This window comes from Psittacula echo, assembly GCF_963264785.1.
Source record: "Psittacula echo genome assembly, chromosome: 1".
Classification (NCBI taxonomy): domain Eukaryota; kingdom Metazoa; phylum Chordata; class Aves; order Psittaciformes; family Psittacidae; genus Psittacula; species Psittacula echo.
Genome location: NC_137735.1, coordinates 1958799 through 2030444, shown reverse-complemented (window position 1 = coordinate 2030444; position 71646 = coordinate 1958799). Strand labels below are relative to the sequence as shown.

The 71646-nt window shown below is 50.9% G+C and overlaps 1 protein-coding gene across 1 annotated transcript; it reads right to left on the bottom strand.

The window, feature by feature from the left end:
- Positions 1-38375: 38375 nt before the first annotated feature.
- ADAM33 (ADAM metallopeptidase domain 33) lies at positions 38376-69429 on the bottom strand (the record flags this gene model as incomplete). The annotated part of the gene is made up of 25 exons (XM_080636039.1): positions 38376-39468; positions 40899-40916; positions 41642-41805; positions 42090-42320; positions 43299-43389; positions 44125-44275; positions 44595-44703; positions 45928-46005; positions 47282-47486; positions 47972-48080; positions 49013-49208; positions 49498-49587; positions 49916-50093; positions 52343-52485; positions 53155-53239; positions 53352-53518; positions 54289-54360; positions 54465-54530; positions 54908-55094; positions 55419-55495; positions 56152-56227; positions 59420-59490; positions 66530-66612; positions 69133-69201; positions 69309-69429. 25 exons carry the CDS (start codon positions 69427-69429, stop codon positions 39417-39419), a joined length of 2889 nt encoding a protein of 962 aa, XP_080492165.1. The 3' UTR covers positions 38376-39416.
- Positions 69430-71646: the final 2217 nt, after the last annotated feature.

Genomic DNA, 71646 nt, shown 5'->3' with positions numbered 1-71646 from the left:
TCAGTGTAGCAGGGAAAGGAGGCGTTAGTGATGCATGAGATGGGTTTTCAGCTGTGAGTACCTGGAATGAGGGGAACATATTTGGTTCAGAAGAATCCACAGGCTACCCACGCTGTGTCCCTAATGGGCCTCAAACCCCAAATCTGTTGTGCATTCTGCTTCCCAAAAGGAGTTTATCACACTCTACCCCTCCTTGGAGGTGCCCACCACATCAGCTTGGATATGGCAAATCTTTGTGATGGACAAGGGGAGATGGATCCATGGGTCTGAGTCACTGTTTACCCAGCTGCTTATGCAGCTACTGAAAAGTCCCGTTAGTTTGTGTCCTCTATGTGAGTGTGGAATCCCCACAAGCTGCGGAAACAGCTTTAAGAAGGATGTTGCAGACATCTCAGCATCAGCCATCCCTTCTTCCTTGTTGGAGTGACAAGTTCCCCGAGAGCCACCCAGATAATAGAAGCAGAACAAGTCAAAGCCATCTCCAGCGAGCATTGGCCACTTTTATTTCTCACAGTAAGCTGGACTATCTCCACTTTGAACATCACCAAGCTCAGCTAATTCCCTAACCTCCAAATTGCTAGAGGCTGGGACAGCCTTTGAAGGCATATCACTTCGTGCTGGCCCTGTCCTGCAAGCCATTTCAGAGCACCCATCTTACTCATCCAGTGGATAGACAAGCTATGGACAAGCCAGGACACTTGTTCTCACCAGAAAGGCCAGCACTGAGCTTCTCTTGCACCAGAAACACCCAACCAACCCCCCGGCAGAGGAACCATTGTTAAAGTGCAGCTCTACAGGCCTGGACTCATAGTTGGATGCTATTTAGAATAAGGCTTTCTTTCTCTGACATCTGTGATGGATGCACTTGACCCCTTAACTAAACCAGCAGTGGTTTGGTACAGGCTCCAAAGGAGGTAAAGGATTGAGCTGCAGCCTCTTCCAGGAAACCCACAAAGGAACACAGTGACCCAGTGAACGTTGATGCTTGGAACACCAATCATATGAATAGGGGGTGGCTTTTCCAAGACTCATTTATCAAGGAACAAAGGAAGTTGTGGGTACAAGGAGTCTCAATGCATACCTTTCCCATTGTATGCAATTTGACCACAAGCCAACCTCTTTATCCCATAAATATGACAGCCTAAGTGAGCCTCCTTTGAGTTCTCCCTGCTAGGCAGCAATCTCCCCTTGAGCTGGAACACCTCTCAAGGTTGGTCCTTGAGATACAGAGATCTTTTACCAATGACAGATCTTTGGATCAGTCCAGTCTGAGCTCTCCTGAACTGCATGCCAGGAGACTCTCCTTTGGGCAGGGATACGTGTCAAGGTTTGAGAGTCCTTATCTGGGACTAAGAAATCCTTGCTTACCTAAGGCAGAGAAATCTTTAGCCACAACAGATCCTTGGTTAAGTGCTGAATTAACACTGATGAAATTAATACTCAATGTTAATTATTACAAATTTTGTATAGACAATTACATTACAGATTTGTCCAAGTCTGACACTAAGATTGCATCTAGACAAACGTAAGCTCCTTCAGGAGTTTGGGAAACAAGTGGGTCTGCTCAGAACCTCGTGTCTCAATGAGAGGGTCTCCCTTACACCTTTGTGTCTTTGATCTCTGTGTGAATCCCAGACTGGTTCGGGTTGGAAGGGAGATTAAAGCTCATCCAGCTCCAACCCCTGCCACGGGCAGGGACCCCTTCCACTGGAGCAGCTTGCTCCAAGCCCCTGTGTCCAACCTGGCCTTGAACACTGCCAGGGATGGGGCAGCCACAGCTTCTCTGGGCACCCTGTGCCAGCGCCTCAGCACCCTCACAGGGAAGAGCTTCTGCCTAAGAGCTCATCTCAGTCTCCCCTCTGGCAGGTTCAAGCCATTGCCCTTGGCCTGTCCCTACAGGCCCTTGCCCAAAGCCCCTCTTGTGCTGCTACCCCAAAGCTGGACACAGGACTGCAGGGGGGGGGTCTCTCTAGAGTGCATCACAAGGGGAAAGATCATTCTAGCTCAATTCTAACTCGATTTTCTTCTGTACTTTTCCTCCATGTAGTAAATAATAGAGAGAACCTCACCATGGAACTTTTGTTCAGCACTTTTACAACATCATATTAAACCCCCTTTTGCTAATACCTCTGACAGTGATTCTTTAAGCGATCTAAATCACTCATCCGGAACAGATCTGTAGAGTCAGCAGGATCCTAAATCAGGATTCGTGACAAATTGATGTAGTTGGCAGGACTCTGAATCAGGATTCGAGACAGTATCACACATTACAGCTGGTTCAGTGGTGCTTTTTCCTATGGAGCACTTACAAAACCAGCAATAACAAAAGATATCCCAACCCAGCCATTTCAGACTCCTGCGCTCTCGCTGCTATTAAATGAATGTCTGAAAGGCCTGAATTGTATAAACGAAAAAGAATATGGAGACCAGATCCTCAGGTGCTGTAAGAGGGCATCCCTCCAAGGGAATCAAATGACTTTGATTTTTAGCCCAACTGAACGCCTTTACAACACAGCAGAGAAGATTGCATTGCTATTGATCAGATACCAGCTATCACCAACGCAGGGGGAGATTTGTGCTTCTTGGGATGCAATAGAACAGGCTCCCGGTCCCTGCTGAGAGCAACAGCAATTTAGTAAGTGTTGAAACATGCTTTCCATTGAAAGGCATTGGAGTGATCATGCAGACTGTCGAGAAGCAGGACATGATTCCTACAGAGGGGAGGTTTCTTTGTGAGAAGAGGATTAGCAGCCAGAGTCCCAATCCCAGCAGCTCAGCTTTGGACCAATAGCCCCTTGTCTTTCACAAATCTCCTTGTAATGGAGAAGGAGTGACTTAAAATAACATTGGGACAGCAGCATCCACACCGATTTGCCTGATAAAGCCTTTATCCTGATCTTAATAGGAGCTGACAATTGTTGTCATCATGAGTTAGCAGCTCTGAGCTGCAGCCCAAGACCTGCTGAAAGGACTAAGCTGCAGCTCCTGGGGAGTTTTACTGTGTTGGAAGTATGTACAAAGCACAGACCGAGGACCCATTTATCTGCATGTTCCTCCAGTGTCTTGCTTTTGTGGCAGGATAAGAGGCTGAAGGTGAGACCTCACCAAGCTGACCTCTCCCTGGTGCATCTGCTGATGCAGGCAGCATCCAGGCTCAAGATCCAGTGTAAAGCTTGATGTGAAAAGCCAGGAAAACTCCCCAGAAGTCTTCTGGACCCAGTTTGGCACTAAAAATTGCATTAACAGGGTCAGGGAAGGCTTGAGAGAAAGCTAAATCTATGTTGCAGGGTGGTGGATGCAGGTGCATCCAGGGGGCCATAGGGACACAAAGGAAACACAGAGAAACAGGATGGCTCCTGATCTGCAAATGAACCTCTCCATGTATATGATATGAAACACTGATCTATCTATGTTCTTCTATCACTTCTATTTCTGTCTCGCAGCTCTGATAACTTCAGATATTTACAATACACATACCCCTTTGTCTCAGCTTTCTGGGCTGCAGTTCATCTCACTGCAGGTAGGCATCTGAAAGTAGGTCATATTAATCTAAATGTGAACAAATGATTCCTACCCTAAGTGACACCTTCTGTCATGTGCAATTCACCCGTCTCCCCTTTCTGTCTCAGAGTAAGTGCATGCATCCAACAGACAGTGCTGTTCTGTAGGAATTGTTTAAGTTTTTGGGTTTGGGTATCTTTTGAGGCTGTCACTATTGATATTATAGACAGAGAGCAGTGCCAGAGAAGTGTCCTGTCTGATGTCCACAGGCCATAGGAGGTAGAGTACAAAAACATCCCATTTATAGAGTTTTTTCAGCCAAACTGAAAGCTTCATGACAAGGGGAGATTTAAGCTAGATACAAGGAGGAAGTTCTTTACTGTGGGAGTGGTGAGGGGCTGGTACAGGTTGCCCAAAGAAGTGGTAAATGCTCCATCCCTGCAGTGTTCAAGACCAGGTTGGAGAGGCTTGGAGCAACCTGCTCTAGTGGAAGGTGCCCCTGCCTGTGACAGGGGGTTAGAACTCAATGAGCTTCAAGGGTCCTTCCAACCCATGCTGTGATTTTATGATTCTGTAGCCTGAGGATGGTTCTCAGAAGGCTCAGAGGCTCTTCTAAGCTCCACAGTCCACCTGGAGACCACTGCTCTACATGGTCATGGCTGTACCTATCTCCTGGCTGGTAAGAGATCAGATGTGACAATGACAGCTGAGAAAACCTAGACCAGTTTGATCTTACTAATTCTGGCCTGTAAGTCCTATAGGCATTGATCAAACATCACATTAGGCCATTGAATGGAGAGCTCATGCATCCTGCCCCACCTGTACCCAGGTGAGATGAAGGTGAGCCACCCTTTCAATCTGTGTATGGCACTCAGCCATGGGGTGTCCCAGTCCAGAGCCCAGGGTATGGGGTCCCCTCTGCTGCATAGCAATGGGTAAACAGGCAGGAGAGGCATCGGGACCAATAACAACTGATGGGGACACTAAACACAGGAGGGGAATGTTTTTCCCGCATCCCACTGACTTCACCATGCACCTTTCCCACAATGACAGCGAACCAGATTGCAAAGCTCCTCTCACATCTTGTATCTTCTCACCTCTGTTGCAGACCTGGCAAAACGGGCAGGAAAAACCCAGCATTATTCCCATTACCCTCTAAAAAAGATGTTTGGTGGCAAATATCTCTACTTTGTCCTCTGTTGAAAGATTAATGGCTTCATTTTGCAGCTGTCCCACCCTCTGCCTCCCAGCCTTCTTCCTTTTCAGGGCAAAAAAAAACCCCAATTGATGCTTTTTTTGCTGTGACATTTCCAGGCATTTTCCTGCCTATGGAAACTTAAAAGTGACCAGCACAGATTTAATTGTGTTGGTGGGCAGGTCTTATATAAAGGCCTAAACTGTCTTCACACGGTGCTTCAAAAAGCTTTGTGGGAGGGCACAGTGGGCTCTGGAAAGGGTACTTAAAAGCTTAGTGCTCATTGTGCTATTACTGTAGCAAGGGGCAACATCTGGCTTTTTCATCATAGAGTGGTCAGAAAACTTTTCCAGCTTCATTTTCCTTTTTACTGTGAATTGCTCCTTAAAATCACTGATGGTGGGTGCTGTACAGGACATAGGGATTATTGCTCTTCAGGGTTTTATGGTAACTGCTTTCTGCTGTTATTAAGGTGTTTCTCTAATTGCAGAAATAAGCTATTATCGCTTATGTCCTCTTCAAACTGCATAACCAAGATAGGATACTGCTTCAAGTCCCCTGTTTCTAAACTGATTTATATAAATGGAAGTAGAGCTGCACTCAGGTCCTAAAAAGGAGTTTTGAGTAAAAAAGACCCAAACAGATTGTGTGCTGGGGAAGAGAAAGCCATCAGCAGTAAAAGAAGAAGAAGGTGACCTCAGAGCAGCTTCCAGTATCTGACTATAGTTCTAAATCAAATTATGAATACTCTGGTGTCCAGATGTCCAAATGGGCTGTTCATTCCACCTGCCAGGGATGGACGGACATGGGGCTGCATTAAAACACAGGCACCCTGGAATTTCCATCAAAGCTGATGCTCTTTGTACCACTCTGAGCATCCTGGAGCTGGAGACTTTACCACAATCCTCCTGACAGAAACCAGGTGCTGCAGCCATGCCATGGTTCATAGCATCACATCAGATGCCTTCCCATCACATCTCCACCCCGACACATACACGTACTGCTGTGCAGCAGGCGATGCTAGGTGCTGCAGGTTGCTTGTTGAGGATGGTACCAACCTTTGGAGAGCAAGAGGGAGCAACCCAAGGCAGGAAAAGCTGTGCACGCTCATGGCATGAGATGTCAAACACTTTATGGTAGGCTGGCAGAGCTCACGGCTGGGCTGATACATGAGGGAGAAGAAGAAGGAGGAGAGAGGTGGGATTGGAGAGACAGACCTGCTTGAGAAAGGCTTTGCTCCAGATTATGCTCCATTTGGGTGATTTCATGCAGCAGTCTGGGTGTTCAGACAGTCTGCAGACAAATTAAACCCAATTCATGGAGACACATCTCTTTTGGCAGCTGTCTGTGTAAGACTCAAAGGGAAGCCTCCATTAGCACTGTGGTTATTAAAAGCAATGCTGCTTATTTAATGTACTCCTGCAAGAGACCAGATTTTCTACCCCACAGCCCTTTGATGGACAGGTAGGATGGTCTAAAATGAACATGGCACATATTAAAGGGATTCAAAGCCCTTGACTGACCTCATCTTGTGCCAACAGATGGGAAACATTCTCAAGGAAGATCCCAAGGGATCAGTGCACCCTCATCGTACCTAGCAGTGACCCACAAAGAAGCCTCAAGGACAGAGAAGTCTACAGATGAGACAAAACTGGCAGAATATACTGCTGATGGAAGGCAGCCTAGATGAGAAGGACATGAGCAGTCAGTGGGCATGATAATACTGTCCAAAGTACAATCAGTACAGACACTCATAGAATCATAGAATGGCTTGGGTTGGAAAGGACCTTAAGATCATCCAGTTCCAACCCCCCTGCCATAGACACCTTCCACTTGACCATGCCACCCAAGGCTCTGTCCAATGGGGCCATCAACACTGCCAGGGATGGAGCATTCACCACTTCTTTGGGCAACCCGTTCTAGTGCCTCAGCACCCATCACCTTCGTGGTGTGATGATGAAGATGGTGTGGGGTTTGGGTGCATAAACCAGGGATTTTGCAAGGAGAGAGCCAAGTATCACATCTGTATATAGCAGTAGGGCCACTGGGACACTGCATCTTGTTCTGGCATTTACATTGAAAGCAAGAGCAGAAAGAGCTGAATAAGTGGAAATTCTGAGTTAACCAGAGGCGAGCTGGCGATTCAAGTTGTTCTGTTATGAAAGAAGAAGGCCAAGGGGTGGCTGGAGCATGCTCCGTGAGGCTCCTCATTAAGTGCAGAAATCTGGCATCACTTGTCTGTCTGTCAGACAAAGAGATAACAAGATCCTGAGGCTGCATTTTAAAGCAGGACAAAAACCAAACAAGAAATTACATCCGGTTGCTCTTTTGCTGGGCAGCATAAATAGAAGTGGATCAGCCGTGCTGGATTGCCCAGTGCTGGGAAAGAATGTACAACCTGTCCTGGGTGGGTTTTGTTCTTTTCCCCTAAATCCACTCTTATCCCATTAAGTGGGACGGGAGATGATGCCTTTTTCACCTAACAAGAAACCTCCACAGTCTGCATGTGGGGATCCACTAAACCCAGGGAGGGAGGGAGCTGCAGAAGCACCATAAAGGCATGAAGTTCCAACAGCTCCCTGGGGTCATAGAATCATAGACTCACGGGGTGGTTTGGGTTGGAAGGGACCTTAAAGCTCCTCCAGCTCCAACCCCTGCCATGAGCAGGGACACCTTCCACTGGAGCAGCTTGCTCCAAGCCCCTGTGTCCAACCTGGCCTTGAACACTTCCAATGTCCCTTCATCTGTTTTGCAGGATGGAGACACACTGAGCACCGTGTCCCTGGCTGCTGGTTTGCTGTGCACAAGTTTATCCTTTCTCAGTTCTGGGGGGGAGCTCGGAACCCTTCTCTGGTCCCCATGGGCATTGGCAAATTCAGTAGTGAGCAACTTCCCCTTGGGAATCCAGAGAGGAGAAGGGAAGTAGGACTCCTCACCTTGCAATGCCTATGAGAAACATCAGGGGGTGGACGCTTTGTCCTTTCAGGGCCTTTCCTGAATCCCACTGTGCTTTCCCAATGATGAAGAGTTCACCAACACCCTCTTCTCTCTCTAACAAAGGGAACAAAGAAAGAAACTTCATAGACCTCAATGTAGCAAAGCGAAGCAGGGTCTGCAGGGAGCAGATGCCAAGGAATCACCAAGTCCCTTTCCTGTGCTGTCAGGTGCTTTCCCAAGGAAGAGCAAGTCCTCCTGTGTCTACGATTAGATATTAGAGTAACAATAGTGATGAACATGCACAGTTAAATATAAAGAGAGAGAAAGAAAATACAGCAGCCCCTAAAATCAATGAGCCATTAAATAGGTGGTGATCATTTCCAGAGGAGGTTCACACAGTTAATTGGAACAAACTGAGGGGAAATAAAGGTAAAAATCAAATGTCTGGCCTCGAGACAAGCTCCCAGTCCTGTTGCTTCGTACCACTGGGGATAATAACACCTTTATCTCCGACAGTGTGGGGAGAAAAGGGGTGAACCCAAAATGAACTGATCCAGCTCTGGGTTCAAATATCAGTTTCTCTCTTCAGGGAATGCGATGAAGAAGGGACCTGGAGAGGGTTTCAGCAACTGCTGATGTGAATTACTTGGGTCAGGAGTAAGTCGATGAGGCCAGGGCTGGTCTTTCCTCTCTGCAAGGGCATTGAGTAACACCGCCACAGGGAACTGGCCCTGTTCTCCTTCACATAATTGATCCACTGAAGCATTAAAGCCTTTTTGCCATCGCTCTCCTGACTGCGTTGCTGTTTTCATCTCCCCCAGCTTAGGCAGAGTGGTACCCAGCCTATGACATGGGCAAAGGACAGTGTCTGACTTTGCCCGTCCAGCTTTTTGCATTGCTCCTTGACCCAAGTTGGGCTCCATTCCAGCTCATCTAGCAAAATGATGCTGTTAAGCTGCCTTCCACCTCCTCAGGCTGGTGGGGTCCCATCCCATCCTATGATTCTGTTCCTTTCTTGCTGGTGAAGACCAAAACTACCAGGAAAAAGGTGCTGCCACAATTTCTAAAGTAATGAAGAACTGGAAGCCTCCAGTAAACCATCTGCAGTGGGTAAAGGAACTGGTTGCAGTGGGCAGAGCTCCCATCCGGAATGGTTTGCACTGAAGTTGTCTAAGAAATAAGCCAGGACTTGTCTAAGAAATAAGCCAGGACTTGTCTAAGAACAGGTAAATCACTTACCAGAAGTGCCGCTCACTCTCTATTGCCCAATTCTGGAGCCTAGAGGGAAATCCTACTTCAGATCCACGTGTAGACTACTAAGATTAGGCAAGATAAACTGAACCCCAAGGCTCAGAAATGGCTTTTACAACATCCTACAGATGGTGAGAGCCGCTGCTCAATTCACAGCCTGTCCCCAGTTACACCTGCAAAGGCTGGTGGTCCTCACAGTAGACATGGTAATGATGAATTTTGGCAGAGCTGTGACTAGTCACATCCTATCTCCTTGCCATGACCCCAGGAGCAATCCCAAGCAGGGATTCCTCCAATCCTGCTCGGGTTTTGGGCCAATAAAAGGCAAAATCCAGGTGCTCGTTTTCAGATGACCTGCCCCAGCTCCCAAGATCACAGTGATGTACTTTCTTATAAGGACCCCTCCAAAGAGCTTTCTAAATGCAACTTATTTTCCCTTCAAATGAACACTGGTCTGAATACTGGAACAAAAGGAGAAGGCTGGGAGGGAGCAAGGGGTGTATTCTGCAAGCAAACCCCCATTGGCTCTGGTTGTTATGCTGAATTGGGCTGCATCTGTCACATCTGATTAGATTGTCTTGTCCTTTTTTATCTCCCTGATCTAAACTATGATTCTTCTGGTTTTATGTGACATTTCCTTGGCAATATAACTGCTTGGATTATATATCCAGAACATTTCCCAAACCATAAAGCATCCAGATTGCAAAGGGTATATATTTGCATAGTTATATTTTGGTCTGTTTTCTTGAGGGTTCTTTTCAATGTTGCTCTTTATTTATTTAATATTTTTCTGCTGGTGTTGCTTGTAAAGAGGATCCATGAGGCTTTTTGGGTGAAAAGTTATCAGTGATGATAGATGATATTTAAGGTCCCTTCCAACCCAAACCATTCTGTGATTCTATGAATGAGTTAAATTTAGAGCAAGGCTATCTGTGTGCTTGAGCAAGGATGGGATTTCGAGCTGGTGTCAGGGCAGAGTAAAGCCATGAAGTCTTTTAGGTAAACGAAGGGTTAGGGGAGGCAAGAATCCCATTCAAAATGATCATATCTGCACTTGACTTGGATGGGAAGTCCTTTGACTGTATCGTTACTTGTACAAACCATGATTGATGGGAATGGTGACAATAATAGGGATCGGGGGCTGACATTTTTCAAGTTGTGATATCTCCAAGCCCCATCAGTTCCACAGTGGGCTGAAGTGGTAGCAGAGGGGCCAGTATTCCAGCTAAATCCCTCTCCAGTTATGGGTATGCTTACAAGTCTGGGTACACACTGAGATAAACCTAATCCTTCCATGCTCTGAGCTGGAAACAAGCCTGATGAGCCCAGGCCCACCATACAGAAGATCTCAGCCACCACACAGGTCCATCTAGCATCCCCTGGTGCATTGACCATGAGCCAACGCAATGCTGAGGAAGAAAGCATGAAAAAGAGGACAAGACAGGGAGATCTTTCTCTTCTCTCCCCCTAGCACGGAGCACCCATCACTATCTGCATATGGCTGAATGTGCTTTGGGTTGCAGTGGGATCTTAAAACCGCTCTGGACTATAAGAACAAGCCGCCTCAGAGAGCTAAAAGATTGTGCCAGTTAGCAAAAGGGATTTTTCCACACACATCTTCTTCCCTGATGGCACTGTCTCATCCCCTCCTTCCACTTCCTCAGAATGGGACTCAACTAAGCTCATCTCTGAGCTTTTCCCAGCCACCCTGGCCCCAACAAGCCCACATGAAAGGTTGTCCCAGCCCTTGCAGTTCTGTTAGAGCACTTCATGTGTTTAGAAGTTAACTTTTACGGCTGACATTTCCCATCAGAACAGGCATCACATTCTCCTGTTCTCTCAGTGGTCCACACCAGCCATCTCCAAAGGACCTTGAACGTCAGAGGCAATTAAAAGCAAGCAATAATGACACCAATACTGACAAGCAGAGATTGTGGACCAGCTTCTCAGCTCTGTCAATAGATGTTACTCTTGCAACATGCGTAGTTACACTTCTGATATCACCTGGGACTTTCAATGTATTCTTTTCCTCTGAGATACTCCTCATTAATAGCTTTTGTTCTATTAGATTATTTCTTCCAGGCCCTTTCTCTTCTTGCACACATTTTGTGGCCACAGATATCATGCCCTGCAAGGCCAATGCTGGACCACTTGGTTAACTGACCAGCACAGTTGGGATTTGATGACTGAATAACAAGATGATTGGGAAAAGCCTTTTAGTCCCATTAAATGGCTCAGCTGAAGCAAACCTAGCATCCAAGATCCCCAAGGATTGATGCTGGGGCTCTGTAATCATGCAGAGAGGATGCTCAGCTGCAGGAAACCACCAGGAAAGGGCTCTTTTGGTAACATCCATGCTTTATCCTGGTGGTCCATAATAAACCAACACAAAGGTTGGTGGAGGATCAGGTTGTTATCAGGAGAATGATGGACCCAAGTAGACAAATGCAGAAACATCTCTCCATCGACCTGATCCCATCCCATTAAACCTGGTCACATCTTTGTGCCAACAGAATCTTTCCTCTTTTTCATCCATTATCAGCAGGGGCTGAAAGAGTCCTATTTAAAAGCAACTTTGTGCATGTGCTCCGAAGATAAATATAATCACTGGGACTGATTGACTAATAAGCTCCTTTCCAGAGTGTGCTGATTATTCCTATGGAGGCGAAACCATGCTGATGAATTAGCAATGGGTTATTAGAGCAGTCCTGTGTCCTGTCTGCAGGGCTGATTTTCCTGCTGAGGTAACATGTGTTACCAAGCCAAATATACGACTGCCTTATGTTTGTCTCCTTGTTTGCAAGAAAATAACTCAAAGCTTCCTCCCCAAGCTCTGGTGATGGATAGAGGAATGATTAAAAGGCTGAGCTGGTTTGACAAACTGGGAAGAGGGGTTGTGTAAAGAACGGCATCTCTGCTCAAACACAAGACACCCCTTAAATAAATCAACATCAAAGATAGACAAAGCAGCTCCCCCAAAGCTCAGCTGTCATCTTTGGCTCTTCTCTTTACCAAGGAGACCTTGAACATGTAGGTCAGAGATGTCACACTGGCGAGGAAGCATAACACCAGAAGGGTGATGAACTCCGGTGCCAAGGCTCTTGGTATTCCCATAACACAACTAAGGGAATCAAGGACCCATGGAGCAAGACTCATGTAGCGGAGCCTTTGGGACCAAAGCAAGTACCATTTTATCCTGAGAACAACAGGTTTATACAACTACATTCTTCTGCTCCAGTTCTTCAAGGACAGTGAAATTGTCAGACCACAGACAAGCAGCCACAAGTGGGTAGAACCAGAACAACCAGGATGACAAGGCTGGGTAGGGAAGGAGCTGAAGATTAGTTTGGCAGTGTATGATATCCATGCAGAGTCACGGAAAACAACAGGGTAAAGCCTACGGTTGCTGGGCTTCTGCTCCCACACAGGCTTGAAATGCCCAGAACTGAGCATCCCCTGCTCCGCCTCCATGGATGAGCAAGTCAAGGGGAATTCAAACGCTTCCCATTGGAAAGACCCTTTCTGCTGAGCAATACCTTTCTCTGAGCTCACCATAGTGGAATTGTTTAATGGATGTTGTGGGTGAGTATCTGAAATGATATTTTACAGAGGGTATTTTTTGTATGGCCCTAAATCAACGCTAAAGCTATTCAGTCTCTTTTTCTTGTCTTTCCAAAGTATGTTGAAAGCTTTTCAGGCTGTATTCTGCTCAATCTCAAGTCTGTTACTGGTGTTGCGATGCTTGAACGGGCTGTGCTCTATGTGTCGTAGAATGGTTCAGGTTGGAAAGGACCCTAAGATCATTTAGTTCCAACCTCCTGCCACCGGCAGGGACACCTTCCACTAGAGCAGGTTGCTTCAAGCCCCATCCAAGCGGTAACATGCGATGGTGATGAGGCCAGAGTCAAAGGCCCAGATCACCTATGGTTTGGTGTGTGTCTAATAAGTGCCAAACTCCCCCTTGGCATTTTCCAATCTCTTGGCATTAAAGTTAGGGAAGTCTCCCCAAAGCAGGAAGTCAAATGAGAAGACAAATGATAGAGAATAAGATGTTGGGAATAGCTGTATAACAACTGTGTTAATAGTCCATGGTCCACTTACTCATTCTGGATGTACCTGTGTGGAAGAACCAGTGATCCAGGATGCTCCAAAAACTGAGCCAGGGGATGCACCCTCCCGTTGCCAGCCCATGAACATGACAGCATTTGCATTTAGATGGGAACAGTTATGAACTCAAATGGCCTTTTGTCACCACACAGCTGCTGCACACAGCTGCTCCATGATGCAAAAAGGTCCCTTATGGTTGTTACACATCAGAGCCCTGCAGTCCTTCGGTGTCTTCCCCCATTCATCTGAACAAAAGCACTGGGTGGAAATGCCAGAGAGCAGGGAGAATTCCCTGCGGAGTTCTCTCATCATTCCACGGTCTCAGCACCTCTGTGTCTGCAAATGCAACGCAACGTTTTGGAGGGGGAGACTGTATACGCAGATTCAGACACCTAAATATGAGCTTCTCTGCATGATCTGGGTGCTTGATCCAGTTGCCTGAATGTAACATATAGAATCATAGAATAGAGCATGACATGAAAGATGCTGTAGATTATCCAGAGGGTTACCATGCTACAAAGATGCAGTACGTTTTACAAGGGCCTGTAGGGCCAGGCCAAGGGGAATGGCTTTAACCTGCCAGAGGGGAGACTGAGATGAGCTCTTAGGCAGAAGCTCTTCCCTGGGAGGGTGCTGAGGCGCTGGCCCAGGGTGCCCAGAGAAGCTGTGGCTGCCCCATCCCTGGCAGTGTTCAAGGCCAGGTTGGACACAGGGGCTTGGAGCAAGCTGCTCCAGTGGAAGGGGTCCCTGCCCGTGACAGGGGTTGGAGCTGGATGAGCTTTAAGGTCCTTTCCAACCCAAACCATTCTATGAAGTCTTCCATGGTCTACAGTCCTCATGCAACCATTCCTCGACACACTCTGTGCAGACCCCTACATCTCAGACAACACTGAACATCCCAAATAGCATTAGAATCTGTCTTTAAGAAACCAAGTCAAAGCCCCTAATAAATATACATTTGAGCATGAAGAGCAATTCAGCTGAGCCTGTGTCTGCTCCAGAGGGAGCAGAATTGCTCTGCAAGCTCCTTGGACTATACTTACTGTTGCCACCAAATCACAGCATGAGCTCCCATGCCTTGTTCCTAGGAGACATCTGCAAGCACAGAGCTAAAGCCAGGGTGGGAATCTGGAGCTGAATCTCTCCTGGAGTGCTTTTGGCATAAGAAAAAGGAAAAGGTAATGTTTAGAAACATACTTCTTCCATGACAGCAGCAGAAACAGCCTTTTCTGTAGTGCCCTGGGAAACTGGGGTACATTGTGCAGAGAGAAAGCCCCCCAGAAGTGTATATCTGAAATACAGCAGCTTGGCGGATGTCAGTGATTCACAGGCCTGTGGGACCTCACACTGTCCACTCTGCAGCTGGGGATGGGATAAATTCACTGTCCACTCTTGGAGCTAGGGGTGGGATAAAAGCTAGGCATCTGACACAGGACTTTATTGCAGCCTGTGAAACCCAGTGGCTGCAAACCAAGCCCTTCACCTTGTGAATTCAGGTTTGCATTTCCAATTCAGAAGCAGTAAGGAGGTGGGCTCAGCTCAGCAGAGCCAACATTCAAGATAGCTGGATTTTGCTTGCTGAAAGCCAGGGGTTATTTACAAAACAGCAATAAAGATCTCATCTGAAAGCTGGGATTTTTATGTATGCACATCCAGTTGAAACCCTTCTGCATCTGGACACCTTTCCTTTTGGAAACTGAATCATTTGTAATGGAAGATTTCCCCTCTCTAGGAAGTGCCCCCCTGCCCCTTGCAGATGCGCTGTCTATTTGTTTACCAGCCTTATTTTAGCACTCATATTAACCAGTATTACTCTCTTGACGGGGATGGTTTTCCCCCCTCAATGGTGAAATTGCATGTGAATGCTGAATTTTTCCAGTTAGTTGAGCAAGCTAAACACTGGCGATGCACCAGGCCCCTGTAACGCACATATGTTTTATTCCATTTTTCCTCAAGGGGTCCATATTAGAATACTCTTAAGGAAAAGCAAAGCCCCAAAGAAGAAGGAAGATACTTGCTGTGATTTGCAGGGTTGTTTCTTGGAGACATCTGAAATCTTTTCCATCTTGTTTTTCTCCGAATTCTCACGATCCCCAGGGGCAGTGATACCGCTATAGAGTCATAGAATCATAGAATAGTCAGGGTTGGAAAGGACCTTAAGATCATCCAGTTCCAACCCCCTGCCATGGGCAGGGACACCTCACACTAAACCATGGCACCCAAGGCTCTGTCCAACCTGGCCTTGAACACTGCCAGGGATGGAGCATTCACAACCTCCCTGGGCAACCCATTCCAGTGCCTCACCACCCTCACAGTAAAGAATTTCTTCCTTAGATCCAATCTAAACTTCCCCTGTTTCAGTTTGAACCCGTTACCCCTTGTCCTGTCACTGCAGTCCCTGATGAAGAGTCCATCCCCAGCATCCTTGTAGGCCCCCTTCAGATACTGGAAGCTGCTCTGAGGTCTCCACGCAGCCTTCTCTTCTCCAGGCTGAACTGCGATATCAGTGATAGGTTGGAGGTAAGAAGGGTTCAAACAGAGCTAGGAGGTGGAGAGGTGGGAATATGATCCTTTTTCAGCAGCAAACAGCAGGAAATGGCCTTTCTGGGATGGAAATTCCAGGTTTTTCCATGAAACCAGAAGTCTTGGGTCAGGTTTAGGAGTTAAAATGCAACGCAAGCAGCCTTGGCTACAGAAGGGGTGCAACACACACTCAGAGCTCAAACCTGAAATGGGGGGGGACCAAAAAGGCCTCTCCAGCACAATCAACCTGCTTCACCACACAGCCGTGGAGCCAACTCCATCCCAAGGAGCACTTCAGCGCTGGCTGAGGGTTCCTGATAGGAAATGCAGTCCATCCACTCTGCAATACAAAGCCCATTAGCTCCAAAACAAAGAGTAATTAAGGGTGAGATCCTTCTGTGGTGTAAAGCAGCAGAAAGCCAGTGGGACAATGCCAATTCACAGCCAGCAGGGAGCTGGCCCTGTATCCAAACACGCATTAAATCTCCATTTGGGCAATAGGGTTTTATTTAACATATGTTCCTTCTTGACACAGTTTGTTTTCTGTGAAAAAGGAGATGCATTAAAAGCATCATTGAGAGCAGCAGATGGATGTGAGCAGCATGCTCAGCAATGGGTCTGGCCCTGTGCTGCAGGGGACAAGACTGGTTAAGCCCCTGGGCTCAACATAGCTCCATATTTTGTAGACAGGGCTTGCTTCCTCCTCCAGGTTTGGGACTGTGTTGCCAGCCAAAATATGAGCCAGTGACTTCCACTGCAGCGTTGGTGCAGTAAATTCCTTCCCTTTCCACAAAACCAGTGTTATTCTCCCCCCATTTGAACAGGGGCTTTGAAGGAGCTCTCCTTCCCAAGGCCAGGGATGGAAAGCCCATGTGCTCCAGCTTCACAGGTTCAGGATGTCCTTACAACAAGAAAGGGGCTGAATTCCAACCCCTTATTTTTAACCTGAATGTTCAGACCCAAAGAAGAGTTCTTATTTAAATGCTCCACTTAGGCTTCCCAAGGCGTTTCGTTCTGTCTGTGGCCATTAGAAACCAAGATTTTAGCCATTTCCAGGTCTTCTGACATTGAAGACTTGGGAATTCACTCCTAGCTCAGACATCCCTAAATTATTCTTTTCCTCTTCCCTTGCACGGGTTAAGAATAAATCCTCTCTGAGTATCCCAAGCCACTTACTCCCAGAAACCCATCCAAGTGGGACCTGCAGCCAAAGCCGGAGCTATTTGCATCCCACTGTTCCCAGCCATGTGCAGTGACTCTTAGTCACAAGGAATTTGCTCTGCTCCTGCAGGACTGTCACCTAGTGTTTAATCTGGGACTGCAGGAAACATCACTGGTTTGAGGCAGGGCTTGAACATGGGAACTACTAATTTATTGTCTTGCAAATGGTGTCATCGCTTCATTAAAAGCCAGACAAGGCTGACACCTTGGTGACAGAATGTAATTTCCCTACCCAAATGCCTTGACACCAAAAATGAGGGCAAATTGCATCATTTTAAAGGAGCAGATGGGAACGCTAAACATAAACCCAGGGAAGTTCTTAGATTGCTACAGTTCATTACTGCCACACCATGGCAGGGTACATAATGGTCCCCATCAGTGAGTGCAGAGCAGAAGCCGCAGGTCAAAGACCATGTTGTTGGTCAGGTTCCTTTGTAATAAATAGCTTTGTTCCTCCCCACAGAAGATCAGGTTTGTAGCGAGGCTGTGAAGGTGAGAGGATAAACTGGAAGAGGGGAGATTTAGAATCTGTGGCTGCCCCATCCCTGGCAGTGTTCAAGGCCAGGTTGGACACAGGGGCTTGGAGCAAGCTGCTCTAGTGGAAGGGGTCCCTGCCCGTGGCAGGGGCTGGAACTGGAGGAGCTTTAAGGTCCCTTCCAAAACAAGCCATTCTATGAAGCCTTACATGGTCTACAATCCTCATGCAACCATCTCTGGACCCACTCCATGCAGACCCCCTGTGTCTCACACAAGACAGAACATCCCAAATACCACTAGACGTCTGTCTTTAAGAAACTAAGTCAAACCTCTAATAAACACACACTTGAGCTTGGAGAGCAATTCAGCTGAGCCTGCATCAGCTCCACAGGGAGCAGAACTGCTCTCCAAGACCCTTGGTCTGTATTTACTATTGCCACCAAATCACAACATGAGCTCCCATGCTTTGCTCCTAGGAGACACCTGCAAGTACAGGGGGTGAATCTGGAGCTGAATCTCTCCTGGAGTACTCTGGACATAAGAAAAAGGAAAAAATAATGTTTAAAAACATACTTCTTTTATGGTATAGCAGCAGAAACAGCCTTTTCTGTAGTGCACTGGGAAACTGGGGTGACATTGTGCAGAGAGAAAGCCCCCAGAAAGCGTAGATCTCCTTAACCATCACATCACTGCCTTGATGTCAGCAGCCGTGATTTGACACTTAATGCCCATGCTTTAAGCTCCCTTCCAACCTAAACCATTCTATGATTCTATGATTCTAAGATTCTATGATAAGAAGTTAAAGTGTGACCCATGGGGTATCTCTCCTCTCCATCCACACCAGAATGTGTCAGAGATGACTGGCCAGCTACATAGAATCTTACAACCATAGGGTGGAAGGTCTGTTGCTCCTGAGGGTTGAAGCACATCTCCCAGAGTCTAGGGAAGGCAGCTTGGTGATGAGGTGGGAGTCCTCTGCCCAGGGCTCTCTGCCACCACTGGCAGATCTGAAGGGTTTTTCCCTCGAGGCATAGCTGAGCTCCCTGTGTCCATACTCAGCACAGCTGCCCAAGCAAGGTCTGACCCAAATCACAGCTTAGTTTGAGCACTGCTGAGCTTTAATAACCTGAGAAAGCCATTGTGCTTGCCAAACCCACTTCATTTCAGCCTTGGAGCTGTCTTGCAGTTGTCCAACAACGAGCAGGGTGAAATCCACACTGACATATAACCCATGGCTTTGCCTGGACACCAAATTTGCCACAACTTGGATCTTTCTCATGGCACTTTTCTGAATGCTTTCCAAATGGTCAAATGTGCTCTTTGAATCAAGGGCTCTGTATTCAAGTTGTCATGTCAACAGCTTTGGAGAGGGATGGCACTTTCAACCCTCTGGATACTCCTATTACATGTCCAAGGTCTCTCAGGATTTGCCAACCTCATCCATGACCTGCTGGAAGCCTCTACAAGAATAAAACAACCTAGAAAACTCAGGGCACTTCCTAGAAATGTAAAGCCAAGTCCAAATTGGAGCAGATTGGATAATTTCTGTGCACTCTGGAAGCAGAAATGCAAGGAATGTTAAAGAAACAGTTGGGGAGAAAACAATCAAGAGGACAACAACAACAAAAGAGAAGTAGATGTGAAAAGAGGAACTTGGTGTGCTGGAAACAGCAGCAGTTTAGCTGGAAAGAGCCCCCCAAGAGAGCAAACAGATGATGCTGGGGAAGATGAAGGGGGAGGAAGAAGCATCAGAGAAATAACCAGCAAAGAGACTGAGCTGGGGAAAGAGAGTGAAAGGCACAAAACAAGCAGAGAGAACACAAAGGGATTGTTAATTAGAGGAGGGAGAAGAAATAATGTGCAACAAATTGCAGAGAGCATTGGCAATTAGCGGCGAGGAACCCGCTCCCTTCTGCACACAAGCGGCGCCAGATAAGAACATCCATTTCAAGATGTTTTGCTCAAGTATTGCTGGAGGGCAAATAGCCATTACCAGTGTGGGCATTCCTGCTGGGGCTGTGCGAGGGGAGGGGAGGTTTGTCATGAGATGGAACAATGGATAGGGGGAGACACAAAGCGAATTGTGGGTGGTAAGGGATTTAAGAATCATGGAGTGGTTGGGGTTGAAGGGACCTTAAAGCTCCTCCAGCTCCAACCCCTGCCACGGGCAGGGACCCCTTCCACTGGAGCAGCTTGCTCCAAGCCCCTGTGTCCAACCTGGCCTTGAACACTGCCAGGGATGGGGCAGCCACAGCTTCTCTGGGCACCCTGGGCCAGCGCCTCAGCACCCTCACAGGGAAGAGCTTCTGCCTAAGAGCTCATCTCCGTCTCCCCTCTGGCAAGTTAAAGCCATTCCCCTTGGCCTGGCCCTCCAGGCCCTGATGAAGAGTCCCTCACTCTGAATAAGCTGAAGCATGTATTTAAGATCCAGGAACATCAGGCATCTGCTCCCTCACTTGGAGCTGATGCTAGGTATCCCTAAACCTGCCTTGATATCCACAGGAGTGACCCTCATTGCCTGAAATGCTGTGAGACAATGTAGGCTTAGCTATCCATATTCCCTCTGGACTCAAGTGACTGTCTAAATAACCAAAGTGCTTTGTGCTGGCAAGCTCTACAGAGATTGAAGGAACCAGTTCTCCACCCCAATGGCTCTTGAGACAATCCAGGGTGCTTTTCATAGAGGTCTGTCCATCATGACTCAGTGTGAGCAAACCACAACTGCACCCAGCAGCTGAAACCATCACATTAACGTGTGCAAGATCAGTTCCTACTGGGTGGTACCTCATTAAAGCACAATTGCTCAATTGTTTTCAAGCATGTTGCAAGAGCTTGATGTGTCCAAGCTTTCTGGAAAGCTCCCAGCTCCGTTAGTCATCGTGGCCTGCAATGGAAGGTGGAGATGATGGGGAGGGTGTTTCTTCACTTCCTGCCTAGCAAAAGTATTGCCAAGTTACACCTCAGGATGGGAGTGTGGATGGTCAAGTACAGCTCACACTCCACTACCACAGGTGGGATTTCACTCACCAATCTCAATGCCCATCTTTAGATGCCTCCATGTAGTTATACAAGGGTCTGAGTACCCACTGCAGACTTTGGAATCATTGATCTACTCAGGTTGGAAAAGACCTTTAAGATCTTTGAGTCCAACCTTAACTCAGCACTGCCAAGTCCACCACTAAACCATGTCCCTAAGTGCTACATCTGTATGGGTTTCAAATACCTCCAGGGGTGGTGGCCTGTTCCTTCTTCAGGGCAGTGAAAGAAGTGTCAGGCATTGATGGCTGAAGAGGTGGTGTGGGGCTCGGGGGGTGACAGGGAGGTAAGGAATGGGGAAAAGGGTAGACATGTTCCTGATCCTTGGAGAGTTTTTTAACCCTGGAGCCAGTGGGAAACTGTCAAACCCTTTCTGTGCTCCTCGCAGAGATGGACATCAGGCTTAGAATGAAATCAATAACCCACCTCCTTCACTTCTCAGTTCACACCTCTCCATAGCATTCAGTGAGTTAAACAACACTGAAAGCCATGAGGACAATGGAAAAGCCAGGTCAAACTCTGCCCTGAATAAAGACAGCAGTGTGAGCTCAGGAACGAGAGGTCTCACTTAGGTGATTTGTCAAGCATCTTTGAAGGCATCTCTACTGTGGCATTGGAAGCAAATGACTGTCTCAGACTGTGATATCTCTCAAAGAGCATCTCAAAGGTTTCATCTGAGAGACAAATGGTTGAAGTAAAGAGCTGGGGAGTGAGGGGAAGGAAGGAAAAACAAAGTCTGGAGCATGAACTGGTAAGAGAACAGGCAAGAAAGCAATGCCAGAGGTAGAAACCATCTGAGACAGGCTGCACCAATGAGGCCATCGTGATTTATAACAGGTAGGCAGCAAAAGGCTGCAGGTTCAAGGCACAGAAATGACCTAAGAAGCCAAGATTTCTTTTCAAAGGAGATGTAGGCAATTGCATTGTTTTTTCCTTCAGATTTTAAAGACCTTTTCCACTGGCTTTTAGTGCAGACACAAGCCACAGCACAACCTTTAGCTCCTGCAGTGCAGAAGGGAAACAACCCAGACAAACCAAACAGTCCCTTTGGAACTCATTGGTTTGGGATATAACCGAGTAAAACATTTATCATGCAATTCCTGCCTCAAAAGAGGAAGAGAGAAACATGAACTGAAGCAAGGGGGGGAAGGAGCAGACACGGGATCTGTCTGTTCAAGCCAAACAGTGTTTCAGATCGAGAAACACCAGCATTTGGAAATGAACATCGCGCTGTAACTTTGTTTTCTAGGGAGAGATCTTCTATCTTATCTTTTCTTATTCTTGTGCTGGGAATTAATGAAATACCCAGGGAAACTCTTTTGCATTTCAAACACCAGTCTTCTGCCTCTCACTTTCCCCTCAAAAACCCTTTGCAACAATTAAGATCAGAAGAATCCAACTCAAACCCAGCCGAAGAGCACGTCTTGTTTTGTTTCTACATTTCTTGGCAAAACATCAAGGTTTTCCGTTGAAGGTTTAATTTTACTTTTGTGTCAGTGTTATTCTGAGGAGAAAGTGTTTGGAAACCCCAGTTTATCAATGAGCCCATGCTAGAGGAGCACGCTAACGCTGAGAAAACCTCCCACACTGATACCAGAATATGAACCTCACACATGTACCAGATAGCTGGTTACCATGCACCATTTTACCTCTGTTCTTGATATTTTTCAGCTCCCCTATCAGAGATGCCAGACACTTCTCAGCTAAATACTTCATTTGGGAGCAATGGATTCTTTTTTGGGATAAATATCTGTCACTGTCTGCTATCAGAGGTAATTAAAGTCATACGAGGCAGCTCTCAGCATCACAGGGGATGAGCAGTTCATAGCTGTTGTTGATGGGTAGCAAATGCTTCTGGGGAGGGAGCTGACAGTCGCTGTGCTGATATAAACACCACCAGCTCCTGGGTCCTCCCAGGACAAAGAGGCCATTGGGACCCACCAACACACTGTGTTCCTGGGATGCAACAATTCATTTGCTTCAGTAGGAGACATTGATGCTGGAGCTGGCAATGCAACCTGGTTTATTAAGATCACCCTCACAGTGGTGTTTTCCCTGCCCCGAACTCCTTCACCCAGCACTGAGTTCATAAAAGCTCTGGGTTTTCTTGTTTAAAGGTCCTTTGACCTTCTAGCTCCATCCTGCTGACCTCCCACCCGAGCCACCTCATGCATCCCCATCCAACACAACCCATCTTCCCCTGCCCAGGTTGTTTATCCCATCACTCTGGTTCTGTATTGAACTGGTATAAATATACATCTCTTCATACATGTATATATAAGACAGATATAGGGAATCATAGAATAGTTAGGGTTGGAAAGGACCTGAAGATCATCTAGTTCCAACCCCCCTGCCATGGGCAGGGACACCTCACACTAAACCTCACTAGGGAAGCTTAACTGCCTTACACACAGAAGAGAAGAGAGACCACTGTTTTCCAGCAAGTCCCCAGAGCACCATGTCTCAGGCATTGCCAAAAGGAAAATTAGGTCCTAGAAATTCCCACCCCACCAGTAAAAGGAAAATATGGATACAGCTCAGGAATGCTGATAACTTGCTCCATCACTTGTTTCTCAGTCCTATCCTCTCTCCCTCCTGCTGCAGCTAAGCTCCTCCAGCATGCAGGAATGGACAAACCTTATACTTACCCATGTCATACTCCTGTTTGCAGCATAGACCTGCCTCAGGAATATCCCCAGGTCATGGTAAGGAGGTGAAGAGGATCCATCTACTTTCAATCTCAAAGCATATGAGACTCCCCATCCCTAGGAAATTGAGGGGAAGGGGATGAAGTGGTGGAGTTGGCAGTCCTGGAGTAACAGTTGAATTCAATGATCTTGAAGGTCTTTTCCAACCTAGTTGGTTCCATGATTCTATGAAGTGACAATCCCAGGTCACCCTATGAACAGTACACGTTAAACTTCATCACAGTGCAGCCAAGGAGACTGAATATTAGCTGCTTTCCCTCCAGTCTACACCATACATCCATTCACCATCAAATGCATCACACTTCTACCCCCAGACACACATGCAAAAGCCACACAACACAAACCACACACACACTCCTTTTCACCCCCAGCACTGCTAAAGACCCAGCTCTGCCTCCAGAGCTAAAACCTAAGTCAGAGCATGGAGGCCAAGCAGCAGAGCTGTTGGCTCTCATTTTCATTCTGGTTCAGTTCAGCATCCTCGAGAAGCAAAACCACACACAAGCACTGATAGCGGATTTCATACACACTAATCACAACACAATAATATTCTCCCCAGTAACCGTCCTGGCAAAAGCCTGGGAGAAGTTGACATTATTTGCATCTTTATTGTTCCTGAGCAGTAGAGCAATGATGTTGCCATGTTTGGGCTAAATAGACCAAGAGAGATGTTTTGTTGCTTCCTTGAGTGTGGAAAGATTAAGCCAAATTACACGTTCGCTCCATCTGCCCCTGTTCACACATAGAGATTTCACTGTTACCGGAATTGCAGAGCCACCCTGTGAGTTATTGAAGGTGGACATTAACAGAGAGTGAGTATCATGCACAGGACACGGAGAGGAATGCCACCCACCGAGGAGGGATGTGATGATTTTGTCTAGATGGGCTGAAAGTGATGGGGCACAGGAGGTTCACACCATCCCAGGAGCCACCACAGCCCTGGTTCCAGCCCCAAACAAGTGGCTGCCTGGTAAAGGGATAGTGCATGAATCACTGCATCCTCTTTTGCACTGCTGAAGAGGACAGCCTCTCATCCCCACACTGTAAGAGCACCCATGCAGGGCCCTCAGGACCCCACAAACCACCTCCCCGTGGAGATCACACATGGGGCTGCAGCACAGCTGCATCTGCAGCATCTCCATGGAGGACATGTCAAATCCAGGGGCAATACTGGTCCCCCAGAAATGAGCATCCATCACCAAACCTGCTGCCTTCCAGTCCAGAGAGAACCACAAACCAGCACATTCCCAGGCAGGCAAAACTCAGCTTTACAAAGCAGATCCCATCCTTCCTTCGCCTTTCTTCCTGGGCATGTCCTCACACAACCCAGACCCCTGCAGCTCCCTTGCCAAGGAGAAAATAAGGATGTCTCTTGGGCTGTCAGGCTTCTGGCTTGGCGCTGGCAAATGGCCAGAGGAGGAGGAGAAGGAGGAAAGGCAGGGGGAGCAGAGAAGGGGTGCTGTGAATGAGAAGAGGAAAGCAAGCAAAGGTTTGTGCAGTAAAGCTGGACAACAGCTGCTGCGGCAGAATACAAATGGCAATGGGCCAGCATGAAGGATGGAACTTGCTTTCTGGACTTTCCACCTGGATGGAAGAAGGAACTGGTGGTTGAGGGTCTGGAAAAGAAGATTAAAGTCCAGGTGATGAGGTGACTGAACCAGGCAAAGGTGGTACCTGACCTTCGCCAACTTCCTAAGGCAGATAACCATCCTTGCCACACTTAAATCTAGCTTTAGGAGTGCTGGGCAGTGACGGTAGGACCTACATGCAGCCTAAAGCTGGGGCTGTGACAGAGTGAGAGGGATGGCTTAGTAGGACCATCCTGCCAGCCAACGAGGAAAGGGGCTTAACACATGGGAACAGGAAACCCTGCATGGTGCCTCTTCACCTTTCTCTAACCCTCCAGGTTGGGCACTTGTACATAAGCAGGTCATGATTCCAGCTATAAGAGGTCTTGACTCAAGAGCACAACCCTTACATGCACATAGAAAACACCAAGGGATGGTGTAAGCTGGAATGGTGACTCCTTATCCCATGTTTGCAGGGGCTGAGCATCTTCCTCGCTAACCTGCTCCTCCACCTCCTTGCTGATGCTGACACCAAAGGACCTTTGCCACAATTCCCCTTTCACTTCCCCTTTGCCAGCTGCATCTCCTCAGCCTCAGTGGATGGAGAGGAATTAACCCACCATGTAAATAGCATTCACCTGTCTGTGCATCATGAATCTCTCCTGCTCTGAGCAAGACAGAGCTCAGTCCCTCTTCTTTCCAGCATTCCAGGTGATTTATTTAAGCTCCTGTCAGCCATTAAGGAAAAAGGCTTTGCTAAAGCTTAACACGTGCTGCAGCTGCTCCTGGTTTTACATCTAGTCTTCTCCTTCCACCATCTGCCCCACAAGATTCCCTCCATCCCTCTTTCTCTGTCCTCTAGAGATTTCCAACCTACAGATTCCCAGGGTTTTCTATGGATCTTGGCCAAGATGCCCAAGAAAGGTAGGGTCAATAGGGAGGGCTTTATGGGTTTGCCTTTTTATTGTAGCATACTGGGGATTCACAAAGAAAAGGGTTGAAAACTGCAGGTGTTTGATCTCTTCTTGTCTTCTTTCATATACCTTGAAAAGGCCAGAGGGTTTAGAAGCTGCATCCACTTGTTCCCTGACAGGTTCCCCCTGTCCTCATTGCACAGGTATCCCACAAGCATCTCTCCTTCTACCACCAGGAGGTACAAAATAGAAGGAAATCCATGTATATTCTCCATACTACCTCCAGAACTTGGTCCTGTTTGGGTTTCATCCCATTTTCCAAACATCCTGCAGAACAACAAACGCCATTTTCCCAGGGTAAGAACTGGCTTTATCTGCTGTGTCCACTCTTTGCTCCACCCTGGCATGAGAAGCCAAAGACAATGAAGGGTATTTAATGGCTCTGTGGGCAGTGTGGCCATGTGGTGCCAGAGTTACTTCATCTTTCACTCTAAACCCTGCAGGAACTGAGCTGTCACCATTTAACACCCCTTTTCTCATACTTCCCCTCAAACTCAGAACAGGAACAGATGCTGTTGGGTTTGGTTTTCCTGTTCAAAGAGTGCTGAACTCTCCCAGGTGCAGCCACAGCTTAGCAAAATGCTCTAATTCTCCTCAAATGAACAGGAAGATGGTTGAAATGCAACCAGAAGCTGACCATCACTTAGCAAGCAGGCACAGAGGTGAGGACCAGCTTTAGCTCCCCATCGTATCAGCTTCTTCATAATGAAAACTAATAGGGTGATGTTGATGGGATGCTTTGGCTTTGAGTCCTCCAAGGGTCTCCATTCATCAAGCAACAAAGGGGAGGAACCCAGTACCAGACATGAAGCTGGAAGTGTGGTGGCAACTACTTACAATCATGGAAACATGGAATGGTTTGGATTGGAAGGGAGCTTAAAACTCATCCAGTTCCAACCCCTGCCACGGGCAGGGACACCTTCCACTGGAGCAGCTTGCTCCAAGCCCCTGTGTCCAACCTGGACTTGAACACTACCAGGGCACTCAATATCAATCGGTTCATGACCTGCTGGAGGCAACAAAAGCAACATCTCACCCATGGCCTTGGGTGAGCACACCCTGAGAGAAAGCCCTCTCCTTGCATAGCTCATCTCCTGGTCTCCTAAGACAGATGGCAATAGGAGAACTCGCATGGCTTTAACCCCACCAGCTTGGGCACAACCACATCTGTGCCCACCAGACACATCTGTCTCTCAGTAGGAACCAGCGGGGTTCAGATGCATTAGAAAAATCACATCCCTCTTCTTTATGACCAAAGCTGGGGAGTGATTACCAAAGATTTTCTTCTAATTGGCTTTCAACGTGATGTCCTCCAGAATGCATGGGGAAAAGGGTCCTGAAACACTGAGCTCTTGCTGTTCAGTGCTAAGCCCCTTCCCCAGGGTGCTGACCCTGCTTAGGCCTCTAAAAAGCTGCCTTAGTTAACACCAAAGGATTATAAACCCCTTCCCTGCTGAAACAGGGCTGAAATGGCAGCATTTCTGCTCTTCTGGGTGACATTAGGGATGGTGATTGTGGGGTGGTGAGTAAAGCTCCATGATTAAGTGATTGAACAGAAGGAAAGCATTTGTTTGGGCCTATACTTTGCAATTTTCCACTGGCAAATCATCTGAAGAAAATAAGCCCATTTTGTTTACTTGGGAACATCTTCCCATTTCAAATAAATACTTGTGTGTTTTAAGCTGAACGAAGCGAGTGAGATATTGTTTCAAACGGAGACATCCCACTGGTTGGGGGGCGGGGGAAGCAGTAAATTGAAGCTTTTCCTTTCCAGAATGGTCTGGTTTGGTTATTTCAACCCAAACAACGAACCTGGATTGATATAAAACCACAGCATGTTGCAGGTGACCTGAAAGTGGATCTTTCACTGTAAAAGGTTCCAAGTGAAAATGTTTTTCCTGGCTCCAGCAACAATTGATTCATGAGCGGAATTAGGATTTCAGGCTTGGGCCACACAGTTTAATCCACTGCCTCCTCCTCAAACCCAGTCAAATCCTCTTTGAGCACAACAGGGGTGGAAGGGAAAAGGAGGGGGGCAGAGCAATCTGCAAGGGAATTAAAAGAGCAGCTATAGAAAGCGCTGGTATCCACTTAACTTGAAAATGAGACAGAAAGCAGTGTAAGAGCAAGACAATTAGATCCTGAGCATCACAGACCTTCCCAAACATGAAAGACAGCAGGGGGAATTAATGGGCATAAATGCAACCCAGTAATTAATTGATAAATGGCATTAGAGAGTTTTCTAAAGAGGAAGACTCCAACGTGACTTATCTTCCCAAAGGCAGAAGACAGTTTCTCCCTCCTTTCACCTTGCAGATAAGGACGGAGAACAGGGATCTTTCAGTGCTGAGGCTTAGTGGGAATCTGGAAGTTAAAGACAAAAGGGGAAGGAAAAAGGCCCACACCACAGGAGGGAACAACACGGGGCTGTTGCTATTGGACTGAGCTGCCCCAGCTGGAGAAGAGCCGCCTGCAACTGTTCACCACTGAATAATTCCTCTTGCAAGGCAGGGAGCAAAGGGAGCATAAAATCGGAGCAGGAGCAAATCGAGTCCTGCTGCAAAGGCAATAGGAACATGCCACATACAAAGACAGGCTGAGAACATTGGGGCTGTTCAGCCTGGAGAAGAGAAGCTGCTTGGAGACCTCAGAGCAGCTTCCAGTGTCCAAAGGGGGCTACAAGGATGCTGGAGAGGGGCTCTTCATCAGGGACTGCAGTGATAGGACAAGGGGTGATGGGTTCAAACTGGAAGAGGGGAAGTTCAGGTTAGATATAAAGCAGAAGCTCTTCCCTGTGAGGGTGCTGAGGCGCTGGCCCAGGGTGCCCAGAGAAGCTGTGGCTGCCCCATCCCTGGCAGTGTTCAAGGCCAGGTTGGACACAGGGGCTTGGAGCAAGCTGCTCCAGTGGAAGGGGTCCCTGCCTGTGGCAGGGGTTGGAACTGGAGGAGCTTTAAGCTTCCTTCCAACACAAACCAGTCTGGGATTCTATGTTTCTTGTAGGGAAAAGGGAGACCAGGGGCTGGGGCTGGTCCACTGCAATGGGACAGGTCTGCAGCATGGGACCACTTCTCTTTGCTGCAGTTACAACTTCCCAGCCAGCCCCTCAAGCATGTGCATTGCCACCTTGGACAAGACAAAGCCCAGCTGTGGGATCTCCATCTCCTCCCCTTGCTGCTTCCATGCCAGCTGTAAGGTCTCATGTGTGCCAAGATGCTCAAGGCAATATGCCCCATAGCTAACCTGCAGGGTCCAACATCTCCTGAGACATCCTGCAAGCAGCTCCATCACTGCAGGTGCCCAGGAGTGCAGCAGTGATGTATTTCAAGGCTGAATAGGCCTAATAATTGAGACACTTCCCTCCTGCCCTGCTAGACACTTATTATTAACAGCTACATTGAATCCCTAGGCAAGATTAACTGACATATGGGAACACATAAATTTCAGTGTCTAAGTGTAGGTGTCTGTGTTCCTGTCACAGCCAGTGGAGATCAAAGGCTCAGTTTAGTTACCTGAAGTGAAGCATCCAAGATGCCCAAAGTCATGCAAGACACCTGTATCCTTCTGGAGCAGCACGTAGGGGACACATGAGTTACCCAGAGCATCAACATAAGACCTAGATGACTGGACTCGGGAGACACCAGCTTCTCAATGGATAATGACTCTCTAAAGGTTGGACTTGATGATCTTAAAGGTCTTTTCCAACCTAATTGATTCTATGATTAGTCTTTTTAATGTGTGCTGAACAGCGATTCCTACCCATGCCAACAAGATGTGTGATACCCAGCTTCCTCCAAAAGAGATAGGTCAAACTTGGTTTCAGAAGGAGAGGTACAATTTGGGCAGAGCAGCAGGAGAAAAAGAGCTACCTTTACTCATGGTCAACCCAAATGGAGTGAAGAGTTACAACTGTATGCTGGATTCCTCCCAGCTTTGGAGGCAGGAGGGTGAGAGTATGGTGAGGCCAAGCCAGATGGGTCAGCAGGGATGTGACAAGAGCCACATTCCCTTTGATAGCTGTCTGTATCATGGTACAGCCCCGTGGTTTGCTCAAAAGCCCTTGATCTTCACATGGAGGTGGCGCTGCACCAGTTCATAAACCCACCCATTCAGACCGGTCCTAGAGCAAAACTATTTGCTGCCATGGTGTCATCCCAGCAGAGATTTTGGTCCTGCAGCTTCATAATGGGCTCCAGAACCACCTCCATGGTACCACAGACCCTGTTTCTATTTCTCATGCCCCTAAAAGACTCCTTTGCAGGAGATGACCTGGAGACAGCACAAGCACAAAGGATGCTGTGTGGCTGGAGGGTCCATTCTGCTTGCACTTACACAGCCAAGGTGTCCGGCTGCCCTTATCCCTAACTGGGGTCCTCTTCTGCCGTTCCTCAGACTGTACTCACAGGATTCTCCATGCAAGAGGCTTTTCTGTGCTTGGAAAGCAAGGTAGGGCTATAAGGTGGCACAATGCATCCCCAGGTCTTGTTTCTTCGTGGACAAGAGGATTTAGCTAGGGCATATTTATGACTGTGGGAACTAGGAAGACCTTGGCTTCCCCAATCCAGGCACCATCTCTGGTCCCACAAACTGCTGCTGGTGAAGTAAGGTCTATGACTTAAGACCATAGGTCTTTATGTAGTAAGGCCATAGACCGTAAAGTCTAATACTTAAAGTCAAGTATTTATATGACACCCTCAACCCCCAGAGCAGCTCCTTCATTCCTAGTCCCACTTGGTACCATTGGACAGAGCAGCTCAGCAGTGATTCATTCTCCTCATGAAACAGTATAACCTCCCGCCAATGTGCCAAGCCAATTCAGCGCAAGCTGAATCAATAGCCCCTCATCTTCATCTCTGCAACAAGTCACCAGCTTATCAAGAGAGAGCTGAAATCATTCCTAAGATGCTTGTGGTTTCGCCATCCTAGCAATGGCTTTTCTGAACCCTGTCCAAAGCAGAGATGTGTCATTTAGATCCTATTAAAACAGAAGTGCACGTCCACACATGCAGGGAGAGAAGGAGGGAAGAGGAAAGAAGGAGGGAGCTGGATGTCCTTGGGGTCATGTAATCTAACAAATCACGGAGAAGCCATTAGCACCATGAAATGACAGGAGGCAAAACAAGGCAGGACGTTAAAGCGCCCGGTGCTACCAAATCCATCAGCTGCCCCTGTTATTGTGATGGGTGTCGGTGCAGTGTGTAATCATCAAAATTGGTATTCTGCTGCAGAGCAGCCATCTCCTGCTTTCACTTGAGGCTGAGCTCTGCTGGTCATTAAGGATCAAGGAGAAATAGAGTCCTCCTCGCATCAGTCCTTCATTGACAGAGCAAGCAAGCAGGGTCCTAACTGCAATAACCCCTGTTGTGTGCTTGTAAGGAGGGGAAATAACTGGGACAAAGGCTTAGTCAGCCCCGGGGTCATGAAGAATTGGAGTCTGATATTGTCTGGGAGGTGGATGATGACAAAGCTGGTGATGTGCTACATATTGAAGGCCTTGGGGCTAGGTCAGTGGTTGGCAGAGTCCTTGTGTGGTTTGCAGTAGTAAAAAAGCAACAACCAGACCATAGGAGATGGTGTACCCCGCAGCTGTCACACAGGGGACAGATTGAAAGGGGACCCAAGGAGTCTCATGAGGGAATGGCTCTCACTCAGCACAGGACCTGTCTCTACAGCACTGACCAGGTTTTATAAGACTCCCTTGTTGAAGCGGGGATGTTACAGCTGACCTGACACAAGTGCCATCACCACCAGCCTTTTCCTGGAAAGAAGAAGAGGAGCGGCTCCGAGACGATGCTCCAGGTCCTTTCCAACTGGCACCTCTGTGATTCTTGGGAATGGATGAAATTCGTATTCTGCAAGCCAAGAGAGTGCCTCAACTCATCACAGAGAGAACTTTGCAGCACCAGGGAATGCCCATCAGAGGCAGGGGTTGCCCTGGGGTGGTTGCCAGCAACCCCATGGTCATTCCCTAGTTCTCAAGGAGACACCAGCATTGCAAGCTCTACTTGAGAGACCTCCAAGGACCTCTGCTGTCTGCAGGTTGAAAGGGTCCGGGTAGCACAGTTCAAATGAAGTGTGAAGCTACCAACACAATTTAACAGGGAAAAAAGGGCCGGGAAGTCTCAAAGCTCTTTTTACACCAAGCTTTTGTCCAAAGTGTTGGAGATTCCACACGGACATCCAAAAGGGCAGTCATGCCAATTGTACCTGTGCTCTTCATCCTCAATCCCTGCCACAGGAAAGGGGCAGCATCATCTGGATGTTTGGGATGGCAGTCACAGCTCTGCAAGTTCCTGGAGAAGATCCTGACCTCCTGCTGAAGATACAACAAAGCTCAGTTCAGTTATACCCCAGGGTCTGCTCTCTAACAGGACAGAGCAGAAAAGAGCATTTCCCATCCCAAAAACCAATGCGCCGTTTGAAGTTCCGTGAAGAAAGTTCTCCAGCCACGCGTCTGTTGGGGTTTTTGGAGGATTGTGCGCATCATTCATGGATTGAATTGTCCTTCATATCCTTCATGCCAAGGATTTCAGTGTGTCATCACTGATTTTCCTTTGTCATTAACAGCCAGGTTTGGGGGATGGTGCAGGGCTGAGCTGGAGGAACACTGAAGGCAAACCTGACTTGATGAAGACTGTGCTTTGAGAGCTTTCTGCACCTTGTTTAAACTGAGTTTCTTCTGCTTCTGCTCTAAAAAAGGAAGAAAAATAAAAGAGAGCTCCATGCAAGGGAACATCAAAAGGAAACGAGCTGTTTTCACTGCTGTTATAAACTAAAGAACATGCAAAGACCAAAGTGATGATGATAAAGTGCCTGGGAACAGGGTCCTGTAGAGACAAGGCACAAGAATAGATGATAATACCTTGATGCTTGTAATACAAAGCTTCGCACACGCAAAACCCTCCTGGGACAGACTCTGCTGGGGAGAATGCGGTGAACAATTCATGCCAGGAATGATCTGAAACTCAAAGAATGGCTAAACTTTGCCTTGCAGTCATGGCTTTAATTTCTGGAAAGGGCAAGAAGGTGAAGAAAACCCAAAAAAATGAAGCAGAACAAAAAATAGTTGGAAAAACTACTTTCATTTTTATACCCAGGAGGAAATTAGGCTGTTCATCCCAACTGGGGCTCAGTTTGGATTCACCAAGCAAAGCCATGAATGGCTTGGCAGGTTGGACTCTGGCCTTTGGTCACCATGTACCTTCTGTCACACGTTGCCTGGATGACATCTGTACCTCCTGTCCTGTCTGTTTGACCTGATGCATATTCTCATCTCAGATCCTGCTTCAACACATATACCTATGGCTGGAGACCTTTGCACAGGAGAAGGAGTCTTCATGGAGCCACCCATAGGCTCTAGAGATCCTCTGTTTCTAGAGACCCTCTATTTCCTACCATGGTAAGTCCTGTCCTGCAGCTATAAGCTCTTGCCTTTTCCTTCCCCTTGTGTTTTCTGCCCTTCTTCATGTTAGCAGAAGCTCACTATGAATCCAAAAGGATAAATTCACACCTTGCTTGAAAATGAGACCCAAAGCTGTATCAAGTCAATCCACCTGGGAATGGTGACCGTAAATGAGAAGGGACTTACAAGGATCTAACATTTCCTTGTTCCTCATATACACCACTGACCACAAGAATAACTGGCTTCTCACAATGGAGGTGGAAGTTGGCACCATCATCTGGTCATTTCAAAGTACATCTTAGATCAGTCCTTCTGCACTGATGTTGTCTAAGATGACCTAAGGACGCTCTTCTTTCGTCTTCACCCATTCTTCACCAACCACAGCCAGAAGCAGGAGAAAAAAATGGACCATCCTTGGCTGAGGAGAGCTGCAGAGATGAAATCCATTCTTTCTCAGCCTAGTCCCAAGGGTTGTTTCTGAACTCATGAACTGAAGAGTGGCCTGAACTCAAGCTCAGTCCATCCGGACACACATTTGGCCTTAGCACAAAGCTGTGACTCTTGCATGGGTCAGCCACTTATGTGGCCCATGAATCATCCGTGCAGACAGTTTGCTGATGGCCACTTTGTTTTGAAGATAGGAGAGTTTAATAACACAGATGAAGACTGCTCTGTGCCATTGGCCTCAGGAGCCCAAAACATTCCCAAGCACATTTTAATCTATGAGCAAAGCCATGACCGAAGCTGCTTGCTCGGCAAGCCTGGGGATCACAAAGTGCATGAATTCCCTCTGTCACAGGTTACTTTGGATTGAAACAGCTTCTTTATCTATTTCTATGCAAACCCAATAAAGATAAAATTGTCTTTTCATGACAAAAACATCATGTTAGACCTATTTAAAGCATGCTTGAGTACCAAAGAAGTGGCAGCAATAGCAATAAACCTCCTTCTGTCCCTGGGCAAGAATCTCACCAGCTTTCCCTAAGTAGGAAGGTTGGTGAGCCTTCAGTGTGGGCTAAGATGGTGACAGCAAACTCAGCCATTGTCCTGGGCACCACCAGCCCCATTCACTCCCTAGTCTAGGGTCAAGTTTGTCATGACTGTCCTCTGCAAACATCTCATAGCATTTCATCAGTGACCACTGTGTAAAGGAGGCCAGGAAGAGCTTTGGGATGTGTTTCTCGAGGCAGTGACTTGGTTTGTTTGCTAATCAGGCCAGAGCAGCTCTTTCTTCATTTCTAGATCTCATCCACCAAAAAGAGGGGTGTCACAGTGTGTCTGAAGCCATGCTGCGGTGTCTCAGCCTCCATTTCTACACTCTCCAATCAGAGAATCATATAATCATAGAATCACGGAGTGGTTTGTGTTGGAAGGGACCTTAAAGCTCCTCCAGCTCCAACCCCTGCCACGGGCAGGGACCCCTTCCACTGGAGCAGCTTGCTCCAAGCCCCTGTGTCCAACCTGGCCTTGAGCACAGCCAGGGATGGGGCAGCCACAGCTTCTCTGGGCACCCTGTGCCAGCGCCTCAGCACCCTCACAGGGAAAAGCTTCTGCCTAAGAGCTCATCTCAGTCTCATCTGAGTATCTGGGACCAAAAGAGGCACATTGCACACACTCTCTGATACCCAGGTACAACCTGCCTCCTCTCAACGATGTTCTTCAAACCATGGTGGATGGCAGAAGAAGTGTCTTTGCACCAAGATGCCACATCATCACAGAGCAGGGCTTCTCTTTAGCTCCAAATGTTGTTCAGATTTGCTCTGATTTCTTCATTTGCTTCTCCGAGCAAGGATTTAAAGTGGAAAGTTGGAGAGGGAGAGCCTCCTCCTGCTTTGACACCGCTGCCACAAGTGTGCTCCATCTTCAACCCCGCTTTGTACTTCATAGCAATGGGACTTGAAAGACACTTTTCTTTAAACAATACTTGGAAATGAGAGAGATAAGACATCAGCTTCAGGCAACACTTCAGTGACAGCACTCAACAGGACCCCAGCTTTCAGCGTGTGTGTGTATGATATTACAGATGTATTTCCACCTCTCTGTATATATAAAGCTGTTGACGCAGTGAATTAAAATCAAGCTGTGCTTTATACTTCCATTAGTCATGGGACCATTCCTGGCTCCAAGCAGAGAGCTATCAGCCCCTGAATGGCAGGAGCAGGTGGAGAGAGGAATTGTCTTCTGCCAAAGACAAATACAGCAACAAGAAAGAAAAGGCCCTGGAAGATGATGAATGGTTCAACTTCCTTGGCTGCAGGAGCCTCTTCTTCATTAACTGCTCCGCTGCCTTTTCTTCCCCTCTTTCCTTTTCCCTTTGGCCCTGTGCATGTGTCTGTCAGCCTGAAGCTGTGTGATCCCGGTTCAGGTGTTCGTCCCCTCCTCTCTGCCACCCCGGGATGCAGCTTTAGAAGACAGAAACAAAAGGAAGATGGTTTTACATGTTGTATGTGTCACCTCGCGCTGCATCCCAGGGGCAGAACCTGCCTGGTGCCATGACACCCACAGCAAACTCAGAGCAAACTTGGTGTACCTCCAAATGCCGGTCCAGGGAGCCAAGCAGGATGCTTCGTGTCCCAAAGTGACTTCCACAGCGTGCTCCAAAAAAGCCACCCAATATCTGAAGCCCACTGGAAGCCACTCAATCACTGGGGACAATTCCCTGTCCCCTCCATTGCTCAGCTCTTCCTCATGTCCCCCTTCATCCCTTGGAAAGCCTGCAGAAACCAAGCAGGCCAGAATCCTATGGAGCTGCTTTGAGGAAAGATCTGGCCTCTTGCTGTGGCTGTTGCTCCCCAGGGTGACTGGGCAGGATGGGGCACAAGTGGGACAGATGAAGGACGATGGCTCCATTTCACAACCTGAAGGGAACTGATGCACAGGACCACAACCATGGGAGCTTTCTCTTTTCCCCTTCACCAAGCACGTGCTGTCTGAGCAAGGCTCCATTAGCCAGGAAGGTGCCTTTGATGCTGAAGATGTGGTATGATGAAAGGCTGTGGTTTTTCAACTCTCCTGTTGTATCTATCCAAAGGTACCCAAAGGCAGCAGACCCCTTTATAATGGGGAAAGGTCCACTTGGATGAGCTGCAAGCTCAACGAGTCGTGAGAGGCACTCGGGAGCTCTCATGCCCAGCGCATCCTTTTAATAGATTTGCAGATGATGGGGCCAGGGAGAAAGGTCAAGGACTTGAGGATCTGGTCCCTAGAAACCCAGCAACAGCCCAGCAGCAAGGCTGAGCAGACGATTTCATGGTCATCTGCTGCCATCTAGTGCTAGCTGGACACCAGAAAGCCTTCCCCACATTCATTGATTTCATAGAACCATAGAATCCCAGCCCAGTTTGTCTTGGAAGGGAGCTTAAAGCTCCTCCAGCTCCAACCCCTGCCACGGGCAGGGACCCCTTCCACTGGAGCAGCTTGCTCCAAGCCCCTGTGTCCAACCTGGCCTTGAACACTGCCAGGGATGGGGCAGCCACAGCTTCTCTGGGCACCCTGGGCCAGCGCCTCAGCACCCTCACAGGGAAGAGCTTCTGCCTAAGAGCTCATCTCAGTCTCCCCTCGGGCAGGTTAAAGCCATTCCCCTTGGCCTGTCCCTACAGGCCCTTGTCCCAAGCCCCTCTCCAGCTTTCCTGCAGCCCCTTTAGGCACTGGAGCTGCTCTCAGGTCTCCCCTTCAGGAGCCTTCTCTTGTCCAGGCTGCCCCAGCCCAGCTCTCTCAGCCTGGCTCCAGAGCAGAGCTGCTCCAGCCCTCGCAGCATCTCCATGGCCTCAAGTACATGGACCCCACACACATATTTGTGGATGACATCAGGATGGACATCATCCACCTGCACTCCCTGTGACCATCTCAGGTCAGACAACGCCAGCAAAGAAACCACTGCGCTTCACCCCTAAATTCCAACCTCTGCTCCAAGCAGGGAGCCAGCTTGCAGCTCAAGGGCAGAGGAGCTGGGCTGGGCATGTGGACTGGGCATGCACTTCTCAGCACTGCTGCTCTACCTGGGGAAAAGGGATGTGATGGCTCATTCTGCACCGTAGCAAAGCCAATCTGCCTCAAGAAAAACCCACTGGTACACATAAGGACATCTCCCAGGCAAAGAAAGGGGCTTTGAGAAGGGCAAAACTGTCTCTGAGTACTCATTGTGCTGCTGAGCAGAGCCTTAGAATAGAAAGACAGAATGATGGAATCAATCAGGCTGCAAAAGATCTCTAAGCTCATCCAGTCCAACCGTTTCCCAGCACTGCCAAGGCCACCACTAACCCATGGCACTGAGGGCCTCATCTACATGGCTTTTGAACACTTCCAGGGACAGTGATTAAGACAGTACATCTTTGCAGGACACCCAAGATCAGAAATTGGGGTTCTATCCATTCCTTTCTAGCCTGGATAGCTCAAATTTAGCCCCAAATGTGCATGTCCTTGCTATGCTCTCTTGGACAGCTGTAAAGGGTGGACTCCCCATCACTCCCCGTAGGGAACAGGAGATGGAAGGGAGTGTGATGGCCAGGTAGGTGACAGCAATGGGCACAAATCCAAGCCCAGGAACATTGCATCAGCTTCATGTGGTCATTCAGTTGCTGGTGTCACAGTAAGGTGGGTTTTTGACTGCTGTGCTGTCATCCCTCACTTTGTCATTAAATTAAATGGCCCAAATCATTGGGAAAAGTTTCTTCCAACCACTTCATCATCAGTGACTTCTCCAAACCCTCTCCAACTCTTTAACCCTCTGCTAACACTGGGCTGTAAAAGGGAGGGCATGCACAGGCAAGGAGCCTCCCTTCTCCAGGAGCTCCGTAGGCTCTTCCTCAAGTCTGACCATGTCAGAATTCCTTGGGAGATAACTAAAAGGATTGGGACCTTGGGAAGGTTTAGGGACCAGTTCATTTATACTCTCTTCTGGAGGTCATCTGAGGAGGATCTCAAGTGGTCTCTTTGAACCTAAATGACTGATTCTGTAACTTGTTATCAGAGGAGATGCTGGACCAGCCTGGATATCCACCAGCCTCCAAGATATGGAGGTACCAGAAATGCCTCAAGGAAGACTCATGTGCACGACCAAACACTTTGAAACAAAGCCTGATCATAAGAGTAAAGACAGCTTAGGTTAAGGTGGCCGTAACCACATCCTGCAATTGGCAGCCCATTGGGCATCATGAAACGCCGGAACACCTTCCTGAGGGTTGTCTCTCAGCCTGCACCATGAACAACCTTTACATTGGTTGGACACATCCCAGGAAGATCTATCCCAGGTCAGAGGAGATGCACCCCAGGGTGGTTGACCAGTTGGACCAATGATCCCATGTTTAAGGGCTAAGAGAAGCTGTTCCAGGGATCTGTGCGCAACAGTGTGGTTGGATACCCAAAGACCTTGGTGTCTAAAGGCTGGGGGAAGTTCTGAGCAAGAAAAGACACAGAGGAGCCAGCGGACTGTACAAAGCCTTTGTTCTCACTTCAGCCCCTGACAGAGCTGCATGTCAAGTCATAGGAAAGTGGCACGGTAGAATACTGTGCAGGTCAACAGCACCTTTCATCTGAGGATTGTAAAAGCCCTTTCAAGATATGAGTTTGTTAAACCTCACAACACCCCTGTGAGGTAGGTATCAACCCCCCTTTTACAGACAAGGGGGGAAACTGAGGCACAGAGAAATGCAATGGCTTGGCCAAGGCCTTTTGGCAAGCCAATGGCTTGGGCAGGAGGTCTCCCTGCTCTTGTTCCCGGCTTGTGGCTCCTTCCCCCTTTGGAGAGCAGAATGTGAGCGGCTCACAGAGCCACTGCTTGGCTTGCCCCATGGGCAGGGAGTATGCAATGTTTACGGAGGGCTCCTGAGCCTCTTGAAAGCACCCTGGTAACCAGCTGCCACCAGTACGTTGGACATTGAACCACTTCTCATACAGCTTCTCCATCCAGGTACGACCCCAGCATTGTCACTGTTGTTTCTTGTGCAAGCAGGTGGTAGGAGGCCAGGAGGAGCCCGAGAACACGGATCCTTCATGGGAATGTCCCAGCACATTGTATGGCACAGTCCAAACTGGAAATCACTTTGCTCTGATGGCAAATGTCTCCCTGGAGACAACGCCCAGCATTGAACTCTGGTGGCATGGGTGATGGTGGGGTCTCACCAGGCCTGGAGGAGAAGGAGGAGGTAGCTAGAAGGATATTACAAGGCTTTTGTTGCCACTGTTGTCAGTGTTGGATGTTCATCCCATCCCAGCCCATGTGCAATGTCAAAAAGTAACTAAAGCTGGGGGGTAAATTGGCCAGAGCTGTGGTGGGGTCTTCATCATGGTATAACCAACCCACCCCAACCCTTGAGTTACATCATGGTACCAATTTCCCCTCTCCTCCCCCCACCAAAACTGCAGTTTTTGTGCTGAATACGTATTCTGTCTTATAAAAATAGTCCTCTGGTATCAAAAGACAAATAAAACAAGAGAGGAATAGAAGACCCCTGTCGCCAGCAGCAGTGCAAATCAGGAGAGCCAGCTCAGGAAGGATGCGCTTAAGGTGTCCTTGGTTTGTCACTTCTTCAAGGGGAAGGAGGTTGATTGGACTTTGATGGCTGGGACTGGCCTGGAGTGAGGAGAAGAGAAAGGAGACAACTCATTTGAGTGCAGAGAACAAGCACCCATCACCTCCACCACAAGCATCCTTCCACAGCTCAGGGGAGACAGAACATCTGCTGTCCCTGAGACCAGAGAGGACCTGGGACTGTCATGGTCACCCACATCCTCTCTCAAAGATACAACCCCACATTGTATCATTTTCATGTGTTTTCCTTTGGCCTACCCTCAAAACCCCGATAGGACACAGAGTCCACTGAAGCACACGGTGACACCAGGCAGTAGCCAGCAGTGAGAACTGGGAGCTCATCAGCTATAGGATTGGTACTCCCAGAGGGCTCACTGCTTGTGGCTTCCCAAGTTCAGGCAAGGTGGTCTAGAATCAGAACCATAGAATGGTTTGGTTTGGAAGGGACCTTAAAGCTCGTCCAGTTCCAACCCCTGCCATGGGCAGGGACCCCTTCCAGTAGAGCAGCTTGCTCCAAGCCCTGTCTAATCTGAACTTCTTCTTAAGTTTAAACCCATTCCCCCTTATCCTATTGCTACAGCAATACCAAGAGACATCACCAAACCAACAACCTGATATGGACCTTATAGTCCATGGGAATTCATGAAATCTCTCCCCTCATCCATCCAGGGAACACAACAGTTCCCTGGCCCTCTCCTAGCATGTTGGCAGTGTCAGGTAGTGAATACGGATCAGGACACACGTATGTCCTGCTCTATGGCCCAAGTCTGGCTCTGCCAGTCTACACTTCCTGGCATGGGCACTATTTCTAGGCAGAATGGACAGGGACTTCTCCCATTGGGCAGCAAGGACAAAACTACACCCTTTGGAAAAGGGAGCTAAGTTTGGCTGCCAGCATGTGCCAAGTCTTTCCCTTGTGGGATCGCAGAACAGGCCTGTTTTATCTATGGGAAGAGCTGAGCTACAGGGGTCGAGTTACACTGAGAAATGCTGGAGCATGTTCAGCCTCTGTGGTGACAACTACAAAGACAACTGAACCTAAAATAGTGTAGGAGGGTCAAAGCAGTCATTAAGGCTGTCTGGAGATGAGGGTCAGCTTCAGTTCAGCACGGTGCCTGCTCGCCATGGCTGGATATAGCCCACAAGCCTGGCTGACAGGAGTGGACGCAAGCATAATCCCTTGAGGCGCCACTGACCACATCCAGAGGATTTAGCAGTACACAAGAGGTGAGTTGAAGGTTGCAGTGATGTTGTAAAGGACTTGGGCTTCATCTCCCAGCTCCAAACTGGAAAACCCTCCATTCCTTGGACCTCTTGTTGGGGTACCAAGCGGGGCTATGTCCTGCTCATCTAGGAGCCTCTGGGAAGGTGGGTGTTTATTCCCCAGCATCCTGGTTCCCATTCCACTGCTTAACCAAAGGCCATCCCCCAACCAGCAGTCCCCATGGCCCTGCAGGGTGTCTGTGACTCACCTTTGAGGTGGCATCGGCCTGCGGAGAAGAAAGATGAAAGAGAGCATCAATGTCCATCCCTTCACCCCAGTGCCCCCCAGCAGAACACCGACAGCTCCCTCCATGCTCTGGGATGAGATGCCACGTGCACCCCGAAGGATGGCATCTCCTTTAACCCATCAGGACTTTACATGACCCGAAGTCCCAACCTTGGTCATCGTTGGTCAGCCATGGCCAGACACTGTGGGTTCCTGCCCAGTGGAGGCACGGGTGCAGATACTGGGCACCTACAGGTACCTTGCTTGGGTGAGCAGGCTCTTCTCCTGCACCATGCAGGATGGAGAATGGGCACAGGACTGTTTATGCATGTGGCATCCTCATCTAGACAAATGCTTTGGTTGTAGCTACTCCCCAAGTAGAATTTGGGATGTCTCCTGATTTCTTTCCCACCTTTGCCCCCAAATATCCCACAGCAAAGATCTACTACAGCCTACAGGCCAGTTCCCCTGAATTTGGTGGGCTTTTTGCTCCTTTGTAGGTCCAGAGAACAAACCCACACACCCCAGTGCACAGAACATCTCTCCTGCTCCTCAGCACCCTGTCCTGCACACACCAGCCCAGGGGGGAAAGTTCACAGTGAAGACACCATAAGGACCAGAGCAGAGCACACCATGGTGGCATTTGGGATGTCCCATTCAGACATGACCCACAATACACCGCATTGTGTCTACCTTCAGGACAGCTCGACTCCTCCTTCAACTTACTTTAATGGCCTCGTGGGGTGGCTCATGGCGCTTGTACCCGACATCTTGAAGTTGGTAGGAGGGACCATGACCAGCAGGGTCTGTCCATGTGCAGGAGGCAGCTCTTTGGCCAGAAGAGGACTTCCAGGCAACGGTCGACGGGGTGGCTGATGCTTTGGGGCGACCTGGGATCACAAAGTGCATACGGAGAGACAATGTCCTTAGAGGAGCATCCAGTGACCTCCTATAAACCTCTGCGCCCTGCTGCAGAGCTTCAAAGCATCTAATAACACCCAAACCACCTTAAAATGTTCTCCTTATCCAATGAGCTTCCTTCATCATCACAACAGGTTCATCTCTTAGGGTTGGCATGACAGCTCCTTAATAATACCCAACCCGAAAGAGCCACAGGCAGCCAAACCCCATGGAATTCCTATGAGTCCAGAAGGAAAGCACAGCCAAAGCTCACCAGTGGAGTCCTCACGGGGCTGCAAGGAAGAGGTCTCTTTGGAGGTGGCAGCTTAGCCTGGGACAGAGCTGCTTTGGTGGGCACCATGGGTGATCTGCAGACTGGAGGTGGTGGCCTGGCAGGTTTGGGGTCTCTTGGACGTGGAGGGATGGAGTGAGGAGCTGGGCGAAGAGGGTGGACAATGTTGACAGGCTGAGAGCTGGGTCTAGGGGGGAACGTGGCCCGTGTGGCCTGCAGGGATGAGAAAAGCAGAAGCATGGAGAAAATCTTTAGGTGATGGAAAGCAGATGGGACCCAGAATCTGAGTATAGGGAGCAGCAGGAGGAGCACTGGGTATTTATTGCACTTCCTGGGACCACTGCTTTTACCATCCAGCCCAAAAGCTGAACATGTTTGCTCTTGATAACCATATGAGAGCACACAGGGATGGGAAAGGTGCTGGTCTCAGGAGGCCTGGACCAGGATCAGCTCTGCTGAATCCACTTCCACAAACAAAATCATAGAATGGTTTGTGTTGGAAAGGACCTTAAGATCATCCAGATCCCATCCCCTGCCATGGGCAGGGATGCCTCACACTAAGCCACGTCTCCTAAGGCTCTGCCCAACCTGGCCTTGAACACTGTCAGGGATGGAGCATCTACCACTCTTTGGGCACCCTGTGCCAGCGCCTTGTAAGTAAGAAGTAAAGAACTTCTTCCTTATATCCATCTTGAATTTCCCTTGTTTCAGTTTGAACCCATCACCCCTTGTCCTACCACTACAGTCCCTGATGAAAAGACATCTGCCCTGCTCTCAACCACTGTGGCCATGCTCAACAAACCTCAATTCTTCCCCAAATTCAGCCCTGGAATTACCCATCCGAGGCTCACCAGAGCTGACACAACCACAGCAGAAACATCTGCCTCCCAGAAACCCAACACGAGGTCATCACAGGGAGAGCACAGCCCCTGTTAGGCTTTGCTGTGGTGATGGGCAACTTCCCAGTTGAGGCTCTTGGCAATCACCAGGGCCTTTCTGAACAGGCAGAGCCCAACAAACTCAGTTTAAGGATGGAAGTGTACAGCTGACCAAGGGCTCACAATGTAGACCCAATGCACAACCATCAAGGAGCACCAGTTCCTTGCCCAGTTGCTGGAGGTAGACGTGATCCCCCACAAGTATAACGTGCCAGGGAGGGAAAGCAAATCTGGCAGGTGAGTTATTACTTACTTTACTAGAGTGGCTGGAGGTGGAAATGTTCCTCAAGGTGAAGGCAGCTTTGGGGTGGCCACTGGTTGACTTCCGCCCCATGGTTTTACTCCTGCTCGGGATCACAAACATAACTCAGGATCACAGAATCAACTGGGCTGGAAAACACCTTTAGGATCATCAAGTCCAACCGCTGCCCAGCACTGCCAAGGCCACCACTACCCCATGGCACCGAGGGATAAGCACTGGGAGAGCAGGGATGACAAATCTGTCTTGAGATGGCGAGGGTGATGAAGGTGGTGGGTTGGTTTTCAGACTATTGCAGGGGTTTTGAGGTATGTGTGTGTCTGTACCTGTACTGGGAGGGGAAACAAGCATAGAATGGTTTGGGTTGAAGGGAGCTTAATGCGCTTCCAGTTCCAGCCCCCTGCCACAGGCAGGGACATCTTCCACTAGAGCAGGTGGTTTAAAAGACCAGGTTGCTCAAATGAGAGTGTCTAAATTCAATGTTTCTTTAGAGCCCTCCCTGTTCTTGCAGTCTCCTAGGAGTAAATGGAGAGAAAGCTTCTTGGTACCAGGCCACCTTCATCATCACTCTCTGGGGTTGTCCTGTCCAGGGAACCATCCCTGTCCTCTGCTCTGGGAAGAGCTGAGAGCTTCGGATTTTCCCAGGAGAGAGCTCTTCATATCTCAAACCAGGTCCCATATCACCTTGAAACAGATCTTGTGCACCACCAGCTCTCCACAACCATTCCTACCAGGCTGGATGCCAACAGTGGTAAGAAAATAAGGTTTCTGAGTCTCACTGTGTCCTCAAGAGAGAAGGGATTTAGGAGGCATCACCCACCTATACGTCTCCTGGCTCCTCCTCCTTATTTCCTTTATCCATTTATTCAGGAGCGAGTTCTCCCGCCGGTACCAGAAGTAGATGATGATCATCAGGGCCGGGAGGAAGAGCAGGAAGATGAGCAGGAGGGTTATTAGGATGGCTTCATGATCTGGCAGGGAAAGCACAAAGATAAGTGTGGGGCTGGGAGAGCAAAGAGCCTCTAGCTTCACTCCATGGAAACATTGGTCCCATCTGCCCATCCTCAGCCACCCAAACTAGAGACATCATTGCTGATCAACCACCAAAGAGGGAGCAGAACCATCCGGTGGCCTCTGATGGGTGGCCACCAAGCTGGGCACAGGCTGTGAGTCTGAATGGACCCAATCCAGCACATTTGGAAGCAGAGCTGTATCACCCTGTTTCCCCCTCTCATGGCGTTGGTCCAGCCCCATCAGTGTCACAAGGCACGGGATGGAGATGTAACTCACTGTCGCGCTGCACAGGGCCACTGTCCACGCTGCCACCCAAGCCTGGTTTCTCACAGTAGGGGGGAGCCCAGCCAGCATCACAGTGACAGTTCTTGTTGCTGTTGCAGACCTGCAGAGAGAGAAGGAGGGTTGGAGAACACAACGGAGGTGCGGGAATCATAGAAGCTCAGGCTGGTTTGTGTTGGAAGGGACCTCAAGGCTCATCCAATTCCAACATTCCTAAGATTTCATCTCTATCTCCCCTCTGTCCTGCCCCTACAGGCCCTTGTCCCAAGCCCCTCTCCAGCTTTCCTGCAGCCCCTTTAGGCACTGGAGCTGCTCTAAGGTCTCCCCTTCAGGAGCCTTCTCTTGTCCAGGCTGCCCCAGCCCAGCTCTCTCAGCCTGGCTCCAGAGCAGAGCTGCTCCAGCCCTCGCAGCGTCTCCATGGCCTCCTCTGCACTCGCTCCAAGAGCTCCACGTCCCTCTTGTGTTGGGAATGATGGTCCGTGGGGTGGGGATGACAGCAGATGGCCAATGGCAGAAGTCTAGGCTGAAGGAGCTTAACCCCTGCCAATATTCACTCCTTGAACAGGACCTGGATCATGCCAGTGCTGCCCTCACATCTGTGACTGTGATGTACAGAGGTTATTTCCTTGCTGGTACTTTCATTTCCCTGTTCTTTGCAGAAACCCTGAAGGCAGGTATCTCATGCATTCAGCTTTCACACTGTTGGACTTCACAAGCTGTACGTCCTTAACACCTTACATTAGCCAGGGGTTTGTTGAACATCTTCCCCTCAGGGTCTTTCCCAGTAAACCACAGCATTTCTGAAGCAGAGAATCCAACCCAAGAGCAGAATGGAAAGGTAAATTTGGGTGTTTTACATATCACATTTCTCTACATAATCAGTGATTCTTCTACAGCAGTTTGTTGTTGTCTGATTTGCCAAAGCCTTCCGCAGAGGTCAAATCTCCGCAGGCTTTCAGCTTTGGACAACAGCGGTTCTTCCTATTCACTAAACCACTTCCCTCCTTTTTGCAGTCCCTGTTGTGTTTCTAACTCTTGCTTTGCTCTCAGAGGGAACAGGCACCTGCTTCGAGCTCTAAACACCCTGCAGTTCAAACTGAACCTTGATCCAAGTTCTGCAGATGGTCCTTACATCACAAATGATCTTCTTCCTCTAACTGGGACACGGGTGAGCTAAGGTCTGAGCTCAGCCTCACCCATAGCTGATGCATGAGACAACTATGACAAGCAGATGCCCACTGCATTGCAAGGCTCATCCGCCTGGGAGACACTTGGTTTTGCTTCAGAATGTGTCTGATCTCAGGAGCCTGCACAGGGAGTAACTCACCCCATGGCCGTTGCACCGGGAAACGCACTTTTCCAGCTCAAAAAGGGAGGCATTTTGGCACCGGCGATCCTTGCAAACCTGAGGGACAGCCAAGAAACTGTGGTTAGAGGAAGGCCCAGGAGAGGGACAGGGATCTACAGCTGGGAATGCTCTGGAAGGATGCTGTCCATTGGAAAATGTAGAATCCCAGCCTGATTTGTGTTGGAAGGGACCTTAAAGCTCATCCAGCTCCAACCCCTGCCACGGGCAGGGACCCCTTCCACTGGAGCAGCTTGCTCCAAGCCCCTGTGTCCAACCTGGCCTTGAACACTGCCAGGGATGGGGCAGCCACAGCTTCTCTGGGCACCCTGGGCCAGCGCCTCAGCACCCTCACAGTAAAGAATTTCTTCCTTATATCCAGCCTGAACTTCCCCTGTTCCAGTTTGAACCCATCACCCCCTGTCCCATCGCTATAGTCTCCGATGAAGAGTCCCTCTCCAGCACCCAAAATGCAGGTTGGTTAAATCACACTGTGCCAAGTCAGTGCATTTCACTCCAACTTTCAGTACATCCCAGGAAACCTCTGCCATTCCCTCATCCAGGATGGCTCAGATGAGACCAGCCACCACCATTCCAACTCCTTCCCTTGACAATGCCTCTGGCAGCTTCTGGAGATGGCATTTCCCATCTGGCCCTAAAACGCAGGCACTTTCCAAGACAAAATGACACTGGATTTGAAACCCAGCCATCCTTTCTCATGAAAATGGTGACATTTTGGCTTTCCACCCCAAACCGGGGTGAAGATTTCACAATTAAAATGCCAAACAGCAAAGGGCACATCTGCATGGCCAATGTTGTCTGGCGCACATCCCTGCTACCATGATGCCTACCAGGCTGCTGCCCTTCCTCAGCTGAGCTGAGCCTTTGTAAAGTACTTGGAGATGTAGGGGTTGGAAAAGAGAGCAATGGTCAGTTAGCAGCATCTGTTTGGATCTCCCATCTTGATCCTTAACACTTCCTCAACACACATTCCCTAAGACTTCTCCTGGGAAACAATTTATTCACAGAAGGAATCCTCATCCATCAAGCCCTGGGGCATGCAGTTCTCGTTGGGGTCACTATTCTATGCATGAAATCAGCAAAGAAGCATGGAGGCCAGAGAGGAGAATATGGTGGCCTACACACGAGCATCTGGTGATGTGTAGAAATGCCCCGGTTGAGATGTCACCAGGGAGATGTCTCCAAGCATGGAGGAAACCACATCCCATGGACCAGCTGCAATGCAGGGAAGAGCCAATATCCACATTGGAGCGGGGATAACAGCCAAGGAGATGTTATTCTGTAGGAGAGCCAAGCCTTAGGAAGAGGTACTCACCATCCCATCTCCACATTTAGTCCCTGTCATCACCAGCCCGGGGTCAGAGAGGTCTTCCTCATCATCCTTCACAGTGTACATGTAGGTACCACGGCACTTCACCTCCCGCCCATTGAAGCGGATGGTGGTGTCGATGGACACAGTGTTGGTCCCCTGAGGCTTCTTAGCTGAGCTCTGGCACTGGATCTTGCCACACATGGCATCCCTAGGAGCAGGACACAGCGAGGTGAGGGCGGATGTGGGTACCAGCCACGTCACCCTCCCTGCCCCACCTGCCCCACTGCCTGCTGGCTCCTCTCCCTCTATGTCCATGCTAGGTTGTGATGAGAGATGCTCAGTGGGTTCAGAAAGGACTTCGATAAATCATGGACAGCACAGGGAAATGCTGGAGGGAACAGTCAGGGGGATCCCCCCAAGATCCCTGGTCAAACTGGGAATGCTGGAGAGCACATGGTCCCTAAACAGCATCCTAATGATGCTGGCTTTGATTTTCCCTTCAGGCCGGGCTGGGAGGTGATGTATGATGGGACAACCTCCCTGCAGGGATGGAGCCCAGGAAGGACCTGGTGGCTTCCTCAGGTCCAAAATGGAGCTGATGCCAGGAGGCTGAGGTAGGACCTTGCCAGTCCATTCATAGAGTGCAGAAGGAGGAGATGATGGGGCACCCATGGGTGCCAGCGCTGCACCCACCTCTTGTCACACTTCACATAGCGCCCTTGGCTGTCTTTGCCACAGTTGCCGTAGGTGTTGCCAGCCATGTTCACATCCTGGAAGCAGGCATCTGGGGCTGGCCAGGCACCTGCAGAGGGAGGAAAGGTCCATGCGGAATGAGGAAAGCAGCCAATACAGAGCAATACCAAAACTGGGAGCAACAGCTGGATGCTTATGGGGAAAACATCATGGAAAAGCCTCCTGGAGAGCTGCTGCTGCAGGTGCCAGGCCAAGAACAGCACAGGAGGGATGAAATCATAGACTCACAGAGTGGTTTGTGTTGGAAGGGACCTCAAAGCTCATCCTACCACAGGCAGGGACACCTTCCACTAGAGCAGGTTGCTCCAAGCCCCATCCAACCTGGCCTTGAACACTGCCAGGTCATATGGAGTATATGAGCTACGGACTGTATGTGGAGTGGGGGCTGTTTGCAGCTGTGTGCAGTCTGCAGGCACATAATGTGTGTGTATATACGTATCTATGAAGTGTGTAACAACCATACGAAGCATCCAGTCACGTGGAAGGTGTCTCTGCCCATGGCAGGGGGTTGGAACTGGACGATTTTAAGGTCCTTTCTAACCCAAACCATTCTATGATTCTGTGATTCTATGAACAGGTTATGAGCCACATCACCTCTGGGCCATACGCAGTATAAGGTCTGTAGTCTGTAGGCAATATGGGGGCCATATGCAGAATATGGGGTAACTAAAGCAAGGAGTCACAGTCTATGTAGGGTACAAGCTGCATGCACTGCTGAAGCCATAGGTAGTCTATGGGTTGCACTACTGCAGGGAGGTCACTTGCAGCATATGAAGTCGTGCACAGCATGGGGATCATGTGCAGCAGAGAATCCCAGAATCCCAGGCTGGTTTGGGTTGGAATGGACCCTAAAGCTCATCCAGCTCCAACCCCTGCCATGGGCAGGGACCCCTTCCACTGGAGCAGGTGGTTTAAAAGACCAAGTTCCTCTTGCTCCACAGCAGGGTGTCAGGAGGCAGGGCTGGGGCTGGTGGGACTCACCTGGTCCCCAGAGCTGGACACACTGCTGGTGGTGGGTCATGCACATGCCGTTGTTGCAGTAAGCCTCTCCATAGGCACAGGATGAGCCATCCAGCAGGTACACGTTGGCTGGGCAGTAGGGTGAGGCACCAGTGCAGTATTCAGGGAGGTCACAGGATCCTGCTGCATCCCTGCAGATTGTCCCAGCCACCTTCAGCTGCCATGGGAGGAGAGAGGAACATCAGCACTGAGCACGTCTTGGAACCATAAACTATCTATAATGTCCTCTGTGGGACTATATGGGGTTGTCAAGCTATATGGCCAATTTCCCAGGCTGGACCCAAGCCACAAAGCAGCCAGCAAAGACTCTCCTGCAGAGCCCTCCTTTGGCACCAGGGGTTTGTCCTTATGGACATGCAGTACATGAGTCCCAAGGGAATGGTGGTGACTGCATCTCCCTGCTCATCCCATGGGTGGTCATGGTGGGGACACGGTGCAGATCTTACCTTGCAGCTCTGGCAGCAGTCACCGTGGGCACACTGGGCCCCCTCCTTCAGTGTGCAGTTGTGAGCGTTGCAGCATGGGTTGGTGCACTCCTGTGTGGGGAGGAGAAGAAGACACCACCATGGTCAGTGATTCCATCCCATCCAATTGCTGCTCCCAATCCATCCTCCACCCACCACAGCATTGCTCTTCATCTGGGGAGACTGAGGCACAAGGAGGTGAGGAAGAACTGAGCACCTTAGGCAAAGTGAAGAAGAAAGCCAGGAGCAGTTAAATGGGTTTAGGAAGGGGGGACTGGGAAGAGCCCTTGGGATGGACCAGCAAACCCCTTTCCCTTGGAAATACATGGTCCATGTCCTGCTACCTTGAGCTGAGCTGCAAAAGCCTGTGCAGGAAGGCAACGCAAACCCAGCGCCGTACCTCCACCTCCCCGCAGTCACAGTCCTCTCCTTCCTCCAGAAAGCCATTGCCACATTTCCTTCCCACCACCAGGTCCTTGGTGTCGGGCAGGTTGAAGAGACACATCCCACCTCCCTTCTGGAAGTAGCTCTCCAGCTGCCTCTTGCTGCAGGAGCTGAACACGCGAGGGAAGGGGTGCCTGCAAGGGGATAGATGGGGGGACCAGGGCCAGGAGAAGGTAGAAAACCACAGTCAGAACTGGGAAATAAGGACATGGGCAAAGTGGCATGAACCCTTCCCAGAGCAGAACCCATCACCGTACATCGAGACCATGAACATCTCGCACCCAACTCACACAGCTGAGCACCAGAACAACAGAGGACACCACCAAACCCAAGCACCCTTTAGAAAGGGATGGGGTGGACAATCAGAGCTGCTCTACAGCAACCCCAGAGCATCAACCCTTCACAGCAAGAAACCTCTTGGAGATTGGAGACCCCATGGCCTGCACCTCAAAGCCCAGGGGCACCCATGCTTACAGGCTCTTGCTGGTGTAGGTAACACCCTTGTGCATTGGTCCCCTGCATACGGGACACCGCAGATCCCCCCATCCTAACCACAGAGCACATCTGCAGTGCTGAGCTGCTCAGGATGTCTGCTAAACGTGTGTGTCATCACTGATGGGAAATACCCATTTGGGGCTATTTAAGTACCTCTGAGGACGAGATGGACCAAAGCAGGTTAAAAAATCAAAGAAATATGGAAAAGGAACATAAATAAAAGCCTCAAATTAAATCATTCCCAAGGCTTGAACTAAAATCTGAGCCTACAGTATGCGAGGTCATTTCTCTCCCAACCCAACCGGCCTTTCCCATGTGGATCTGAAAAGGAACAGTGATTTTCTGGAGCTCTGAGCATGCTCCTTCTGTGACTTTACACAAGTTTGTGGCTTTCTTTGTGTGCTGTGCTAAGAGGAAGCAGAGAGTAAGGGCTGGGCACCTGCTTGAGAGCTGGTTTCATTTCCTCCTAACACTGAAAACAAGAGGTTTATTTCATATGGGACATCTCACTTCTGAGATGACACAAAGGGCTTCTTCTAAAGCTATATTTGAAGTCTAGGGGAAATCTCTTAAGCTCTAAGTCCAAGCAGGTTATGGGTGGGTGAGCAAAACACACCCACGGAGCTGGTACACGAATGTGCAAACAGGGACAGGTTGAAGACACAAATGCGTTTCCTGCCCTTGTGGGGGAAAACCAACTTATTTCAGCAGAAATAAGGAGGAAGAAATGACTCAGGGAGGATGTCAGCTCAGAAAGCTTTGTCTGGGGGTGAGCAAGGGCACGGCTCAGCTACAGCATCTGCTACTGCTTTGCACCGCTGCATCTGCATCCAGCTCCGTTGGGGGGGGGGGAGTCATTAATAAGGATATATATCATATATATCATAATCATATATCATATATATAATGTATAATATATAATGTATAATGTACAATGCATGATATATAATGTATAGTATATAATGTATAATGTAAAATGCATGATATATAATATATAATGTACAATGTATGATGTATAATGCATTATATATAATATATAATATATAATAAATATATAATGTGTAACATATAATACTGTGACTATATTTTTATATCTATAACTATATATAACTATATAATATATATAGTTACTATAATACATTTAGAATCATGAAACAAGTGCACAACTCCATTGCGCTGAAAAGCCAGTGCTTTTCCCCACCACAACCCATCCATGTAGAGACTAACCCCCATGCGGATGGTGCTGTGGTGTGACAGCTCTAAGGGCCAGGAGGACACAACCAGAGGACACCCTGAAACCATAGTTGGGGGGTTGACTGTTATTTATTAATGGGAAGAGCTGGTGGGTTCAAATAAACAGGAATAAATCACTGCTTTTCTGCAGGGAAAAATCTGGGATGAGTGGTGTCAGGAGCTGGAAAATCCAACAGGAGAAGAACTTTGGAAGGGAAAGTGGCACCATTCACTTGGATTTCATACAATTTGGGATGAAATAGAGGGCTGGAGGGGTTCAGTCTGGAGAAGAGCAGGTTCAGGGGGGACCTGATCGCTGCCTACAAGTGCCTGAGAGGAGGATGGAGGCAGGAGGGGCTGGGCTCTGCTCCCAAGGAACAAGGGATGGGACAAGAGGAACCGGCCTCAAGCTGCACCAGGGCAGGTTCAGATGGAGCTGAGGAACAATTCCTGCCCCAGAGGGTGCTCAGGCATTGGAACAGGCTGCCCAGGGCAGGGCTGCAGGCACCGTCCTGCAAGGGTTCACAGCCCGTGGAGATGAGGCCTCAGTGCCATGGGGCAGTGGTGGCCTTGGCAGTGCTGGGTAAGGGTTGGACTGGATGAGCTGAAAGGGCTTTTCCAAACTGGGTGATTCCATGATCCCATCCCCACTTACCCGGTGGCCGCTGCCATGACGCAGCCGCCTTGCTCCGGGGTGGCCTCCACGCAGCAGCCGGAGCTGTCGTGGCTCATGCCGAAGTTGTGGCCGATTTCATGGGCCATGGTGGCGGCCGCTCCGACGGGCTGCTCCGAGTGGTCCTGCACAGCGATGGAGAGGGGTCATCCCGCAGCAGGGAATGGGGTTGGGGTGATGGAGGGACCGCAGCATCCCTGGGATGGCAGCTGGATCCCATGGGAGGGACACACAGGGGGATGGAGGAGGATTCAGGGCAGAAGTGGGGCTTGGTCTCCTGAAAGTCCTGCATGGGACTGTTGGGAAGTTCCTTGGCTGTAGTCAACTACAGAGAACCTGGGGCCTTGGAAGGTGCATCCCAAAAACCAGATACCTCATTGCCCCACATCACCACCCTTCCCAGGGGCCACAGGTCACCAGGGCCACCATCACCCCATCAGGAGGAGCATAAGATGTATCTGGGGCAGAGATGACTCTACAAAACCATGGTGTACAAGCAGGGAACAAGCAGGGCTATTCAATATGAGGGCCAAAAGCAATACAGAAGATCCCAATGCTGCTGCTAGCTGCAAGCTAAGGGTGTACATGGGGCAAGAGACATTTAAACCAGCCCTTTCTCACTTGGCCAACATCTGAGAGGGTAAGGGGCTTAGCAGCATCATTGTTTGCTTTCAGGCTATATCTCAGGACCAACCCCAGATCCTGGTTCTCCAAGTGAAGAACTCCAGTAAGATGGAATGACAATGTGATCCCCCAGCTGGGACAAGCAGTGAAGACCCCCATGCCTCTCTTACCATGCTGACACCTCCGGAGTTATCCATGCTGCACATCCCCTCCAGTGGGGCCATGCCAATGGTTGTTCCCCTGAATGTCTTCCCCCTACATAGAAAGAAGAACAAAGGGACCATTAGCACCCCAGGGGTGGTTTGGAGACCCTGGTCCAAACTAGGAGCCCTCATCCTGATGTCCCCAGGTCCATAGGGATGCTCACGTCAGCAGCTGGGCATTGTCGTGCTTCTTGCGTGCCCTTAGCAACTTCTTCCACTGCAGGAAGGACCAGAGCGTGGCGTTGGCATCGCTGGTCACAGTGCACTGGTCGCGCTCCGTCCACACCTCCAGCCCGATCAGGGCCACCTTGATGTTCAGTGACCTGTAAAACTGCAGGGAGCGGACAGGGATGGAGGGGATGGGGAATAGCTGCGGGGTCTCCATGATTAAGACAGGCTGAGAACACTGGGGCTGTTCAGCCTGGAGAAGAGAAGCTGCATGGAGACCTCAGAGCAGCTTCCAGTGTCTGAAGGGGGCCTACAAGGATGCTGGGGAGGGACTCTTCATCAGGGACTGCAGTGACAGGACAAGGGGTAACGGGTTCAAACTGAAACAGGGGAAGTTTAGATTGGATCTAAGGAAGAAATTCTTTACTGAGAGGGTCGTGAGGCACTGGAATGGGTTGTCCAGAGAAGTGGTGAATGCTCCATCCCTGGCCCATTCCAAGCCAGGCTGGACAGAGCCTTGGGTGCCATGGTTTAGTGTGAGGTGTCCCTGCCCATGGCAGGGGGTTGGAACTGGATGATCTTAAGGTCCTTTCCAACCTTAACCTTTCTATGATTCTATGACTATTTCACCCCAGCTGGGTGACTTGGGGACAAGTTTGTCCCAATTCCACCTCCAAATCATGGTGGCACGATGCCATCCATCAGCTGACAACACCTACATGTGCCCCTCCTTGTGTCAAGGATGCTGGCATCGATCTCCATCACCACAGCAAGGCAAGAGCCATCACCCTGCCCACATCTGCCATCTAAACTCCTAGCCCCAGTGACACGGGGGCAGTCCCTGAGGCCACCACCAGGCTGGTGCTTTCACATGCACTGGGAATGATGGAGCTGGTCCCAGGGGAGCAGCAGGTCCTGCTCACTAACCATTACCTTGTCCACGTAGTTGGCGATCTCCACGATGCGCTGCTTGGTGTGGCCCAGGTTGAGGTGCTGGTTCCTGTACTGCAGAGAGATGGGGATGGGGAAGGGTCACCAGAGGAAGAGCAGGGAGGGAGGCAGAGGGGGAACTGCCATGGAATCACGTTTTTGCTCCCTACACCTCTCACCAGTGTGTGATCAGCAACGATGAAGAGCTCCATGTACTTCATGGTCCTCCAGGCATCTCTCTTGGCCTGCGAGACAGACAGTGATGCTCAGAGGACTGAAGAAGCAGGCAGCCCATGGCTCTGGGCATCTCAGGCTCCCCAGGCCCTGCAGAGCTGCTCAGGAAGGACAGCTGAGAGGGGAAACTGAGGCACAGGGAGACAAGGAAAAGCTGAGTGGCTACAGTGCAATTCCCAGTATCACCTCACGTCATGTCCCATACCACAGGACGCAGCACTGGTACCCAACCCATAAACCCTCCCTTTGAGGTTTCCTGCCCAGACTCACATAGGTCCCATCTGCCCAGATACCAGGGTGATGGGCACCCCACCACAGACATTTATCGGGGTGCAGACAGCCCCATTCCCATCCCTCCCATGAGCAAAGGACTCCGGGATGGATTTACCCGGCGAGGCACAGGCTGGAAGAGCTGAGCAATGTCAGCAATGGTGCTCCCAAGGTCATCACCATGGCCACAGGTCCCACCTCGGATGGGCAAGTGCTCTGCTCGGTGGATGACGTGGTGGCTTGGTTTGGGGGTCCCCAAGGGTTTCAGGTAGTAGCTGGTGTTGCTGCTCAGCACTATGAGGCCCCTGCAATGGAGAACAGCCCTTGAGGACTCCTGTGGAGCTTTCAGTCTGGTTCATCAGCCCCTGATGAGGACCCATGAACTCATTGCAGCTTGGTCTATACATGGGGTAGGGGCAGAGACAAGAGATGGGTGTCTCTTGGACACCTCAAGGATGGCAGAAAAGGAGCAATGGAAAAACCAGCCCTGTGAAGCAGCTAAAGCTGTGTTTGCAGGACTGTAGGTGTTGCTTGGGGGTACCCGAGGAGGTCCCTGAAGAACAGAAGGGGAAGCCGGATCCATCCACCCCTAATAGCCCCATAAGCCCCTCACATGCATGTTTCCATACCGTATTCCTGAGCAGGTACTGAGGACAACCCAGGAGCCGCTGTAGCCCCGGACGTGCCCGTGGTAGTAGCAGTGGTCCTGGAGAGATCATGGAATCACAGAGTGGTTGGGTTGGAAGGGACCTTAAAGCTCATGAGTTCCAAAGCCCCTCTCCAGCTTTCCTGCAGCCCCTTTAGGCACTGGAGCTGCTCTAAGGTCTCCCCTTCAGGAGCCTTCTCTTGTCCAGGCTGCCCCAGCCCAGCTCTCTCAGCCTGGCTCCAGAGCAGAGCTGCTCCAGCCCTCGCAGCAGCTCCATGGCCTCCTCTGGCCTCGCTCCAGCAGCTCCACGTCCCTCTTGTGATGGAGACCTCCTTTAGAAACCACCACACAGGGCTGGGCAGTAACTAACCCATGTGCTCATCCCGTTTCACCTTCCCACGCAAGCCGTGTCCCTCTGCACTACGGAACAGGAGGGATGGAGCTGGGAAGCCACCGGCTCAATCGGTTCAGCCCAGGACACAGACACCCATGCCTGGGTGACAAACGACCAGTGGGGAACGTCGGGAAAAGCCGGCGCTGCCTGTGTTTATTTGCCCTGTACCACAGCCAAGAGCTACAGGAGCCACGTGTTGCTGTGCTCCTCCTGCACCAGTGATGCTGCCAGTGAAAACACCCCCCCGGACCAGTGGGGTTCTGGCTCCGTCACAAGGGACCCCAAAACAGGAGGCGAGCTTTGCCCATGCCCCAGCACCCACCGTGTGATTTGGGGACACTGTCACGGGCTGCCCATCCATGGTGTAGTGAGTCTCGGTATAGCCCGGAGCCAGAAGCCTGTGGAGAGAACAGCAGGGTTAGGACCCTTGAGGTGGTCTGGGTGTCCCAGCATAGGAACACACCGAGTCCCTATGCTTGAACCCAGGCGACCATCAGTGGTGCTGAGCCATCCGCATGGCTCCCCTTCACAGACCCCATGGAAGAGCTGGCAACACGGCGGCCATCACCATTGTGTCAGGGCTGGCTTCCAACCAGTGGTCGCCCATGGCCAGTGGGGACATGAATCACAGTACGACATCCCCCTTTGCATCTCAAAGCGGCTGCCCACTGGTTTGGGGTCCTGCTGCTCTGGGATGGGGACCTGCATTGAGGTCCAGCTGCTCACCCATCCCCTACCAGAGGGCTCAAGGATGTTCAAAGCCCATGTAGATGAGGCCCTCAATGCCATGGGTTAGTGATGGACTTGGCAGTGCTGGGGTAAAGGTTGGACTTGATGAGCTTAAAGGTCGTTTCTAACATGGTCGATTCTATGGTTCTATGGTGGAGTCACCCCTGAGGATTAGCTCAGGCAAGGGGACAGCTTCCCATAGGGACCAAACCCCCTTGGGAATACCAAAGTCCCCATGGGAAGCATCCTTCTGGGAGAAGAAGGGATCAACCCCGTGCTCAGAGTCCAGCTGGGGATGTGGAAGGTTTGGGGTCCCCAACGCCCCCCCTAGCCCCGGTCACGTCACTTCACCTCCCTGACAGCACAGGAGGGTGATGTTCCTGAGACAACACCCAGCAACAGGCACAGGGTCCCCATGTGTCCCAGCTGCCGCATCCCACCCAGGCTGGTCCCCAGCGCCCGGGACACAGCCGCATCCCACGCTGATGGAGTGCTTCCTGCCACAGGGAAGAGCAGGAGCTGAGCTCACAGCCAAGGAGTGCCAGGGGCTGGGGAGCAGACAGGGGATTCGGGGTGAAATGATCCTATGGGAGGTGGGAGAGGAAGGAGAGAAGAGAGAGAAGAAAAGAGAAAAGATAGAAGAAAGAAGGGGGGGGGGGGGGGAAGCAAAAAAGGACAAAAAGGGAAAAAATAGAACAAAGGAGAAAAAAGAGAAAAAAAGAGAAAAAGAGAGAAAAAGAGAGAAAAAGAGAGAAAAAGAGAGAAAAAGAGAGAAAAAGAGGGAAAGAAGAGAGGAAAAAAGAGAAGAAAAAGGAAAAAAGAGAGGAAAAAGGAAAAAAGAGAGGAAAAAAGAGAAAAGAGAGGAAAGAGAAAAGAGAAAAAAGAAAGAAGAAAAAGAGAGGACAAAAAGAAAAAAGAGAAAAGACAGACGAGAGAAGGGGGAAAAAAAGGAAAAAAAGGGACAAAAATGGAAAAAAAAAAGGAGAAAAAAGAAAAGGAGAAAAATAGAAAAAGAAAAAAGAAAAAGAGGAAAAGAGAAAAGGAAAAAAGAAAAAAGAGAAAGAAGAAATAGAAAAAGAGGGGAAAAGGAGGAAAAAGAGAAAAAAGAGAAAAAGAGGGGGAAAAAGAGAAAAAAGAAAAACTGGAAAAAAGAAAGAAAAAAGGGAAAAAAAGATAAAAGCAGAAAAGGAAAAAAGAGAAAATAGAAAGAAGAGAAAAAAAGAGAAAAAGAGGGAAAAAAAGAGAGGAAAAAAGACAAAAAAGGAGGAAAAAGAGAAAAAAGAAAAAACGGGGAAAAAGAAAAACGGAAAAAAAATATAAAAGAGAGGAAAACAAGGAAAAGAGGATGCTGGGGGTTTCCACACCCCCTGAATCCACGCACCCTTGCCCAGATGCCGGGGGGATGGGCTCCCGCCATGAGCTTGCAGCCACCGTGGGGCTGGCCAGGTCCCCATGGGCAGCACTCGGCGCAGGCAGGGTCTCAGCCACCCAGAGCAGGACAGAGCGGGGCTGTGCCTGCCCCTGCCCTCCATCCCTGGGCTTTGGCCCCGTCCCAGAGGCTTTCTTCTGCAGCAGAAGCAAACAAACCCAGAATAACCCCTTCCGCCTCTGGGTGCCTGCTCCGCAGCCAGCCCGGCCCCTGGAATGCCGCTGTGGGAACGGTCCTGGCTCCCCAGCCCGACTGGGAGCGGGTGCGCGGCACCAGGAACTCCATTTACAGCCCAGGAAGGAGACGGGAGCTCAGGCGGGTTCCTGGAAAGGGATCCATGGGCAGCCGGGCAGGACAAGCGTCCGGTGAGTGCAGGGCACATGGGCAGGAAGGGGACAAGAATGGGGATGGGTTGGTTGAGGGCAATGGAGAGGACAAAGCCTCCATTCTATGCCTGAGGAATGGGGGACATGGGAAGGTTGAGCTGATCCCATAAATAGGGACACAGCAAGGCACATCCATGGGCACAGCGAGTCCCAGCATGGCTCAGATCATTGGGATATCCTCTCCAGGGCAGACCAAAAGCCAGGAGACCCAAGGAACAAAGGGCAAGATGTGTCATCTTCTCCAGTACAAGGAAGGAGGAAAAACGCCACCAGGATGGTTTTGGAGGCCAACAATGTCTCTTAGTACCAGAAGAAAGAAGACTTAAGGTCTAACTAAGACCCTTCATCAGGGACTGCAGTGACAGGACAAGGGGTAACGGGTTCAAACTGAAACAGGGGAAGTTTAGATTGGATCTAAGGAAGAAATTCTTTACTGTGAGGGTGGTGAGGCACTGGAATGGGTTGCCCAGGGAGGTTGTGAATGCTCCATCCCTGGCAGTGTTCAAGGCCAGGTTGGACAGAGCCTTGGGTGACATGGTTTAGTGTGAGGTGTCCCTGCCCATGGCAGGGGGTTGGAACTGGATGATCTTAAGGTCCTTTCCAATCCTAACTATTCTATGATTCTATGATTCTAACATGGCCCCACTGGCCCATGAACTACCAGGGATAAGGTAGACCTGGCAGCTGGCACAAGACAGCAGTTCAGGTGGCCAAGGCTGTACTGGTCTCCCCAGTAGACACAGCCAATGTTGGTGTCTTGGGTGCTGTGGGCTACCCTGGGTACCATTATGGATTGCCTTGGGTACCATGGATAACATGGAAGCTCTTAGGTGACATGTTTTGGGTGCCATAGACTGTGTCTTGCAGTGGAAAAAGGAGCAGTGGAAAAAGGAGCATTTCAGCCCAAACAGCCCTATCTGCTGCAGCAGGCAGGAAGCCACATTGGGGTTGTCCCTTCCACTATGGAAAAGAGGCCAGGATACAACCACTCCATGCAGGACTATGCCAGGGACACCCGACACCCCTTCCCCAGCCCCGACACTTACTGGTTCCTCTCCAGCACCAGGATGAGCTCTTTGCCCTCAGCCTTCACGGCCACCTTTGCCCGGGTAGGCACCTATGAAAGAAGCAAAGGAGGGATGGGATTAGGAAAGGCAGAGCCTGGGATGCAGCCATCTCAGTGCTTACCCATCCCACTGCCTGCCTTGTTATTGTAGGACCTACTGCTCTATTAGCAACACAGAGAGCAGTGGGTGCAATGGATTAGAATGGTGCAATAGAATCCTAGACTGGTTTGAGTTGCAAAGGACCTTAAGATCACCCAGCTCCAACCCCTTGCCATGGGCAGGGACACCTTCCACTAGAGCAGGTGGCTCCTGGGAAAAGCAGGAGCTGGTTTTCCAGTTGGGAAAATGCAGTGGGAGCTGCGAGCCACAAAGCATCAGTGGGGACACAGGGATCAGGAGGTTCCCAAGCATCCTCAGCCACTCTGCAGGGGACAACCCACACTGATCCACGTCAACTCTCACCTCCCCAGAGCTCAGGCCCCTCGACTTGAGATGATAATGGATCATAGTGCACACTGGGCTGTTCCCACTGGACACTGTCTCCTCTGCACATCCCTGTCCCCAGCACCCTCCTCTGGTCCCCAGCTCAGGGCTCCTTCCTGCCTCTTCCCTGTGGATCTGCTCCACGTACTCCATATCCTGCCTCAAGCCTATGGAAGGTGAGAAATAAACCTTCCTGCTTGATTTCCCCATGAATTCCCAGCCTGGTAGGGGGTAAAAGAGGATTCACACTGAGATTCACCCTGCAAGGATGGGGGTGAGACAGCAAATCCCAACTCTGCTGGCAGCTAAACCCATCAAAGGCAACGAGAGAGAACTGATGTGGGGCTATTGACAAGGGCCTATAGGGCCAGGCCAAGGGGAATGGCTTGAACCTGCCAGAGGGGAGACTGAGCTGAGCTCTTAGGCAGAAGCTCTTCCCTGTGAGGGTGCTGAGGCGCTGGCCCAGGGTGCCCAGAGAAGCTGTGGCTGCCCCATCCCTGGCAGTGTTCAAGGCCAGGTTGGACACAGGGGCTTGGAGCAAGCTGCTCCAGTGGAAGGGGTCCCTGCCCGTGGCAGGGGTTGGAGCTGGAGGAGCTTTAAGGTCCCTTCCAATGCAAACCATTCCATGATTCTATGTGGGATACAGGTTGGGAGCATCACACGAGCATCCTGAGCAGGGTCTCTGCATGCTCCATCCCACCAGAGATCCTGAGCCAGTGGAAAGAGCCTCATCCCTGCAGAAGCAGGTCCCTGGGGGGGCTCAGCCCCTCCCGTGCACCCTTGTGGGGGTATGGATATAACCAGCAACCACCCAGGCACGGGAACCGCACCGCTATGAACAGCAGGGGCACTGGGAGGAAACGGTTGACTCAGCTTCCCCAGGATGCTGGTGGTTTTACTCACTCCCTCGCTTTGGAGGGTGTTAAATAGGAGCCTAAAGCAGGGATCCACACCAGCACGGCCGCCTGCACGTGACAGGATGGGCTGGAGCCCAAGAGCCCTCCTACGATGTCCCCATGTCCCTTCCCCACCTCCAGGACACTACGGCATCACCCTGCCTCCTGTTCATGGCCCAGCCGGCGTGGCTGGCTCCATCTCCCTCCCTTGATCCCTCCCCATCCATGAAGGATGCAGGGAGCTGCCAGCCCTCAGCCCTGTGCTCCGTATCCATTGCAGGGCCCTGGCTGTGAGCTGGTGAGGTTTTCCCAGCTCCAGAGGGAAAAGGCAGAGGAAGGAGCTGCCTCCACAAGGCTCTGGCTTCGGCTGCTCGGAACATCACAGGGTTCTGCAGGAATGCAGCAGGGTGGGGGTAAAGTTGGGTGATTCCCAGCTTGGGCTACTCCAGAGGTCAAATCCTGCTGCCCCTGCTCATCCCTATGGAGATGGAAGGCAAGGCTTTGCAACCCAGTCCTCATCCCCATGGGTACTGGGGAGACGGGGGACCTCCAGCCTGGCAGCCCCAGGGCCACCCTCCTGGGGACCATCACGCTTATAAAGGGCAGCATCACTGGATGGAGGATCTTGGGGTGTAGAGCACCCGGGTACCACCACTGCTGCACCCTAGGACATGGGGTTTACGCTCCCAGGATGGATCCTCCTCCACATCCCCCCCAAACTGAGCTCTAGACATGGATGCACCCCATTAAGCAGCTCAAATTGACCATGGGGATGGCAGCCCCAGTCCTGGATCCCAGCCAGGGGCCCTGTGTGCTGAGGGAGGCGCTGGCTCCCTCCTGCAGCCATGGTGGGAACGGGCTGTATTTTTAGAACATGATCTTATCCAAACATCCCTCCGTGGCCAAACATGGTCTGGGCCATGGGATGCTTTTCCTGCCGATTCCCTTCTTTCCCCCCCTCTTGCCCCCCCTTTCTTCAGGCCTCTCGCTCCCCTCTCTGATCTCCCTAACACCAGCGCCCCGCAGCCCATCTCCTCCTCCTCCTCCTCCTCCCCAATCCCAGCCGGCTCCTTCCCGGGTTTGAATTCCCCAGCAATTACTCCCTGCCTCGACTTCAGGGCCTTTACTGGCAAAATGCTCTTTCCCAGCTGCTGTCTTAAAGGGATACGTGTGTGTAGGGGGTTATCCCGGCATTCCCAGCTCTCTGTGCAAGCACCGTCCCATATTCCAAGCTGCCAAAGGCTGGAAAACAAACTGCTTCTAATGGGGTCTGTGTTGAACTCCATTCGTGTTCAATGAAGTTTTCCCTCTTCTCTGTGCCTCAGTTTCCCCTGAGAGCACATGGAGAGGTGGTGGGGACCATGAATAGCAGGAAAAAGAGGGAGAAGGAGGATGCACGAATCACTCGTGCCAGGAGGGAGTCAAACAGCCCCACTTTAAGGCCAGGAAAGGCCATTGCATGAGTTAAACACTGGTAATTTTGCCTTAAGCATCACTGGTGGGTACTTGGGTCCCCAAGAGCTGCTGGCCAAGAGGCTGTGCATCAGGAATAAGCAGGGATCAGCACTTTCCTGGGCTCCAGCATCATTCTGGGCTCCAGCATCACCCCAAGCTCCATCACCATCCCAAGCTCCATCACCATCCCAAGCTCCATCACCTTCCCAAGCTCCATCACCTTCCCAAGCTCCATCACCTTCCCAAGCTCCATCACCTTCCCAAGCTCCATCACCATCCCAAGCTTCATCACCTTCCCAAGCTCCATCACCATCCCAAGCTCCATCACCTTCCCAAGCTCCATCACCATCCCAAGCTCCATCACCATCCCAAGCTCCATCACCATCCCAAGCTCCATCACCTTCCCAAGCTCCATCACCTTCCCAAGCTCCATCACCTTCCCAAGCTCCATCACCATCCCAAGCTCCATCACCTTCCCAAGCTCCATCACCTTCCTCAGCTTCAGCATCATCCCAGGTTCCCCCATCATCCTGGGCTCCAGCACCTTCCTCTCCCACCCAAACACCACTTTCTTTCTCCAGCAGCCCCAAAGGGATGCACTGGTCCCCACTATCAGCTGCAGGGAACCAAAGCTCAGCCTTGGTTGGATGTGGAAGTGATGACCCCTCTCCAGAGCACCCCAGCAAAGCCCAGTCCCACCGGCGGCTGGAATACAGCTGGGATGAATGGGCCCTGGCCTTGACCCAGCCTGAAGCAGCCCAGAGACTCATTGGGCTGAGCCTGAGTCTGTTTTCCTGCTTCAATGCACTGATCACACAAACCACAGCGATGTTTGCAGAGCCGAGGCCAAGGGGTTGTGCTGCTCTTCAAGTGGGAAATGATCTCTGCTTCCCAAAGAGAAATGATCTCTGCTTCCCTCCTCCATCCTTGCTGGAAAGCTCCCATCGCCCTGCAGCCCCCAGGAGCGGGCTCAGGGAGCACTGAGCTCCTTGGGACATCACGAGTTAAGCCAAAAGCCACGTTCAAATCACAGCCTGGCCATCTGCTCGGTCCCATAAGCCCTCATTTCCTAAGTAAGCCCATGCAGGCCTGGGTGTAAAGAGGAAGACGGGGTCTGGAGTTACCAGGAGATGCTCCCCAGAGGATTTGGAGATGGGTTTTGCAGCTGGAGCGTCAATGGATGAGCCAGGTCCTCCCCAGGCAGCTGGATCTGAGCGGCACAGTTAGGGTTGGAAGAACAAGGTTGGATGAGGCTTGCTCCAGTGGAAGGTGTCCCTGCCCATGGCAGGGGTTGGAGCTGGATGAGCTTTAAGGTCCCTCCAATACAAACCAGTCTTCGATTCTATGATGCTGTAACACAGCTTGTACCGAACGCACACCGGGATCGGGATCCAGGAGCTCAAGGACAGGCCTCTGGCTCCAGCTGCTCACTGGAAAAGCATCCCAGGAGCAGCCAGCTCCACGGGAGCCGGGGGAACGGAGGGCAGAGGCAGGAATTCGGTTGTTTCAAAGCCAACTTGGCTCAGGGACCACATCAGGCTTTGCTCAGCGCTGCCACACCTTGCAAGGGGAAAAGGGCTTCCCTGCAGGAAACAGATGGCAGCAGAACGTGTCCTCGGCACCTGCAGCCCACCCAAACCATGGGCGTCCTCTCCTCCCTTCCTCCTCCGGAGCTGGGCTGGGATCCCACATGTGTGTGATGCTCCCCAGGGGTTATTTATCATGGAACCACACGATCCCAGAGTGGTTTGGGTTGGAAGGGACCTTAAAGCTCGTCCAGCTCCAACCCCTGCTATGGGCAGGGACAGGCAGGCTGGTGAGTCCCAAAGGACCTCTGTGCTTTAAGGCTGGATAGTGGCAGGACACCTAAGCTAAGGTGCTGGGCACAACCTCCATGCCCACCTCTGAAGGGGTGGAAAAGCCCATGGTCAGCGCTCCACATCCTTCACTTGGCATCCCAAGCCAGGGAAGGAGCAGGAGGAGGATGCAGGGGGGCAGGATCCCACTCCAAGCCAGCAGCAAGGAGGGAGCTGTTTGCAATCAGGGTCCCCACGACCTCCTCCGTGGCCTCTCCCAAATCACTTCCATGTGTGCTGGGAGCCAAGGAGCCCGCAGGGAGCTCAGCCCCAAACAATAGGAGAGAGGAGGGTGTCGAGGGGGGAGGCAGCGCCGTGCCAGCCCGCACACAATGGGACCGCAAGGCCACCACCACCATCCTCCTCCTCGTCCCATTGGGAGGAAGGAAAGGAGGCACAGCGATGTCCCCATGGACCATGGCATGGGCCAGCACGCAGCATCCCACCTGCAGGGAAGGGATGAAGGAGCATCGGGGCTGTCACAAGCCATCATTCCATGCACTGGGATGCTGTCTCCTGGCAGAGTCCCACCCGGGAAGCCCAGCCTGCATTGCTGACAGCAACCACACAGCCCTGTTCATTTCCAGGATCTTTGCTGGAGAGCAGGAGGAGACACGGTGGGGATGGGGTGGATTAAATAGATCCTAAAGATACACCCAGCAGCAGCACAAGGACAGAATGGGCCGGGCTGGGGCTCTGTCCACAAGCAGGGAGCACACTCATCCCCTACCCCATCCTTTGGTTGCCACCACCCTGCCTACTTGAAGCTCCCCCTCCTGCGACCACCCTTCCCCTCCCCTCCTTTCCCCTGCTACAAGGAACAGGAGCCTCCTTGTTCCAGGCTGCTGGAGCCAGGGGATGCAGAGCAGACGCCAGGAAATGCTCCGGGTCCTGCCCAGCCATCCCGGCCCAGGATTCCCAGGGTGATTCCCGAAATGCCCATGGTCTGCACCCACCCGGCACCATTTGGACCCTGGGAGTATAAATACACCTCCTGCTGCTGTGTGCTCCCCATCCCAAGTGCCTTCCAACCCACATATACACCAACGTGGGGCCGCTAGAAGGGAGGGGACATGGCTGAAGGCTGAGCACAGCATCCCCAATGGGATGGGCTATGTCAGCTACCAGAGAAGGGCCATTCCCAGCAGCGCTCCTGATTCCACTGGGAATAGGCATTGTCCAGCCCCTCAAAGGAGGCAGGGCAGTGCAAAGCCCCTCTCTGCTTCACTGCTGCATTGCTCACTTTGCCTTTGGTATCTGCTGCCCGGCGCAAGGAGGTCCCACTTGGAGGTATCTCAGGTGGCTTCATTGCTCCATGCAGATGCCACCAGAGAAGGTCATTTCCCAGCACTGGGTATTCCCAGCAGTGAATCTGCTCAGCCCCAACACAAAGCAGGATCCTGCGAGCACCCCATTGGTGCTCATTGTGCTGGGAAGTGATTGGGTCCATCCCAAAGGAGACCACAGCCCCCAGCACCTCCTTGCTGCGGGGTACAGGGATCAGCGGCAATGGGCAGCTGTGGAGCTGGTGGACCCAGAGCCAAGCACCAAACCCAGACCAGGGGTACCAGAGCATCTCTGAAGGGAGATGTGGATGTGGTGAGGTGGTGGGGAAGGTGACAGCCAGCAGAGACATCCTGGGAAGAGATGGCACCTCATTCCCACAGCCTGCACCCAGCTTCTCGCAGTATTCCCAAGGACATCACACATAAATCCTGCAGCACTTACCCTTTAGCTAATGCTGTTGGTCCATCCACCCTGGCCAAGCTGTCAGTCTGACAAATTACCTCCATCTCCTCCCTCCAGACCTCCCAGCTCCTTTCTGCCCCCCCTTGCAGATCTCACCCATCCTCCCTCCTGCCCAGTGGTCACGACCACATCTAATTGGATCCTGCCAACACACCATGGAATCCCAGCCTGGTTTGTGTTGGAAGGGACCTTAAAGCTCATCCAGCTCCAACCCCTGCCACGGGCAGGGACCCCTTCCACTGGAGCAGCTTGCTCCAAGCCCCTGTGTCCAACCTGGCCTTGAACACTGCCAGGGATGGGGCAGCCACAGCTTCTCTGGGCACCCTGGGCCAGCGCCTCAGCACCCTCACAGGGAAGAGCTTCTGCCTAAGAGCTCAGCTCAGTCTCCCCTCTGGCAGGTTAAAGCCATTCCCCTTGGCCTGGCCCTACAGGCCCTTGTCCCAAGCCCCTCTCCAGCTTTCCTGCAGCCCCTTTAGGCACTGGAGCTGCTCTAAGGTCTCCCCTTCAGGAGCCTTCTCTTCTCCAGGCTGAACCACCCCAACATCCTGCTCATGCAAACCCAACCCCTCCATTTGAGTCCCACCATGCAGACCTCCATGCCCAGGACCCATCTGCACAGGGCAGTGCAGAGGAACCATCTCTGCTCTTACCTTCTCACCCAGGCTGACGGCTCGTCTGGCCCGGCCCCTGAGGAGCCAGTGTGGGGTGACCCGCTCCCCATGGGGTGGTGGCCCTGGGAAGGAGAAGACCTGGTGAGCACATGCACAGACCATGCCAGACCCTGAGAGCAGGAGCTGCTCCATAGACACCTCAAGGAAGGGGGTTAAGGAACAGAGCCGAGGACTCTGGCCAACCACCAGTGCCACTTCTTAGGTGTTCCTGGGGCACGGACACCAGGTTGAAGCCAAAGCATCACCCTCTCCCCGCGCCAGCATCCTCATTGCTGGCCCATCCTTGCTCCTGGAAGCCCTCAGGAGCATTTCTGCCCACCCAGATCCCAAAACAGTGACCCAAATGCCCCTAAACCCTGAGAAGCAGCCAGCACGTGGAGAGCATCCCCTTTGCCACCACCAAGCAATGGAGGCAAACCGCACCAAGCACCGCAGAGCAAAGGCAGGGTGGCAGCGCATCCCCCCCCTGCTCCATCGCTCCCAAATCACACAAAAGCTTCTATATTTCAGCTCTTTTTCTTCATGCTTTCACACCATTGATCATCATCATTTACGGGGTGAGAAAGCACAGTTTGACCCCCCAGAACTCAAGCCATCATCTTCCCAACCAGTGCTGGGCTCAGGCAGCGAGCTGAAGAGCTCAAATATCTGCAGCACATCATGGGTTTGGCTTGAGCCATCCCAGCTCCCCCGGGCAGAGCAGAACAAGCAATTCCTTGGCTCCATCAAACACAGACAGGCTTTCTAAGAGGGTTTTTTTCTTTCCTAAACAATGCGGCTGTATTGGATTGCAGCAGAGAGAGCAGCTACCGAGGGCTTAAGGCTGGACAACAACAGAAACAGAAGTGATGCTGCAGGGAGATGAGGTCTAGCAAAACCGTCGCGGGCTGGACCCTTGAGCCAAGTCAAATGTTGTCAGTGGACACTTGGATCAAATCCTCTTCCCCAGCAAAGGGTGAAGCTATTTACTAAGGGAGTGGAATAACAGGGTTTAGGGCTTCATCATTTTATGTACTTGTTTTCATTCCCTGTGCAATGATCCGGGGGGATTTGGCTTAACCATAGAATCCCAGCCTGGTTTGTGTTGGAAGGGACCTTAAAGCTCCTCCAGCTCCAACCCCTGCCATGGGCAGGGACCCCTTCCACTGGAGCAGCTTGCTCCAAGCCCCTGTGTCCAACCTGGCCTTGAACACTGCCAGGGATGGGGCAGCCACAGCTTCTCTGGGCACCCTGTGCCAGCGCCTCAGCACCCTCACAGGGAAGAGCTTCTGCCTAAGAGCTCATCTCAGTCTCCCCTCTGGCAGGTTCAAGCCATTCCCCTTGGCCTGTCCCCACAGGCCCTTGTCCCAAGACCCTCTCCAGGTTCCTTGTAGCCCCTTTAGGCACTGGAATATGCTTGGATTTGAAAGGCAGGAATTGCAGGCTGGGAATTGCAGATGGAGTGTTTAACGTGACCGAGGTACCCTGCGACGCGCCGGCCGCTATCGCACAGTGGCATTTAATCAGCTTTCCTTATATACAGCATGCAATCAGATTCCAGGAATAACTGCAGATAAGGAGGTGGCACCATCCCAGGTCCCTTCTCCCGACAGCAGGCACAAGGGGCCTTCAACCCCCCGGCCACAGCCACCCTCGTTTACTGATGGGGAAACTGAGGCACGGCTGCGATGTGACTTGTGCTCAGCTCCGGTGGGATTTGCTGCCTTCCCATTACACAAAAAAAAAGGGGGGGGGGGGGGAGAGAGAAATCCCAAGTCCTATTTTTCCTGCTGCAGATCCCATCGCTCTCCCACGCTGTCCAGGGAGAGGATGGGACACGAGTTCTGCAGGAATTACTGGGCTGGGCTTTGAGCCATGTCCTAAAATCCTCTTGGTTCTTATATTTCCTTGCTGGTTTGGATGGAGCTTTTTGCTGGGAATCAAAGATACTCGGAGCATGGGATAAGGCCTTAACAATCTAAGTCAAACAAACCCAGACATGAAGCAGAGGGGGTCTCCCACCACCCCCCTGTCTTGTATTTCCTGGAAAACACTCCTTCCCAGCCCTTTCTGTGTCGGGAACAGCGTTGCTTTGGCGCTTGGGATGTTTGCACTGTTGCGTTCGGAGGATGCCGGAGCCTCAAGAAGCGGGCACCATTCCCATCCGTTCCTCCTCTCTGCTTTATCCAAACAGACCCTGGCTCCCACCACCCTCCCCGCTCCTTTCCCTGCTCGCAGGGGTCTATCCTGGAGTTGCTGGAAAACTGAGCAGGGAACACAGGAAAGCTCGGAAGTGCAAAACAACCATCATGAAAAGGGTGCTTTGCGTGGAGAAGCATCAGCCCCAGCTTCGTGGTGGGGCTGCGGATGAAATTAGGGATGGAGAAGAGAGGATACAAGGGGATAATCCCAACCTGGCACTCCCCCAGCGATAGGAACATCAGGGGTTAGTGCTGTTAGTTCCTCAACAGCACAAAAAGCCATGTTTCGCCCCAAAACACACATCAGCAACACAAACACCACCAGAGCCTTCCAAAGTGCCACTGTCCGCAATCAGATCTATAGCGGGGGCCGCTCGGGATGGGGACATGGGGGGTCCCCACCTTCCGGGGGCGAGGAGCCGATCCCAGCCCTCCCATCCCGACCGGACCATATAGAGTCAAAGCGCAGCGCTGGAACGGGATGGGGCAGCGAAGAGAGGATTTAGGGGGCACAATGAAGCCAAAGGAACACCCCCCTCTCATCAGCTCCATATCCATGCACCCCCCCATGCCCTTACCTGCGGGTCCCGCGGCCCCCGCTGGGGCGAGCAGCAGCACCGGTAGCACCAATAACGCCAGGACGGAGCCGGGGCTCCCCAAAACCTTGTCCCCGCGGCGGGGGGCGCCGGGCCCGGCCATGCCGCTGCCCGCGGCCGTCACCGTGGCGCCCGCCGCCCGCCCCGGGCCGGAGCCCCCGTGCCCGAGCGGCGGCTGGAGGCTGCTGGGGCGGGCGGCGGAGGGAGGGAGGGCGGGAGGGAGGGGGCCGGCATTGTTCGCCGTTATTTATTGCTGCGGTTCTTGGCCCAGCCCGGCCGCGTAATGAGAACCAGAGCGGAGGCGAGAGCGGGTCCCGGGCTCCCCCCGCTCGCATCCCGGCGGGACACGAGGGGTACGAGGGATGGGGAAGCGAGGAAAAGGGGTTTGGGAACCCACATCCGCCAAGCCGGCAAGGGAAGAGGGGCAGGGAGGCGGCCGTGAGCATCGGGGCACGGCGGGGCTGGGGTTAATGTTCGTGTGATTCATGCTTCAGGGGTACCAAAGAGGAGGGAGGCTCGGCTCAGCGAGGGGGGGCTGCGGTGCTGCCATGTACAGACACATGGACACACAGGGACATGGGGACACATGGACACGTGGAGATACAGACACGTAGACATACACAGGGACGTGGACACACAGAGTCAGAGTCACAGGGACACAGATAGGAGCACAGCACAGAGACGCAGGGACATGGGGACACACAGACATGAGGATACAGAGACACAGTCACACAGGGACACGCAAACAGACACAGGGACACACACGAACATACAGAGACATGGGTGCACACAGATGCACATGGGGTCAGAGTCACACAGAGACACACACACGGACACACACAGACGGCACTTTCTCTGCTCCACTTCAGCCCTTTTAGGTCCTTTTCTGGGGTCACCCACCCGTCTTCCCATCAGGATTCATCACTCGTTATTGAAGTCCTACTGATAATACTGATTAACATTCATAATTAAAGCTTTGCAAATGATTTTAGTCTAGAGATGAGGACACAAGACACCCTCACCCAGCAGGCTCCAGGGATCTCTGGGGACCCCTGCACTTTGGGAGAGGAAAGGATAGGATAGGGGACTTTCCTAATCACAATCTCTGGCAGGTTCAAGCCATTCCCCTTGTCCTGCCCCTACAGGCCCTTGTCCAAAGCCCCTCTCCAACACAAAAAGCACATGAAGCCAATCTCAGCAGCACAGCCAGAGCCCTCCTGGCACTCAACCATGGGCTGAGGTCCTGGTAACAGGGCACTCGGATGCAACCAGCAGATGCAAACATCTGGACAGCATCAGTGAGGCTTCCCACAGCACCTTGAAGCCCCCATTAGCCCAAGAGGCAGCATTCCTGAGGTGGCTTAATGCCATTTAGCAGCACCTCACTGTCACCACAAGCTCTTCTAAGCATCTTCTGCCCTGAGTTGAGCTCTGCAGAGCCCCAGGAAGGACTCCCTGAAGACCATCTCCTCCTAGAGCTCGTCAGGGAGGAGCTGTGCAGGGCCCACCGCTTCCATAAGGGGACAAATGGTGCCAAAGAGAAAGTGACTTCAAAGACTAAACCTATGGAAGGGTGGTGAGAAAGAGAGGACACTGATGGCCCTGTGCAGGGCCAGGCAGAGGCTCAGCAGCGGCTGTCCATCAGTAGCCTGGCACACAGCTCAGGAGAGATCCCAACGCAGCAAGGTCCAGAGGGACAAGGCCATGAAGAGCTGCAGGGCCCTGCCAATGTCTTTCCAAGAAAGGGCCGTTGGTGGCTGGGACTGCTGTGGAGGGGTGAGCCAGGGGTGGGATAGAGCAGGGACCATGAGCCAGAGGAAGCCCTGGGCAGCCAACAGACTCCATTCATCCCCCAGCAGCTCATTACTGTGTGTTATGGGATGGTTTTAACTCATTCCTCCACTTTCTCAACCAGTGCAAAGTGCTGAGAGCAGCACTTGGGGATGGGGACCTGCAACAACAGGACAAGAGGGCAGCAGCACAAGAGGGACGTGGAGCTGCTGGAGCGAGGCCAGAGGAGGCCATGGAGATGCTGCGAGGGCTGGAGCAGCTCTGCTCTGGAGCCAGGCTGAGAGAGCTGGGCTGGGGCAGCCTGGACAAGAGAAGGCTCCCGAAGGGGAGACCTGAGAGCAGCTCCAGTGCCTAAAGGGGCTGCAGGAAAGCTGGAGAGGGGCTTGGGACAAGGGCCTGTAGGGACAGGCCAAGGGGAATGGCTTTAACCTGCCAGAGGGGAGACTGAGATGAGCTCTTAGGCAGAAGCTCTTCCCTGGGAGGGTGCTGAGGCGCTGGCCCAGGGTGCCCAGAGAAGCTGTGGCTGCCC